The 72,089-nt window shown below is 37.9% G+C and overlaps 2 protein-coding genes across 2 annotated transcripts in view; both read left to right on the forward strand.

Moving 5' to 3' along the window:
• Nucleotides 1-478: 478 nt before the first annotated feature.
• LOC129406441 (complement factor H-related protein 5-like) lies at nt 479-28,333 on the forward strand. The gene is made up of 11 exons (XM_055144206.1): nt 479-558; nt 5,263-5,315; nt 7,680-7,862; nt 9,954-10,130; nt 12,064-12,240; nt 12,992-13,174; nt 13,278-13,457; nt 17,043-17,210; nt 23,582-23,764; nt 27,160-27,342; nt 27,976-28,333. Exons 1-11 carry the CDS (start codon nt 479-481, stop codon nt 28,170-28,172), a joined length of 1,764 nt encoding a protein of 587 aa, XP_055000181.1. The 3' UTR covers nt 28,173-28,333.
• Nucleotides 28,334-71,425: 43,092 nt separating this feature from the next.
• LOC129406442 (complement factor H-like) overlaps nt 71,426-72,089 on the forward strand; it is a 20,692-nt gene continuing 20,028 nt past the window's right edge. Inside the window, exons 1-2 of the mRNA XM_055144207.1 lie at nt 71,426-71,495; nt 71,657-71,839. Of these exons, the coding sequence (XP_055000182.1) occupies nt 71,426-71,495; nt 71,657-71,839 (253 nt within the window). The remainder of the gene's footprint in view (nt 71,496-71,656; nt 71,840-72,089) is intronic.

Here is a 72,089-nt window from a genome sequence, read left to right on the forward strand (position 1 = left end):
ATTCCTGAGTGCAGATTCAGAAGTAACCCCTGTGAATTTAAGGGTGTGACTCAAAATGAAAAAAATTTAGAATGCTTTATCTCATTTGTGTGCTATGAGGAAACCAGGTAAGGAACTATCAAAGGGACAAAGTCAAGAGAGATGAGGGGTAGAAGTGGTCTTCAGTAGGAAGATTGTCAGTGTAGGAGGGGTGAGTAGGATAAACTAGAGAAGGGAGCACTAGGACAACAGATAGAGGGAAAGTGCCAACCTCAGAGGCAGGCTGGGGTTGGATGGAAATCTGGGGACCCTTCCAGAGGGTAGTGCATTGGAAAAAGGATAAAACTTCATATGTGTGAAACAAAAATGGAATACAACAATTATTTAAATTGAATATTATCAATAAAGCTTAGCATCTTTAAACCAAAATAAAATGTTTTATTAATAGACTGAGACCACAGTATCATCTACCTCAAACCTCATTGCAGCAAACTGCAGGATGTCACCAGTTCATATAGCTGAGCAGTCTTCTGTTGTGCATACGGACTTCCGTTTCTTTATCCACTCCTCTGGTTTTAGGTATGTGGGCTGTTCCTGGAACTTGGCTATTCTGGATCACACTATATTAAATACAAAAGTGCAAATGTCTTTTCTTGCAATAGTGTTTCTGAAGCCTTAGGATATATGCAGGAAGTGGAATTGCCGGTTGTGATTATTTTCCAAGGAGGCTGAACCAAGGATCATTGTCATGATCCGCTGATGAGGGTTCCTTTTCTATACATTGTTGTCAGCACTGGTTTATTCCCATCTTTTTGAAAAGTCCTAGTCTTACTGGTGGGAAGTCATATCTTGACTTGCATTTCTCTGATAAAGATAATTTGGGTAAAGAAAAGTTTCTCATCTTCTTTTTCCTGAAACTGCTTTGACTCTTCTGAGAAATTTATTACTACATTTAACTTATAACTTCTATATCATTAAAAATACCTTACAAATGAGTGCGGTCCTTTTATGTCTGTCCCTGTATTTCTGACTCATTTCACTTAGTATGATACTCTCCATGTCTATCCATTTATAAGCAAATTTCATGACAGCTGGGTATCATTCAATTGTGTAGATGTACCAACGTTTCTTTAACTAATCCTCTATTCTAGGACACTTGGGTTGCTTCCAGATTTTGGCTATTGTGAACAGTGCTGCAATGAAAATTTAGGTACATATGTCATTTCTACTCTATTTTTTTGCATTCTCTGGATATATTCCCAGAAATGGTATTGTTTGGTCATATGGAAGCTCAATTTCTAGTTTTTGAAGTATAGAATAACAATTACATGAGATTGACATCCAGGGACAGTAGATACAAGGGCCAGGAGGATATGAGGTCTTGTTAATTCTCAGCAATGAAAACAAATTATCAAATGCTTCCTTCCAGCAGGTCTGAGTTTGGTGTGGCGGGAGGTGAACTCCAAACAATAATAGTGAGGTTTTCCTTGAAATATTTAATGTAATCAAATTAAAGAGAAAGTTAAGTGAAATTTGTCAGCTACACAAGTGGGGTGGGGGGCTGGGGAGGGAGGGGTGGAGGTTTACTGTGATTCTTGGTGGTTGAGTATGTACACTGGTGAAGGCCTGGGTGTTTGAGCATTGTGTAACCGAGACATAATCCTGAAAGCTTTGTAACTTTCTACAAGGAGATTCAATAAAAAATAAATAATTAAATAAATAGATAAATAAATAAATAAATAAATAAATAAATAAATAAATAAAAGGGTCAGGAGGATTGCCCCATATATGAAAGCCTGCTTAAAGAGCAGAGAGGAAAAGACAGATGGAATAGAGATGGCATCACTAAGAAAATGATGGCTGGAGGAATCAGTCAGGATAGGAGATGAGTGACGAAAGTAGATAATGAACCAAACCTGATGACCTCTTAGTGTCTGTGTTGCAAGCCATAATACCCAAAAGTAGAGAGAGAGTATGGGGAATATTGTCTATCATGGAGGCAGGGCAAGGGTGGGAAAAAGTTGATATACTGGAGATATTGATGGTGGGGAATATGCACTGGTGGAGGGATGGGTGTTTGATCATTGATCATTGATAGTTTGGCCATTGGATAATTCCCTACAAAGTTTCTTCATAGCTCACATATGAGTTTGATAGTTTGATAGTTACATGAAAGCTTGTAATTATCTCAGGATGATTCAATAAAAATTTTTTTTAAAAATGCCCTACAATGGGCCAGAGAGATACTACAATGAGTACGATGCTTATCTAACTTTTAATTGCCCTGGGTAAAACAACTAACTTCCCATATGGTACTTTGAACACTGCCTGGAGTTTATACCTGAGTGCAGAGAGGGGGAGTGTACTCTGAGCATTGCTGGGTGTGCCAATCAATCAATTGAAATAATTACATAAAGTCACTGAATGTTGATAGATATAGCACTGAATATGTAATATGACCATTTTAACTGTAATAATTCTTCAATCTATTAACAGTGGATGTGTTTCAAATTCTTTGCATTTTCTTCTATTTCAATGATTGATACTTATTTTTTAATGTTTTCCATCTCTTTAGCTTAGTGGATTTCCAGGTATTATTTTCTTTAGGACATAGTGTGAATGACATTGCTTTATTTTTATTTTTCTCTTTTCCACTGTTAGCATATAAAATGCAGTGGATTTCTGCCACTTTCCTGTATAGATATATTATTTCTAGGGGTTTTTCATAGTTTTTAGGGTTTTTTTAGGGTTTTTCGTTACCTAAAAAAAGTGTGATTCATTTTCCTCTCTGGATTCTCTTTAATATCATTTCTTGTCCTGTTTCTGTGAAAAGACTTAGAAGCTAGGTGGAATTGTGATGAGAGTGGAAATCCATTTCCTGGGCCTGATCTTTGAAAAAATATTTCCGTTTTACACCATTGAGTATTATGTTAGCTTAAATTTGTAAATGTCTTCGAATATATTGAGGAAAATTTCTCTCACCATTTTGTTCTGGGTTTTTGTCATAAATGGGTATTTTACTTTGAAAGGAAGGAATGATTAAAGTCATAGATGCAGAGAAATATTGGACGAAATCCACATTTCCTTGCTCGTATTGGTGTGATATACTGTATTGATTTGCATGTACTTAACCAAACCTGTGTCCCTGATGTCAGTCTGACTTGATCATGGTTTATTTATTATTCCTTTAGCGCTTTGTGGGGTGGGGTTTCGTTCATCTTGATTTTGTTGAGGATCTTCCCACCTATGTTCATCATGAATGTTGTTCTTTAAGTTTCTTTTATATACTGCTTCTGTCTGTTTTTGATATCAGGATAACAATGGCCTTAGAGGCTGAGCTCTAGAGACAGTACAGCAGGTAAGGCATTCTGCATGTGACCAACCCAGGTTCAATCTCAGGAATCCATATGTTTCTCTGACTAATGCCAGGAGTAATTCCCGAGAGCAAATCCTGGAGTAAATTCTGATCATGTAGGGGTGTGGGATCCAGACACAAAACAAAACAAAAAGTGTCCAGATAATTCCAGTTTCATTAACCTTCTGAAAGAAATTTAAGAATAAAAAAAGAAAAAGTTCTTTAATAGTTTGGAAAAATTGTCTAGTAAAACCTTTTGAATGGGGCTTTTATTTTTAGTATGACTTTTTTTGTTGGTTGTTTTGATTTGCTTATTTTTTTGTTGGGTGGAAACTGGACATAAAAAGTTTAGCTCAGGGGGCTTGAGAGATGATAGCACAGCCGGTAGGGCGTTTGCCTTGCATGCGGCCAACCCGGGTTTGATTCCAAGCATCCCATATAGTCCCCTGAGCATCGCCAGGGGTAATTCCTGTGTGCAGAGCCAGGAGTATACCCTATGCATCGCCAAAAAGCTAAAAGAGAAATGGTGATGCTCAGGGACTCAGGGGTCTCACAGGCCATTCATCGTCAGCTGTGGTGGGATTTTAGTGTAAAACTCTGAAGATCTGATGTTGACCAGATACTGTGAGGCTAGAGATACTTGAGACACTCCAGAGGACTGTGGGAAAAGCTCTCTAGGGAGACTTTTCAGGGCTGGGAGTTGAACTTGCATCTAGACCAAGCTAATCGTGTGTTAATCACTGTATTATTTCCCAAACACTTGAGGGAGACTTTCAATTATTTTTTTCATTTCCTCATTAATAACTAATGATCATGCTGATTCCTCCTGACTTAGCCTTGAGAGATTAAAGAATTCCAAGATAAAATATTTATACCTTTCAGGTTTTCCAATTTCATGGCAAATCTTTTTTATAGAATCTTGAATGATACTGTGAAAATTTTTGTGGTATTTTGTAGAACTTCTTATATTTCTAATAGGCAACTTTTGTTTCTTTCTAAATTGAATTAGAATGACTAGTCTCACAATCTTGTTTCTTGTACTTAAAAGCCAATGCTGGTTTTGTTGTTATTCTATAGAATTGTTTCTATTTCATTGAATTTTCCTAAGTTTTGATATATTTCCCCTTCTGCTTTGTGGGGTTTCCTTTGTTGGTCTTTTTCTAGTAATTTAGGAGGTGCCATGAGGTTATAATTTGGGCTATTTCTTGATGGATGCTTGAATTGTATAAATAAGTTATATTGTCAACTATATATTGATTTAGAAAGCTTTCAGTAACTGGCTGTGTAGTGGGATTCTTTCCAACTTTCTTATTTTACTTTCTTGCAATGAATTTGGTTAATCAATAGTCATAGTTTTTTCATTTAAATAAATATAATGGTCAAATTTCTCTGTCATAACTACATTATCTCATGTTATGAATTTTTATTTATGATGTTTTTCTTTAATCATTTCAAAATATTTTGATCCATATATTATTAAATAAATGTTGAGTACTGGAAAGAGAAGTAGTAACTGACAAGAATGTGCTCGGAAGTAGAATGGCATTCTGTAAGTTTGGCTTTAGAAGATAGTTGAATGAATGTGCTGATATTCATCAAATTGATTGAAAAGCATAAATTCATATGGCATTAAGCAATTATTTAAGCATTTTAAAAATTAAAAATATGATAAAAAGTAAAATAATTTCCAAGACAAACATTTCGCGTGCTTAGTGTCAAAACCTGTATTGGATGTTGTGGAAGGGCCTAAGCTGATATGATCAGGGTCTAAATTGAGATGTGGCAATTGGGTTTCTTAAGAGAATCAAACTAGGGGAATTTGACTCCAAGAACAGGTCAACCTGTACCTCTGGGGCAAGTGGAAGAGTAGCCTGATGGTGTCTCTGGGCTTCCTAATACCCCAACATTGTTTCTCTTGCTTTGACTAGACCCCAGCCACTTGGAAACAAGTTTACTGAGAAAATAAAGGGCCAAAAGTTAGGTATGTGGAAGTCACATTCATAAACCACCTCCAGCTGAGTTGTAACATCTCATTTATTGGCCTTATTTCAGAGACCCATAGAAAACTCGAAAGAGATCAAAAGCCACAGTTCATCTTGGACCCGGGCATGGCTGAACAGAGTGGAATAAATCATAGGGTGGCAGGTTGGACTGGTGGCTTGCCCAAGCAGAACCCCCACAACCACTTGCTTATATAATCCCAAATCATCACCATATTCCTGGCCTGATTCCACTGTCTCAGGACAGACCTCACCAAGACATAATCTGTTGAAAATTCTGGCATACAGATTTTGTGACTGAAATCTCCAGGCTACCTCAATTTGGGATGAGCTACCTCCCCTCACTTTCTAATTCTCATGGACTGGTAGTCTCCACCACAAAACAACTCCAGAATTGCCCTGTAAACTCTACCAATGACATTGCCTCAGGGACTCATAAATAAATGTCAAAAGAGATCAAAGGCAGCAGTTAAGCTTGGACTCACACATGTTTGAAGAGACCAAGGTAAATTGGAGGGAGTGTGGGTTCCCCTGTGAATACCCAGAGTCCCATGCAGCCGCTTGTTTCTACAACCCAAAATTGCCTCCATACCCCAAGCCTGACTCCACCACCTCAGGACAGATCTCACCAAGACAAAAATCTGCTGAAAATTTTGGTATGCGAGTTTTGTGACTAAAATCTCCAGGCTTTCTTAGTGGCAGGATGGGCTACCCCCACCACCCCCCTCTGTACTTCCAGAAGCCTCAGCAATCAAATCCACACTCCAAGCTTCCACCCTATTGAAAAGCTACTCCAGCCTTACCATTCTGATAAAAATACCAAATGCCTTCAACAAACATCATGATGTCTTAGCACCTGTCCTGAAAACTATAATGCATAAAACAAAAAGGAGAGAGAGAACAAGAAGGAAAGTGACTCTCATAGAGGGAGGTTGAGGGCATGGGATGGGGACTTGTGAGATGGTGGTGGGGAAAGGGCGGACATTGTTGTGAGAAAGGTACACTGGTGGAATGATGGGTGCTAGATCTTTGGATGACTAATAAAACCAATTATGAACAGATTTTTAATGGTCTATCTCAGATATCCAATAATTTTTTTAAAAAAACAGAGTTCATGTCCAATTCAATCAGCTGAATCAATAACTGAATAAATCGCAGTACTCCTACATTAGAGAGAGAGAGAGAGAGAAAGATAGAGAGAGCCAAGGTAGACAGTATTTAAAAAAAGACAGTACAATGGAAAGTATCATGCTAAGTGAAATGAGTCAGAAAGAGAGAGACAGACAGAAAGATTGCACTCATCTGTGGAATATAGAATAATAGACTATAAGACGAACACCCAAGAATAGTAGAAATAAGTACCAGGAGGTTGTCACCATGGCTTGGAGGCTGTTCTCTCATTCAGGGTAACTCAGAGAAGGGAACAGCAAGTAAAATGTGGTTGTTGGTCATGTGGGGGAAAGATGATGCGGGCCAAATATAGACTAGAGACTGAACACAATGGCCACTCAACACCTTTATTGCAAACCACAACACCTAATGAGAGAGAGAACAAAAGGGAATACCCTGCTTTAGTGGCAGTGTGGGGTGGGGGGAGACGGGACTGAGGAGGGTGGGAGGGATGTTGGGTTTACTGGTGGTGGAGAATGGGCACTGGTGAAGGGATGGGTTATCAAACTTTGTAAGGGAGAAACATGAGCACAAAAATGTATAAATCTGCAACTGTACCCTCACGTTGACTCACTAATTAAAAATAAACTATTAATTTAAAAAAAAAGACAGTACAAAACTCAATACATGAAGAGCTCTGGGATATATTAGGATCCATGTAACAGAAGGATTTCATGCTTCTTGGACAGGCAAATCTCTCATGATTCCAGAAAAGAAAATGGAGTCTTTTCATATTGATTTGCTTCAACGTTTTTTGCTTAAGTTTCCCAACCAGGGGCCCCAAACCTGCAGCAGTTCAATGCAAAGACTAGAGTGTTCATTGGTTCTCTGGCCCTGCAGTTCATGGGATACCTGCCCACCTCAGCAGGGTTCAGAGCCCTTCAGCTCTGCACACAGGATGCCCTGAGTACCACGTGGCATGGAGCTGGGACCAGCCATAGACAAAACATGTACCTTAGCACCTGTACTGTTCCTGCAGGCCTCAATGTATTTTTTATAATATATGCTGATAAAATCTCTTGAGAAACTCAATCTATTTTCTCTGACACAAGAACTGGCATATTAAAATCTTTTCTTTGAAATTTTGTTTTATATGATTATGTATTATTTGACTTGTTATGAAAACGATGATTGAATACATACTTGTCTTTTCTTCATGCTTTCTCCTTTTTTAGAAACATGTTCACATTCAGACATAGAAATTCAGAATGGTTTTTTTACTGAAGCTACTACTCACTATCCCTTAAATAAACAAGCAGAATACAAGTGCAAACCAGGATTTGCAACAGCAAATGGTGAAACTTCAGGAACAATTACCTGTCAGCAAACTGGATGGTCAGCTCAACCTAAATGCTTTAGTAAGTAATTGTTAGCATTCATGAACTTAGTCATCATTACACAAAGGATTACTGTAAACAATCCTCAAATGTCTCAAAATTTGGGGAGAAGTACTAATGTACTTTCATATTTCAGAAAATACATATATTGGTTCTCTGAGCCCTCCAGAGTTATTTGAACATAGAGCCAATATTGATCCCTGAACTATACTGAGTGTCATCCAAAACCCAAAGAAATTTAAAAATTAAGTATTAAAAATAAATAAATTTCTTGCATACAAGTGCATCAACATGGAAGTATCATGCTGAGTGAAATGAGTCAGAAAGAAGGAGACAGACATAGAAAGATTATACTCGTATGTGGAATATAAAGTAGCTGAGAGGTAGAAGCTTACAATGTTGCGATTTCTGGCAGATATTTCTCTGAACTTAGTTACTAAAATACTAAAATATAGAAATCCAAACCTGTGTGGCTGCTAGTGCAGCCTCCTGACCTCATATCTCTTTATTCTCAGCAATGGAAAACAAATTATCAAATGCTTCCTTTTCAGCAGGTCGACTTTAAGGGGGAGAAGCTCCAAATCAATAATAGTGAATTTTTTGTTGAAATATTGAATGTAATCAAAGTAAAGTGGAAGTAAAGTGAAATTTACCAGTTACACATGCGGGCTGGGGTGCTGGGGAGGTGGGAGGTAGGGAGGGTGGTAAACCGTGATTCTTTGTGGTGGAATATGTGGTGAAGGGATGGGTGTTTGAGCATTGTATAACTGAGACTTAAACCTGAAAGCTTTGTAACTTTCTACATGCTGATTCAATAAAAGAATTAAAAAAATGAAATAAATAAATAAATAAATAAATAAATTTCTTTTTAAACATAGAATTATTTGGGGCATTTAAGATAATGTTCTGTAAGGAAAAATATCTGCAGATCTTTCAGTTCAAGTAATTTTCACTTTGAAACACAGCATATGGGCTAGAGAGATAGTATAGCAAGTCACCTTGCATGCAGCACATCTGAGTTTCATCTCTGGCTTCCCAAATGGACCTCACAGAATCAAGAGCCGTAATTTCTGAGTGCAGAGGCAGGAGCAACCCCTGAGCATCAACATGTGTGAGCAAAAGGCAAATAGAATAAAGTACAATATAATTGAGAACTCATTCAAAAGGTAAAAATGCTTCTGTGTATTTTTTTGAGTTCTATGTGCCTTACTCAGTGTCACAATCTCTACTCCAAAATAGGAAATTATTTTTTGAAATGAAAATATGAGGGCTGGAGCTATATTACAGCGGGTAGGGTGCTTGCCTTGCAAGCCACCCACCTGAGTTTCATCCCATATGGTTTCCAAAGCACCGCCAGGAATAATTCCTGAATGCAGAGCCAGGAATAACCCCTGTGCATCGCTGAATTTGGCCCCAAAAGCAAAATATATATATGCATATATATACAATTACATGGTGAATAATTTAAAATTTAAAATTGCATATATTAAAAAAGAGATTTATGGAATATTTTAAAATTTAATTTCCTCATTAAAATTAATCCTTTTTTAATAAATAAATTTTTCACTGTTATATATATGAGAACTTTTAATATTGTTGGTACCTTACTACACAAAATGAATTTTAGTCAGTGAAAAATTGCACAAATCTGAGCTAGAGAGATAGTGTAATAGGTAGTGTGCTTTTCTTACAAATGGCCAACCTGGGTTCAATCCCCAGCATCGGAATATGGTCCCCTTAGCAACAGCAGGAGTGATTCCTAAGCTCAGTGTGACCCCTGACTTTCACTGGCTGTGGGCAAAAACCACAACAAACAAATACAATTTCCAATGCACAAATCTGTTATGAAACAACTTATTATCAGTATGCAATGAATGTATAAGTCTAAATGAAAATAATGCGGTTTAATTTTTCAAGAAGGCAGATATAGAAACTTTTGTTTCCTCTTGAGTAACTCCACTCAGTGGTCTCTCATTGATGTTTCTGGATAATTTCATGATACCTTTGAAAAGCATACTAAAGAATACAACTTTCACCCCTTTGGGATGGGAGTTGCACAATTAGATTACTTCGAAATGTAAGAATAAAACATCTAATTCTCATATGCATTAGAATCTTGTGATAGGCCGGGATTTGAGAATGCTCTAATTAAAAGAATTGGTGCACGGTTTATGCTCAATGACCAGCTGGAGTATCAATGCAAACCTGGCTATGAAACCAAAGCAGGAAGGACCAGTGGTTCCATAGTGTGTGAGCAAAACGGTTGGTCTGATCAACCTGTATGTCTTGGTAAGTCCTGTTTCTGTGTTTTTATTCTTTTACAGAATTATCAGATGAATGGTTATCTAGAGCTATTTTTTAAGAAATTATAATATAAACTAAGGTGTTGTCTTGCAAATTGATGTAAACTAGGAAGAATGGGTGTTTTGATGCACAAAGAGGGTGATCTATGTTGAACACAATGCATTGTTACAGTACTATACTTTCTGGATCCTATATGTTATGGCTTTGTGAGTGAAGGATGATTATCTTGTTGTCCTAGTTAAAGATATCCACATTATGTAAATATAGAAACTTTCTCTCTCTCTCTCTCTCTCTCTCTCTCCTTTGGGTATTATGGCTTGTAATACAGATGCTGAAGGTTATCATTTTTGTTCCTTTACCTATTTTCAGCACAAAGTGCTTATCCAAAGCCATCAGATTCAACCACCTTTTATTCAAAGAAGCAAAAGAATTCAAGGATTTAGAAAATAGAGATGTAGGTATTTAAACTCAGTTTAGTAATGGAGCTTTGCAGAGAAGCATTCCTAAATAAAAGTTTTCTGGGTAGAGAGTTATGTGCAACAGGTGAGGGAGCAAAGAAATGGACCTAGTTTTAAGATATTCATCATCTAGACTGGAACAAGAGTGTAGCAGGTAGGGCATTTGCATTGCAGTCTGTCAACCTATATTGCATCCCTGCCTCCCCCATCCGCCACCCCCTGTTTACTTGAGCCCTTCCTGGAGTGATCCCTGATCCCAGAGTTAGGAGTAATTGCTGCATTTCTCTGATTGTGACCTGAAAACCACCACCACAACAACAAAACACAAAAAACTCAAGCATTATAAAGCCTGAGACTGGATTCACATTGAAGCTAGAGATAATATGGAAAGAATTGTATCATAAGTAGCTAAATCAGACTCTCACTAAATGGTGAGTACATTTAAAAGAAATTATGATAGGAGATATTAGAGGCAATTTGATATTTTATGAGTAGCCTATATCCAGGCTCTCTTTACTTTTTTGGCTCATGCCTTTGGATGTTTGGGCCACACCTGGCTGGCTGTGCTCAGGGCTTACTCCTGGCTCTGCAGCATCCAGGGATCACTTTTTCAGGTGCTGCGGGAACCAGATGCCCTGAGGACTGCACCTGAGTCAGGCACATTAAGGCGAGAGCTTTACCTTCTGTACTAGCTCTCCGACCCTCTAATAAAGCTCTTTTGGTTGCTGTTGATGCCATGTTTTCCCAACAATGACCCAGAGATATTGGAACAAGAAATCCAGAGCAGCATCAGGTCCTTGAGTCCTTATACTGAATCAACCCCTGGTGGACAGCAGATGCATCTTTGTACTCTTGAGACCCACTTTCGAGAACACCCCTCCCAATATGAACAAAAATACAAACAAGAGAGGAAGAACACAAGAGTATATTATGTATACATTCAGGAACCTAATCAACACCCAGTCATCAGCTCTGAGCACAATGCTTTTCATGTTTAAATGAGATGGTTTTAAAGTTTAATTTCTCCATTACTAATGATTTTATTTGTCATCTAGAGTACATTGAAACGCCTTTATGCCTTCAAGTTTTACAATTATTTTAAATAGGCATAGTGTTCTTGTTTCTTTGCAGTTTAAAGATTATAGAATTTTTTTAATATGACAGGTTACTTTTATGGTTTAATAAAACAAGTGTTTATAATCAATATATATGTTGATAAATTTATATTGAGTCAAACAGGTTAATTTCCCAAATATTGCTGGGGTGTATTGCCGCTCAGTAAATTAGAATCGCTCAGATGTGAAAAATGAAACTACATAACACTTAAAATAATGATTATTTAATATTTCCAGGAAGAGGACTTATTTGACATTGTAGACCTCATATTTACGTGACATATGAAGTTTACTTTGCCAATGATTTGGTTCATATTTTCATTCATCTGTTTTATCATTGTATAGAAAAAGAATGCACTGTCCCGAATTTAGACGAAAACATATTGGCTACTCCCTCAAAAGAAAAATATAGAATTGGAGAGGTGTTGAAATTCTCTTGTAGAAATAAATTTGAGAGAGTTGGACCAGATTCAATTCAGTGCTATCGCTTTGGATGGTCTCCTAATCCTCCAACATGTAGAGGTAAATATTTATCTTACAACTGCTCAAGGAAGAATTCAGATTTTTTGTATCAGCATGATTTCTTTTCAGTTTTATGCTAGCTTCTAGTGTTGATGTGATGTAACACAATTAGACAGATTCATTTCCGTCAAGGATATATATTTGGTAGCAAATATCTTATATTTCTTTACGAAAGAATGTAATTTATCATTGTTTCATGAAATATGTAGAGTGAGTATAGTTAGACACTATGTGATTGCTAATATTTTGCTCTTGCTAAACATTGCACCAACAACATTGAATCTAATTCACATCATTGGTTCATTTCAAATTTCATTGCGCACTTGAGAATTTCTAAATAATATTCTAGAAGGTCCTATTCGATTCATTCACATGTATGGCTTAAACAATATACAAATAGAGTAATAAAATGGAGGCGTCAGTGAAGTCATTTTAAATATTTTAATGTGTTTATTGAATATGAGCATTGGATTTTATAATTTATTTTGAAATATATATAAGTGGAATTTAAATCAAGTTTATAATATTTAGATTCATGAATGCTTTTTCTGGACTTAAACATAGTTCTAATATTTAAGTTCAGCATAAGAGATCTGAGAAACATCAATCTTATCTAATGATATATTTTTGGCACAGCTTAAGAATGCTACAATAAATTATTAAATAAATATATCAAGGAAAAATTACCATGAACTCCATATCTGTGTTGGAATTATATAAATCAATCAATTGTCACACATTTCTGCTACAGATCATGTTAAACGTTGTGGTTCCCCGCCTTCACTTTTGAATGGAAGATTGACAGAAGTGGAGAGAGAAGCCTATGAACACAGTGCCGTGGTGGAATATGTTTGTGATCCTCGGTTTCTGATGAAAGGTTCTAGGAAGATTCAGTGTGTTGATGGAAATTGGACACCTCTGCCTATATGCATTGGTACTGTCTAAGCACTAATGAAACGAAGACTTTTGTGTTTTTATATGTAAAAGTATAACTTGCATCCTGAGGAGAAATAATAATTTTATGACAATTTTTGCAGCGGAGCAGAGTACATGCCGAGATAAGCCTGAACTTGAGAATGGCTTTGCTGATTCCTCTGCTCCTCTTTATTATCATGGAGAGTCAATCGAGTTCAAATGCACGGATGGATTCACAATGATTGGAGAGAAATCAGTTACATGTTTCCGTGGAAGATGGACCCAACTTCCTAAGTGCATCGGTATGAGCATATCTCTCAAATTTCATTACTAAAATGTATCATTTTCATATGAAAACCCATTTTTCAATTTAAATATTTATTCTTGAATATGTGCATAGTTTTGTTTGTATTTTGGGATAGAGTGCTTCCCTGGCTTTCACCAGGGAATTCTGGGAGTTGACCTGTTTTGTTCTATATTACATTTTTTCAATTTGTGCAACTCAGAGGTTTTTCCGAAGTTCAGATTTAATCAGTCCAGGCTTATGTCAGTGACTTGTCATTACATTTTGGAATTAAGACCACCACCCTCCTTCTTCTGATATGTTACTTATTGTAGATTTATCTATGTTTTTCAAAGTTAGAAAATGACCCAATAAGACAAATCCTCCAAATCCTCTTTATAAGAACAGAAAGGAAATACAAGCATGACCCATTTTACAAGCATAAAGCTTGAAGTTTTGTCAGGAAGTAGGCATGGTCATTTTTAATTTTTTTTCTAGGGCTAGAGCGATAGCACAGTCGGTAGGGCGTTTGCCGTGCACACAGCCGACCTGCGTTCGATTCTTCTGCCCCTTTCAGAGAGCCCAGCAAACTACCCGAGTATCTCGCCCGCATGGCTGAAAACGGTAACAACAAATCTCACAATGGATACATTACTGGTGCCCACTCGAGCAAATCAATTAGCAAAGGGATGACAGTGATACACTGACAGCAATGTACTATCTTAAATTACAACAGTCACACTGTCACTGTCACTGTCATCCCTTTGCTCATGGATTTGCTCAAGCGGGCACCAGTAACGTCTCCATTGTGAGACTTGTTGTTAATGGTTTTGGCATATCGAATACACCACAGGTTGCTTGCCAGGCTCTTCCATGTGGGCTAGATACTCTAGGTACCTTGCCGGGCTCTCAGAGAGGGGTGGAGGAATAGAACCCGGGTTGGCTGCATACAAGGCAAGTGCCCTACCCTCTATGCTATTGCAACAGTCCAATTACAACAGTAATTGCACAAAATCTTTCAATAGAGGAAAAGTACAAATCGAGGATACCATCTCATTAATCTCTCTATCCCTGATATAAAATTATTTACAAGTGTTGAGCTATGTCTTATTCATGAATTAAACTACAAGTTCTAATAAAAAGGAGAATATAATGGCTTCTTATATGGTATCTTATCTTTTGGCTCCTGAAGTGAGAAAACATTTACTTGTTCTTCTCCTCCTGGAGTCTTGCCTCTCTCAAAATGATAGTGAGCAATTTTCTTTCAGATACAACACAACAGAAGTTAATATTCAGGAGGGTGGGTGGGTAGAAGACCTTCTCAGCTACTGCTATAACTTAGTCATAGGAGACAGGCCATTTGTACCAGAAAACCAATCTGGTCATGCCTTCTGCTCTGTAAGTGAATCTTTCTGGTTGTTGGATGTCCCAATCTTGGGTGATCAACTAGAAGCTTGAGGACCTCTTTCACTTCCCTTAAGTACCTTGTCCTCAAGACTTTAAGGGTCCACTATTTACAGAAAGACTTGTATCTCCAATCTTGTTTACATTCCAGTTTTCCAATCCATTAATTATTTCAAGAAATGTGTATAACTTTGACTATTAGAGTAAGGATTCATAATATATTGTTCTCTGATGTATTATCAGCACATATTACCACCGATGACCAGTAGGGGACATTCAATAGAAGTTTGTTCATTTAGTCAATTAACTTTGATGGTTATTAATCCTAATTATCTCTCAAAATAGAGTTTAATATAGTCCTATTTAGTTGTCATTGGTTTTATTTTCATTTTGTGATCACAGGATTTATTTCACTATTCACTCTAGTCCAGTTATTTACTCCTCTCACTATGTCTGTTTTCTTTTAATGAACAACGTAATCCTTTCAGACAATAAACACTACCAGACATAGGAACACCACCACTTCTTTTGAATATATGTAGTCAACATTAACCATATATTATATCATATATAACATTAACATAATTACATTCCTTTGGTTAATATTCTTGAAAAATACCCTGCTAATTATTAGTCTAAATCAGCCCTTAATATAGGAATATATTCTCAGACTGCTTGTGTAGTTCAAATTAGTCTCATTTCCAATGTTGAAATGCAAAATTATTATTTTTCTTCAACTGGTAATCTGTCTCAAACATTTTGTTTATCTTCATTGAACTTTATTAAGTACCATTCAAGCAAATATCTAAGATCTGTATTGATGTTTTACCACAGTGAAAAAGAATTCTCACTTGCATTAAAGCTTTGAAGATTGTGACTACCTGTTGCCTAAAGGAGCCATAATTTTTTGCTTTTTGGGTCACACCCTGCGGTGCTCAGGGGTCACTCCTGGCTCTGCACTCAGGAATTACCCCTGGCCATGCTTAAGGGACCACATGGGATGCTGGGAATCAAACCCGGGTCGGCCGTGTGCAAGGCAAACGCCCTGTCCGCTGTGCTATCACTCCAGCCCGTAAAAGAGCCATTTTTAACTCATGTTGAACCTAGAAAAAATGTATTATGATGTTGTGATATTATTGGAGAATGAAATCATTTGATTATAAAATAGCTTCTCAATGACTATAAACTATATAAATCAAGCAGGTTTTGACATTAAACTCTCTCCTCCATTTTTTAATTAATTTTTATCCAAAATTTATTTACTTAATTATTTATTTTTAATAAGTGAATCACGTGAGGTACAGTTATAGGTTTACAGATGTTTGTGCTTGCGTTTCAGTCATGCAATGATCGAGTACCCATCCCTCCATCAGTGCCCATTTTTCACCACCATGTTCCCAGCATCCCTCCCACCACACCCACACGGTCCCCTCCAACCGACCCTCCTCTGTGGCAGGGCATTCCCTTTTGCTCCTTCTCTCCTTTTGGGTGTTGTGGTTTGCAACAGAGGTATTAAGCAGCCATCATGTTCCATCTATAGTCTATACAGGTATGTTTCTTTGAATTTTGGTTACCATACACAAGATCTCCTTAAATATTTACATTCTCCTTAAATAATTACATTCTACACACTACCTCCAGCATATACTTTTCTTCTTGTGTCACTTTACCGTTCTAGGCTAGAAGTCCTTCACATATTGAGCCTAAAATTTCTTCTGTTTTGTTGGAAAAAAATGAATACTCTGGCAAAGAAACTTCCCCTTTTCCACTTTCAGAGCTCATTGTTTTCCAGGGACGATTGTTTACAATGAAATGTTTAAAGGGATTTAAAATGATGTAGTTTTGTTGAAATCAAGAATGAAATTTGCACAGATTTCAGTAATAGGAAAAAATTAAGTCATGTGATGACTGTTAGACTGCTAGCGATAAAGAACACCCTCCCCAAGGCCTCTTCTGTTCTCCTAATCCCAAAGTGCAAAGTATATCCGGGATGGCTCTTACTCTAAGATGTCTGAGATTGGAGACAAGATATGTTCATATATAGTAGCTCATCTCAAGCAATAGGATCAGGAGTAATTTGATTGGTTGGATTTATGGGCATAAGGTATCATTTCACTGTACTATTGACACCATCTTCTAAATAGTTTAATCATTTCATTAGTACTTGTTTGTATTTTCATATTATATTTTCTTTTCATAGCAAGAAATAAACTTAAGACGTGTAGAAAAGAAAAATTGATTTCATCTCATTCTTTTAAGAATAACTTTAATCACAATGACAATGTAAATTACACATGTAATAGTAAATCAGAAATAAAATTCTCAACTTGCATAAATGGAAACTGGGATCCTGAAATAAACTGCAAAGGTGAGCTCTTCTTGTTTTGTTTAAAAATATTTATCCTTTTTTCCCTAAATTATAAAAATAATATTTTGTTTCTTCTAAAAATAGCTACCAATTATTAAAGATAATTTCAAGTGGAATATAAATTAAAAATTAAGCAAAACAGTTTGTAATTTTAATTATATAGTTATACCTATATGCATATGTTTTCTATATATAAAAGATGTGAATTCCATAACAAACTTAAAATGTAGGCAGATTTATTATTCTTGTTTTATTGCTATTGTATTATTTATGACACAAACACAGCCTTTCACTAGACATCCTCAAATCTTGCTCCAGTCCTCCCCTTTGACCTTTCCATGTCTTTTAATTCTATTATATGTCCACGTGTTAATTTTTGTTTAATGTTTCCTGTTTATGCTGGCTTTCTTACTGCATGTATATGTGAAATCATACAATATTTTCCTTTCTACTTTAGACTTTCTTGCATGGAAAAATCCTTTAAAGTATCTTCCATTTTCCTGCAGGTGGCAAGCTTATGACTCTTGTTTGGAAACAAGTTGTTTATGTATTTAAAATAATGGTGCTTGAAATATTTCAGTACCTAGGACTCTTCGAGTTAATAATTTTGTCTTCTTTGGAAAGGCGTGAGATTGCTTCATCATTTAGAAATTCTATCATGGTATTTGGAGGATCCTTCATAGTTGTTTTCAAAATTATTGCACCAATTTACATTTTACCTAGAAATATGCCAAGGTTTCACTATCTTCATACGATTAATTTCTACCTTTGACTGGTAGTCGGAATGAGTGCTTCTTATGATTTTTATGTTCCAAAATGTATGTATGTTATGTTACATGATATATCCTGGACTTACACCTTTACTATGTCCAGTTCCATGTGTGCTAAAGAAAACTGTGAATTCAGCATTTTCAGGGGTTGGCCCTATCTATGTCCATTAATTCAAATTCTTTCAACTCCTCATTTAAGGGTCTTCTATCTTTACTATCTGTTTGTCTAGTTCATGTGTCTAATGGCCAAAATGGAGTGTTTAAATCTACCACTCCTGTTTTGTTTCTGTCTGAGTGGTTCCTTTGGCCTGTGAAGAGAAGTTTCATCAAATTTTTTGTTCCTTTGTTTGGCGCATATATGTTGATGAGAGTTAGTAGTTCTTGATCTTGTGTTACTTTAACCAAAATGAAATGTCTGCCCATACCTCTAATTGCCTTCTTTATATTAAATACCATTTGGTTTGATATTAGTGTGATTACCAGCTTTATTTTTGTTTACCATTTGCTTGTAACATTTTCCATCCTTTCACTCTGAACATGCATTTATGCTGTGAATTTAGGTGTATTTCCTCTAAGAAGCAAACAGATTGATATAGTTTCCTGAATTTACCAGTCATTCTGTGATTTCCTTCTTCCCACACTTTATTTAAATACTGTGGCTTACAATGTCGTTCATGATAATTTGTTACAGGCATTCAGTATCCCAACACCAGTCCCACCACCAGTCTCATCTTCCCTCCACCATTGTCTCCATTTTCCCAACCATCCTTCAAGTCTGCCCCCATGGCAGGCCTACAGAAACTTATTTTTTATTGCTTGATATCTATAAATGGCTATCAGAATGATCAACAAGTATTTCTTTAAATAAAAATTGCTGCATCTCCCATGTGGATTTAAGTCCTTGTCAGAGAGATTACTGAAGTGCTGCTACAAGTTAATCCTCTGTGTAAGTGGTTTTGTAAGTTGAGGCTGGCTTCTACATCACATCTCATCCAATATGATGTTGTACTTTTGTACTGTATTGTCAGTGCTGTCCATATCTCAAAATCCAGAGTTTTGAACTGGTCATTTCAACTGCCTTTAAATTTTTTATTGATGAGTTTGCATGGCAGTGGAGGCGCTTTGTAAACTTGATTGCTGGGACTTCTGAACGTACAAGGAGGTGGGTGGAGGTTGCCTATTCTGTTTCTGATAAGGCATGGAGACTTCAGCCATAGGTCCCCCAGGTAGCTGTGGTTTCAGCCTGTGTAAATTCACTCTGACCTTCAGCAGTCCTAAGGTGATAGAATCTGGCCAGGGAATGCTTGGCAGCTTTGGGGGTGGAAACCAGTGGCAGCTGTAACTTTGTTTGGGCTGGCACCCTTCTTCAAGAGTTCCCCCATTCACAGAACGAGCCACTCTCTCAGACAGACAGAGGTATCTGAGAAGTTTATGCAGCTAGTTGATCTCTTGCAAGGTTTATTTGTGACTCTAAATGATGAGCTCACAAGCGGCAGAGAAGGTTTGTTGGCAAGACTCACTCTGTGATGTTCAAGGGAGAGTTTCATACATTATCATTCAGAGAAATTATTGGTACAAATTATGCATTTTTAAAAATCATTCTTCTTTTATGATTTTGATTATTTTTACCTTAGATATTTGTGTTTGGCAGGAGATCCTTCTATATTCATTACACAACTGGATTAGATTTAGAAAGTCTAAATCTTGATGATTTGCCCTCTTGTTTGTCTGAGAATGTTTTTATCATCTCCCATTTGAATGACAATTTTGCAGGGTGGAGAGCCTGAGGATGAAGATTCTTTTGTGAGAAGTGTTCTGAATAGATCATCCCATTTTCTTCTTTTTTTTTTTTTTTTATTTATTTATTTTTAATTTTTTATTGTGGAAAGTTACAAAGTTACAAAGTTTTCAGGTTTAAATCTCAGTTATACAATGCTCGAATACCCATCCCTTCACCAGTGCTCATATTCCACCACCAAGAATCCCAGTATAGCTCCACCCCGCCCCCTCACACCCCAAACACCCCCACGCCCCTATTCTTCTTGCTTGTATAATTTCATAAAAAAGATCTGCTATGAGTTGGATGTTCTTTCTTTTGTTTTTTAGATTTTGCTTCTCTCTTGAAACTTTAAATAATATGTGTCTTTGCTCTTATCAGGTTTTTTACAATATGTGTTGGTGTTCTTCTATTTGGAGACATTTCATTTGGTATTCTTTGGGCCTCTTGATTTTATGCACATGTTTCCTCATGATTGGGGAAGTATTCAGCTTCCATCTCTCTCACTAACTTTGCTTCTCTTTCCAGGGTGCCTAAGAATCAAAGATTCTTCCTCTGATGTTGTCCAGGAAGTATACTAGATATGATACCATGTTTAAGTTGTTTTTCTTTTGGCTCTTCTTCTGTGATGCTCACTTGTGATTTGACTTCACTGACAGTCTTCTATCTGAATTATGTTGCTGTGAGTGGTTACTGACTTCTTGGTCTTTTTCCACTCCACTTCAATATTCTCTAATATTTTGCATCAGTTTTTCTTTGAAATTATTGAGTTTCTCTCTTCAGAGATTCTTTTATTTCCTTTATTTGTCATTAAGATCATTCATTTTCAAATAGTGTCAAAATTTGTGTGTGTAAGTCAAAAATTGTAATAGGCTTGATGATACCTCTGGACACATGTTCCCATGTGATTTACAAACTAACTTCCTTGCTCTGTTTTGTGGGTGGGAACCATGGAGCTGCTGCCAAAGTTTCAAGTCTTTGGTGATGACCACCCAGACTTCAGGGGTAGCTGCAGATGACGAATGAGGCTGATCAGGAGGAGTAGAATTCTGTGGTACAAAAAATGAATCAATGTGAGGCCGGTCCCACAATGTAAATGAAAGCAGTGTCAGGGTGGTCTGATTCTCCCATGTGTCCCTGTTGTTTTCCAGCAGATGTATAAAAGCGTGAGGATGGGGACTAATTGATGTTTCAAGGCTGCATAAGCAGCTGCACAGTTTCATTGTGAAATCAGGGAGACCACACTGAGCTGAAGCCCTACCAGCTCCTCTGGCCCAGTGAATGTGGACCCATATTTACATAATTTTTCATACTTCTTTTCTTCAAAACTCTTCTGTTCTCATTTAATCTTGCTGATTATTTTTAAGAAATATTATTATATGTTATAAAGACATTCCCAAGAAATAGTAATTATTTAGCATCTAGTTTTGGTTGAAATAACTGTCTATCCTCGGAGCTGGAGCAATAGCACAGTTGGTAGGGCGTTTGCCTTGCACTCGACAGACACAGTTTCATTTCCCAGCATTCCATATGATCCCCTGAGCACTGCCAGGAATAATTACTGAGTTCAGAGCCAGGAATAACCCCTGTGCATTGCCGGGTGTGACCCCAAAAAGCAAAAAAAAAACGCAACAAAAAAATATCTCAACCCCCCCTTCAAAAATAATACCCATCTATCCTCATCCCATTCTCTAAATTAAGAAACAAGAGAAATATAGGGACACTTGTTATTTTGTAATCTCACAAATCTGGAAAGATAAGCAAGTTCTTAAGTAAATTCTCAGGAATTTAGTAGTAAAAAATACTTTAAATAAACAAAATTAACATGATGGCAGAACACACTGAAATCTATGGGTATAGTGTAAGCAAAGTATCTACAGCTTTAAAACAGGAATGAGAAAACAGGGAACAAAGTTAGGGCAATATTGCAATCTAATGCCTAGAAAATCAAAAGGACACAAATGCTAACTAGAAATAAATTGACACAAATATTTAAAAACTTAAACAGGTGATAAACAAAATGATGAGAAATGGTTTATGGTTGGTCCGACAAATGGAATAGCTACCAAGGCACAGTGCAGAATAAGAAGGTGTTCCTTGTGAACACATTGAAAAGAAAACTCCACCAAGATATTAAAACCAGAAATAACAAAGTAGTTTGGGGGGGAGTTGGGCCACAGCCAGGTAGAGTGCTGCCTCTGCACTCAGAGATTTATTCCTGGAAGGATCAGGGGTCCACATGAGGCTCTGAGGATTGAACCAGGGTCGGCACATACATGAGGAGTGCTTGTCTATTCTGCTCTGCCCAGCCACAGGAAAAATATTTTGGTTAGCTTCAAAGTTATAACTCTGATGATGTTAATAATTTTGAATAAAGTATACTCAGTCCATCAATTATTTTTTTGAATTGAATATGCCATTTTGGAAAATTGAGAAGTCTTTTAATTCTCACTCTATGTATTTCAATATAGCTTTAAATGAAATCAAGATTTACTATGAGAGAAGAGAGCAAAACTCAAAGAGCAATAGTGGAGTCAAAACTTTTCTAGGTACAAACATCCAGGATCCTTCTCATTTGAAGAGGTCTTCAGAATATGTGCTCCTAAGATACAGCAGAGATATGTTTTACAGGAACTCATGATTATATGATTATAGAGGAATCTTTTAAATTCTGCTGCTCTTCCACTAATATCAGACTGATGATCTGTTAACCAGGTGCATTTTGTCAACCTATATGTTTCTTTCTAGACAGTGCAAACAGAACAGTTATTGTACCTTTAGGGAAGTTTTACACTTTTAATCTTATAACTAGGGATCATATTTCCTTCTTATCTTGGCCAAAAACTTGTTTGTATGTTTTGTTATCTTCTAAATAGATTCTTTCTCTAATAAAGCAGCATCCCTTGGTAGACTATATTGAAGTTTTCATTCTTTTAAAAAGTTATTTTCGGTAGGGCAGAAGTGATAGCACAGCGCGTAGGGCATTTGTAGGGCATTTGCCTTGCACTCGGCTGACCTGGCTTCGATTCCCAGCATTCCATATGGTCTCCCAAGCACCACCAGGAGTAATTACTGAGTGCAGAGCCAGGAGTAACCCTGGAGCAATGCTGGGTGTAACCCCCCCAAAAAAGCAAAAGCTAAATACAAAAAAAGTTCCTTTTGGTCCACACTCAGAGAGGCTCAGAGACAATTCCTGGGTCCTATGTATTAGCAGTTGCTCCTGAATGTGCTCTCGGGACCATGTGGTGCCACGGAGTGAACCTTGGCCTTCCCCAAACAGCATGAACTCCAGTCCTTTGACTTATTCGTTCCCCCGCCTTTAAGATGGTTTTAATCCAATCCTTAAGCATTCTTGTAGTCATATATGTATATATTTTTGTTTAAAAACCCTAGATCAATATTTATTGCCTATAAAAGAATCTGTAGCAAGTATAAAATTTAAAACATTTGAAGACTATTAAATCTGCCCACACTGGTTAAAAGCACAAACCTCCAGGGCCTGGAGTGATAGCACAGCAGGTAGGGCTTTTGCCTTGCATGAGGCTGACCCGAGATTGATTCCAAGCATCCCATATGGTCCTCCAGTACAAGCAGCAGTAATTCCTGAGTGCAGAGCAAGTAGTAATGCCTGTGCATCACTGGGTGTCACCGGAAAAGCAAAAAAAAAAAATAGTGAAAATGTCCTAAATCATGACATATTATACATAGAGCATATAATCACATAATCATTATGATAATTTATTACTGAATTTTGTATTTCTTGAATTATTTTTGTAATCTTTTAACGTGATTTTTATCAAGATATGCAATTTTAATAATTTTAGGTCAAACAATACAGGTCTGCCCACCCCCACCTCAGATTCCTAATAGTCAAATTATGACGACCACAGTCAATTACCAGGATGGAGAAAGAATATCAATTCTCTGCCAAGAAAATTATCTAATTCAGGAATCAGAAGAAATGGAGTGCAAAAATGGAACCTGGCAGTCAATACCACGCTGTGTAGGTCAGTATTGTCTAGTTTGCAACAATTATTCCCAAAACGGTTGGTTTGTTTAAATGAAAGTAGTGAAACTTGTTCATTTACTTTCTCTTGAAATAGCAAATTACCAATACAAGCAAACAGATCAATTAAAAATTTTCTATTTGTCCTGAGAAACTAATGGGAAAAAATGGAGGTTGCTATGTAAAAAGGGCTATAAGTTTTACTTATGACTATTTTTACTCCTCATGAAAAAAAAATTGGAGAAGTCGGTTGGGGCACATTGAACATATATGTGAGATTTGCTAAGGATATCTAATCACGCAAGCTTCGTGTTTTTTGATCTTGTAATTTATTTTTGTTCACGTTTCCCTCAGATAAAATGCCAGTGTTGGATTGATTTTTTCATTTTCATATTTTAATTGATACCAAAGTTATACAAACATTTTCTTTTGGATCTCTGTTGTTCCTCTAGAAAACTTCCATTTTCTCAGCCACCTCAGATTGAAAATGGAAGCACTGCATCAGCTAGGTCTTCACTGGGGCCCGAAATTTACCCACATGGCACCATACTGAATTACACTTGTCAAGCTGGCTTTAAGATATTTGAAGAAGACAACATGATAACATGCTCCAGTGAGCATAGTGCAACAACTAATTTTTTTCAGTAAAATTTGTAAAAAGAATCAATTCCCATCAAAATGATATGGGAGAACTATTCTGATTTATAAGTTTATATTCATTGACATGTTGGACAGGATTTTCGTACTCTAGCAAAGAATTTTGGTATGATCAAATCAATCTACTATAGGCAATTATATAGGCTCATTATAAATACCACTTGTAATTCTGGCATTTTTTGTATTGTAACTCAGTATAGAGTGAAGTTAAGTTTACCACTTCATATACCATGCTTCTGAATACATATAAGTACTTTAGGGAACTATGCAGTGTTTGCTAGAATGTCGTGATCACTTTTCAGCATGAAGGTACAATTAAAAATAAATTGGAATAAGTCAATAGCAGTAAAATCTTAGAGACCCCATGCAAACTGCAGTGTATTTTTTTATGAAACCACACACTTTATTTTATTCTGTGAAATTGGATTATCTCTTAAATGTGCAAATCCTTGAGTAGTGTATGAAATATTCACCTTTAATGCTTAGATTGATGACCACCATTCATTGACAGTTTAAGTAGGTTGGTTCAGGTCCTCTCCTTATGTCTTGGTCGCATTTTTTTACCTACTTTTGGCATGACTCAACCTGTTTATCCTGTACCTCCCAGTGTCCATAGACCAGGTCTTGTCCCCCATCATACTTTATCTAGAGTCTGGCTTCTGGGTTTGAGCTCAGTGACTGGAGCTTGACAACTGTGTCTCCTTGCTGGTGACAGCAGCTCTGTCTTCTTTCACTGGGGTCTTGCATCTCCTCAGCTCTTTCACCCATGAGGTTGCTTTCTTCTTGAGCCCTGTGCCACTTTCCTGCCGTCCACCCAGGCACAGAGGAGGGGTCTAAGAGACTGGTACCAGCCATAAACCCTCTGATGTCGCATTGTTTTGCACTCAACCAACCATTTTCATTTTTTATTTCACTGAGTTACTTTTACTTCAGTGGGTAAAACTTAAAAGACCAATTAATGTTTAAGCAGAAGATTTCACCACACAATCAGGAGACGATGTGGTGCCCTTCACCTTTCCTCCACTTCCACTACAACAGATGTCTTTTGTCCTTCAATTGGTTTATGAAAAATTTTTTTCTGCCTTTTAGTCCATAACTGAGAGTCTGGGGGGACCATATAGCACGCTGAGGATTGAACCTGGGTCAGCTGTATGCAAAGCAAACACCCTGTCCTCTATACCATCACTCCAGTCCCATAAAAAAATACTTGTAATAGTAGAGTCCCTAGAGCAAACATATTCGCTAATGATCTATCTGCTTTTATGCAGGCTAAAAGGAAACTGTTATAAGCATTACTATTTATAAATCAAAAGTTCTACATTGAATCTTTTCCATCATGTAAAATTATGACTCTTTATATTATGTACGTTATAGTTTGACCCATTTATTTTTTATTTTTTTATTTTTTTATTTTTTTTATGAATCTAGTAGATAGATTTCTTTCTTTTTTTTTTTAATTTTATTGAATCACCATGTGGAGGGTTACATAGTTCTCAGGATTATGTCGGTTATACAATTCTTAAACACCCTTCCCTTCACCAGTGCCCATCTTCCATCACCAACCCCCCCAGTATACCTGCCGCCCCCTCCCACCTCCCCAGTCCCCACCCTTGTACTTGATAAGTTTCACTTCGTTTATGCCTTATCTCGATTACATTCCATGTTTCAACACATAACTCACTACCGTTGTTGGGGTTTCCCCCAAAAAAGAAAAGCAGTCCTATTGCCAAGGAGGCATTTGATAGTTCTCCACTACTAAGAATATAGAGATATTAAGTCCTGCTGTTTGTTACATAACTTTTCTTTTTCCCCCTTGCCCCGCGCCACCGAGTTCACGCCTGTTTAGTAATCGCCACGCTGCCTGACAAGGGAAAAAAAAACGAAAAGGATGGTTATTTCCCGTCATCAGCAGACGTGGGGCTCTGGCTTAGTTGATAGACTAGTAGAGTGTCTGCAAGCAGTTTCTGGAACCGAAGGTCTTGCGCTGGTATCGGCTCCGGCTCGAGATTCCACCAGCGTCCCACTGTTCCATGTACATAATTTTTCCCCTTATATCCCATTCCCACGCCACCAGGTCTGTTTGCTTAATGGACATCACACTGTAGTTGACGACACGCCGCGTTTCTTCCCGAAAAAGAAGAAAATTTCTTCTCAGCTGGCGTGGGGATATAGCTTAGTTTAGTCTAGAGAGATGGCTACCCGTTTTGATTGCCTTCAATATTTCAGCAACAGACTTACTATTCTTGTTAGGATCTCCCACAAAAGTCCGACCCATTAAAAGCGAACCATTACATATTGCTGATGCTAAGATGACATTAGGTTTTGGGTTTCTGTATAAAGTCCAGGAAAAGTACAACCAGAAATAACATCACTAGAAACTTTTACCCTTTTATGGTGCTCATAAGATGGAGAAGTCCTGCGCTGTGTTCAGGAGGGAGGAGTTGAGAGAGAGACAGGTTAAAAGAATTGGGGGATGCCCGGTTCCCACTGTTTCAGCGCACCGTGGGGTCTCTGGTCCCATGCCGGAATTAGTTCAGTGGGCTGCCTGGAGTCCAAGGGCGCTCCCTTGGGCTCTTCCATCATGCTCGCTCCGCAGCCGGATCCAAAGGGAAGCACACCGCAGATAGATATTTAGACCCATTTATTTTTTATCCTAAACTTTTGTTCTTTCTCTCCCATAAATGTAATGGATATTACCATGAAATCAGTAAGTTTCAATAAACCAAATATATTTTTCAGACGCTGTAGGAAATTGTGGTCCCCCTCCACCTATAGCAAATGGAGATACTATTTCACTGCAACTTAAGGAATATGTTCCAGAATCAAGAGTTGATTACCAATGCCAATCCCTTTATAGACTTGAAGGACACAGGACAATAATATGCCGCAATGGACAGTGGTCAGAACCACCCAAATGCATCAGTAAGTATTTTAATATGCCTGGGGCTGGAGCGATAGTACAGCAGGTAGGGCATTTGCCTTACACTCGGCCAATTCGGGACAAAAGACATTGCCAGCATCCCATATGGTCTCCAGAGCACCACTAAGAGTAATTCCTGAGTGCAAAGCCAGCAGTAACCCCTGTGCATGCCAGCTGTGGCCCAAAATAGGAAAAATGAAAGTATTTTATTTTAATTATTTATTTTTTAAAAATTATTTAATATGCTGGAGGAGTGAAGGAAAATGATAGGATCTAAATTATAGTTTGATGTTCAGAAAAACAGTTCACAGATTCACAAATCTTACTGAACACAGGACTACAAAATATGGATATGAAAGGAAATAAAGTTTGAATACTCCTTGTTTGAAGCACAACAATGAAACTTCTTTAACATAGGGTCTTAATATGATAAAATGACATTAGGAATCTTTCATTATACATTTTAATTTTCACACTTTAAACATTTTAAATTCACATGATGTGTTTTCAATATTTTGGTTTGTCAAAAGTTTGCTATTAAATTCTTGGATGAGTGTAGGAAACTCGGCTTGAAAGTCTGACATTTGTGAGTAGTATTTGTCTACTATTTAAAGTTTATAAATTTTCCTTTTCAGGTCCCTGTGTAATATCAGAAGACATCTTACATGAACATAATATAGCATTCCGATGGGCGAATAAAAGGAAGGTTTATGCTGAGTCAGGGGACATTGTTGAATTTGATTGTAAACCGGGATATCATAGAGTGTCACCATCTGAAACATTTCGAACAACCTGTCGAGATGGAAAAATAGCATTTCCCACTTGTGGGTAAATTAATGTTTCTAGTGCAGTCAGAAACTTAAGATATATACATTTGTTTTGAATATTCGTTTATAATCCATTCATCTCAACTTATTCTTAATGTTTAAACTTTATTCATAGTTAGCAAGCTAGGTACACATTATGTGGATGAAGCAGTTTTAATCTGAGAGATGCGTGATTACATTTTAAAAGTAACACATTAAAAGTTTGTAAAAAATAATGTGTGTACCCTATTTGTAAAATGTCTGTGTTTTGAAATTTGACGTAGAATCTTTTCTGCCTACTTCCTCCTGTCATTCTGCTAATATTGTTCCACCTCTTTCTAGAACTTCCAGGGATTTCTGAGACTCTATTTCAAAGAAACTGTAGAAATGTTCATACTTTCAAAATACTTCCAATTACAAACACTTATAACTCAGGCTAAATTAAATGTCTATGCTAAGAACAAAATATAACTACCTCACTTTTCTTCATTTGTGACTAGATTCCAATTCCAAAGTCATGCAATAATCTTCACACTTTTGTTGATACATGACTAAATTGAAACTTTAAACTAATGCTGATGATTAGAAGAGTGGGAAAGAGCCTGAGATACAAGAGTTAGGTATCATATGTAACACTTGAACTTTCATAGAAGCGGATTGGTGTAGTCATTATGAAAAGTCATAATTCATGAAAATGAAAAGTCTCTTCTAATAGTCTCTCTTGGGTACTTACTAAAAGGGCACAAAACAGTAAGTCGAAGAAAATAAACATAGCCATGTCAAAGCGGCATTATGTACAAGAGTGGACTGGGGAAAACAGAAGTTCCCATTGACATGCGATTGGATAAGGAACATACTGCTATGCTCAGTGAAATACTGACAGTTATTTTAACAGAATGAGATATTGTCACTTTTTTAATTTTCAATATTTATTTACTTTTTTTATAGTTTATATTTAATTAGTGAGTCAACGTAAGGTACAGTTACAGATTTATACATTTTTGTGCTCATGTTTCCCCCATACAAAGTTCGAAAACCATCCCTTCACCAGTGCCCATTCTCCACCACCAGTAAACCCAACAGCCCTCCCACCCTCCCCAGTCCCATCTCTCCCCACCCCACACTGCCACTATGGCAGGATATTCCCTTTTGTTCTCTCTCTCTGATTAGGTGTTGTGGTTTGCAATAAAGGTGTTGAGTGGCCATTGTGTTCAGTCTCTAGTCTATATTCGGCCCGCATCACCCTTCCCCCACATGACCTCCAACCACATTTTTCTTGGTGTTCCCTTCTCTGAGTTGCCCAGAATGTGAGACCAGCCTTCAAGCCATGGAGACAACCTCCTGGTACTTATTTCTACTATTCTTGGGTGTTAGTTTCCTAGTCTATTATTCTATATTCCACAGATGAGTGCAATCTTTCTATGTCTGTCTCTCTCTTTCTGACTCATTTCACTTAGCATGAAACTTTCCATGCTGATCCACTTATATGCAAAGTTCATGACCTCATTTTTTCTAACAGCTGCATAGTATTCCATTGTATAGATGTACCAGAGTTTCTTCAACTGGTCATCTGTTCTAGGGCACTCGGGTTTTTTCCAGATTCTGGCTATTGTAAACAGTGCTGCGATGAACATATAAGTGCAGATGTCATTTCGACTATACTTTTTGGCTTTTCTGGGATATATTCCCAGCAGTGGTATTGCTGGGTCAAATGGAAGCTCAACCTCTAGTTGTTTGAGAATCGCCCATATTGTTTTCCAGAAGGGCTGAACCAGTCGGCATTCCCACCAGCAGTGTAGAAGGGTCCCTTTCTCCTCACATCCTCTCCAACAGAGGTTGCTTTTGTTCGTTTGGATGTGTGCTAGTCTTTGTGGTGTGAGGTGGTATCTCGTGGTTGTTTTGATCTGCATCTCTCTGATGATTAGTGATGTAGAGCACTTTTTCATGTGCCTTTTGGCCATTTATATCTCTTCCTTGGTAAAGTTTCTTTTCATTTCTTCGCCCCATTTTTTTGATGGAGTTGGATTTTTTCTTCTTGTAGAGTTCAACCAGTGCTTTATATACCATTGATATCAACCCGTTATCTGATGGGTATTGTGTAAATATCCTTTCCCATTCTGTGGATAGTCTTTGTATTCTGGTCACTGTATCTTTTGTGGTGCAGAAGCTTTTTAGTTTGATGTAGTCCCATTTGTTGATCTCTGTTTTTACTAGATTGCTCATTTCTGTGTCATCTTTGAAGATACCTTTATCTTCAATATCGTGGAGGATTTTTCCGACCTTGTCTTCAATGTACCTTATGGTTTGTGGTCTGATGTTGAGGTCTTTAATCCATTTTGATCTGACTTTTGTGCATGGTGTCAGGTCGAGTTCTAAGCCCATTTATTTGCATGTGGTTGTCCAGTTGTGCCAGCACCATTTGTTAAAGAGGCTTTCCTTGTTCCACTTCACCTCTCTTGCTCCTTTATCAAAGATTAGATGATCATATATTTGAGGTTGTGTGTGGAGATATTCCACCCTGTTCCATTCGTCTGCAGCTCTGCCTTTGTTCCAGTACCATGCTGTTTTAATTGTTACTGCTTTGTAGTAGAGTTTAAGGTTGGGGAGGGTGATGCCTCCCATCATCTTTTTCCCAAGAATTGTTTTAGCTATCCGTGGGCGTTTGTTGTTCCATATAAATTTCAGGATTGCTTGATCCGTTTCTTTGAAGAATGCCATGGGTATCACTATAGGGATCGCGTTAAATTTGTATAATGCCTTTGGGAGTATTGCTATTTTGACAATATTTATTCTCCCTATCCATGAGCAGGGGAAATCTTTCCATTTCCTAAAATCCTCTTTAATTTCATGGAGTAGCGTTTTATAGTTTTCTTTGTAGAGGTCCTTTACTTATTTAGTTAAGCTGAATCCAAGGTATTTGATATTCTGGGGCACGATTGTGAATGGGATTGCTTTTTTCATGTCCCTTTCCTCTGTCTCATTGTTTGCATATAGGAAGGCCATGGATTTTGGGGCATTGATTTTATAGCCTGCAAATTTACTGTACAGGTCAATTGTTTCTAAGAGTTCCTTACTAGAGCTTTTTGATTTCTCTAAGTATAGTATCATATCGTCTGCGAATAGTGAGAGCTTGATTTCTTCCTTTCCAATCTGAATCCCCTTAATATCTTTTTCTTGCCTGATGTCTATTGCTAATAATTCCAGTACTATATTAAAGAGAAGTGGTGAGAGTGGACATCCTTGTCTTGTCCCCGATCTTAGAGGAAAAGCCCTTAGTTTTTCTCCATTGATGATAATGCTTGCCATAGGTTCGTGGTAGATGGCTTTGACTATCTTGAGGAAAGTTCCTCCAAAACCCATTTTGGTAAGAGTTTTTATCATGAATGGGTGCTGGATCTTGTCAAATGCTTTCTCTGCATCTATTTATATGATCATATGGTTTTTATCTTTACTTTTGTTGATGTGATGGATTATGTTGATTGATTTCTGAATGTTAAAACATCATTGCATCCCTGGGATGAATCCCACTTGGTCATGGTGTACGATCTTTTTGATTAGTTGTTGGATTCTATTTGCTAGTATTTTGTTGGGGATCTTCGCATCGGTGTTCATCAAGGATATTGGTCTATAGTTTTCTTTGTTAGTGGTGTCTTTGTTTGCTTTTGGTATTAAGGAGATATGTGCCTCGTAGAAACTGTTCGGAAGGATTCCTCTCTTTTCAATTTCCTGGAAGAGCTTGAGGAGAATTGGTAACAAGTCTTCTTTAAATGTTTGGAAGAATTCGCCAGTGAATCCACCTGGGCTTTTGTTTTTGGGGAGACTTTTGATTACAGTTTCGATTTCCTTGATATTTATGGGCCTATTGAGTTATTTCACGTCTTCTTAGCTCAGTCTTAGGAGATTGTAGGAGTCAAGGAATTTGTCCATTTCGTTTAGGTTCTCTTGTTTCGTGGCATACAGGCTTTCAAAGTAGTCTCTGATGATCCTTTGAATCTCCTTGGTTTCTGTTGTGATGTCCCCCTTTTCATTTTTTATTCTGTTTATTAGGGTTTTCTCTCTTTCTTTCTTTGTGAGTCATGCTAGCGGTTTATCAATCTTATTTATTTTCTCGAAGAACCAGCTCTTTGTTTCATTGATCTTTTGGATTGTTTTTCGGGTTTCCATATCGTTAATTTTGCTCTAAGTTTTATTATTTCTTTCCTTTGATGTGGTTTGGGTTCCTTTTGCTGGTCCTCTTCTAAGATCTTGAGCTTCGAAGTCAAGCTATCTATATAGGCCCTTTCTTCCTTTCTGAGGAAGGCTTGCAGAGCTATAAATTTTCCCCTTAACACAGCTTTAGCTGCGTCCCATAGGTTCTAGTAGCTTGTGTCTTCATTCTCATTTGTTTCGAGGTATCTCTTGATTTCTTCCTTGATTTCCTTCTTGACCCACTCATTGTTCAATAATGAGTTGTTTAATTTCCAAGTGTTTGATTTGGTTCTCCGCATCTGTGCGTGGTTAACTTCCATCTTCAGTGCATCATGGTCTGAAAAGATATTTGATACAATTTCTATCTTCCCAATTCAATTAAGGTATAATTTGTGGCCCAGAACGTGGTCTATTTTGGAAAACATTCCGTGTGCGCTGGAAAAGAATGTGTCTTCTTTCTTTTTGGGGTGTATATCCCTGTATAGGTCTATTAGCCCTGTCTCCTCCATTTCTTCCTTCAGGGCCATTGTTTCCTTGCTGAGTGTTGTTCTTGTCAATCTATCCAGAGGTGATAAGGCAGTGTTGAAGTCTCCAACTACTATCGTGGTGCTAGTTATGTCCTCCTTAAATTCTGTTAGGAGTTCTTTTATGTATTTAGCTGGTTGTTCATTAGGTGCGTATATGTTTAGGAGTGTGATTTCTTCCTGTTGTACATATCCCTTGATGAATAGAAAATGACCTTCACTGTCCCTTCTGATCTTTTTCAGCCTGAAATCTATTCTATCGGATACTAGTTGGCCACCCCCGCTTTTTTTTTTGAGGAGGCTGTTTGCTTGCAGGATTGTTTTCCATCCTTTGATTTTGAGTCTGTGTTTGTTCTGACTATTCAGATGTGTTTCTTGTAGGCAGCAGAAGGTTGGGTTTAGTTTCCGAATCCATTTTGCCACTCTGTGCCTCTTGTTCGGTGCATTTAGACTGTTAACATTAAGCGAAATTATTATCATGGGATTTTGTGTCATTTTTCTGTAGGGTTTGTTGTTCTTGTAGGTTTTTTCTTTTATATTTGGTCTTGGATCTATGAAGTTCCTGAGCTGTTGCTTCTCCGTGAAATAGTGTATGCTTCCTTCAAGTTTAACTGAGAGTTTAGCCAGGTAGAGTATTCTTGGTGAGGCGTTCATTTCATTAAGTTTTTTCACTATATCCCACCATTGTCTTCAGGCTTGGAATGTTTCTTCTGGTAGGTCTGCTGTGAATCTAAAGGGTGCTCCTTTGTATATGATCTCTTTCTTTGATCTTGCTGCTTGCAGTATTGTGTCTCTATCCACGGCCTCCATCATTCTGACTATGATATGCCTTGGGGATTTTCTATTTAGGTCCCTTTAAGCTGGCACCCTTCGGACTCCTTGGATCTGATGTCCGCATTCTCTAGCTCTGGGAATTTTTTAGCAATGATGTCTTTAATGGTGCTTTTTTCATTGGGATTGGTTCCATGTGGTTCCGGCAACCCCATGATTCTTATTTTCTTTCTCCTGAGGTCTTCCCCTAGGACTCTAACTCGCTCTAGAGCCATTTTGAGATCTTTTGCCATTATTTGTTGTTCCCTATATGCTTTGTGCAGCTCATCTTCAAGCTCACTGATTCTGTCTTCCGCTGTAGTCATTCTACTATTGAGGGCTCCTACCGAGTTTTTTATTTCATCTACTGATTCTTTTAGTTGTGTGACTTCTGTTCGTAGCTTTGAAATTTCTGCTCTCATTTCTTCCTGGATGATCTTGGTGGACCGTTCCAATGCTGCATCCATACCCTCCCTTAATTTTTTGGAAGTTGGTTCCATAGTTGCTTTGAGTTCGTGAAACATCCTCACAATTTCCTCTCTGAATTCTTTATCCGAGAGGAGGTTGTATTTCTGGGAGGTTTCTGCTGAGGTTAGTGAGATATTTTCTTGGCTCTCTCCTGGTGGTGGGGATTTTCTCTGTTTCTTCATGTTGTTATGGGCTTTACTATCTGGTGCTCTCCTTAGCTTGGGAGGGACCTCAACTGAAGATGTGGGGCTATGCTCTTTTTACAAAGGACTTTTATGTGCAACTCGATGTGTTCACTGACAGTTTTCGTGAAGTTAGGATAGGCTAGGTTACTTGACTATTAACATATAGTGACTAGGATGACCAGGGAGTTCTTCAGAGGAGTGGGTTCTATCAATTGTGGCCAAAGGACAATGCATGGAATGGTAAAGAAAAAAAAAAAACAGCAACTGTGGCCTCATTAGTGGGTGCTGCTCTGGAAAGAGGCCACGCCCACTTTTGAGGCCACACCCCCTAATGAGAGGACACACCTCAAACCTGCCGGACAGGGGAGGGAAGGGTCAGGCGCGGTGGGCGAATGGCTGAGTGCTGCGAGGCGGGGCTGGGGGGTTCCAAGCTGCCCCCCAACCACCGGCAGGGGAACGCGGGGAGCGCTTCTCCGATATTGTCACTTTTGAGCACATGAATATGATTTATTAAACTAATTGGATTTAGAAAGATAAGTAATGCATGATTTCATTCATATGTGGTTCATAAATGAAATGGATTAATTAAATTAGGTACCAAGGGACTTATAAACTATAAACTTGTAGATTATTTGCAAAGTATTAACAAAAACAACTTTGAACTATAAAATCTTGTAGCATTTATGGTTGGAAGAATGGGAAAGGAACGGTTGGGATATTTCAGGAGTTTCAAGACATTGCCTGATCTGGTCGAATCTTCATCACCTCGTGACTCCTGAGCACTGTTAGATGTGGGCCCAGAGAACTGGATTACTTAGCCGAATGTGACTCTGGGGCCAAGGAGCACTGGCAGGGTAGCTCAGGTGATTTCCAGCAATGCATGGCCTCAAGCAAACTATTAGCAAGGTTGGCAGAGTAAATGCAGAAGTAGCTTTGGAGACTCTGAGCAACATTTGGTAGCACCACTATGTCTGCCCCCCAAGGAAAGTGGAAGGCAAAGGAGGGGGTTACATTGTGGAAAATATGTCAGTTATTTCTAAATGCACTCCATGGTGAACTTCTGTATTGAGTTATAATGATATACCTGAAACTTATACAAAGTTTAAGCAGTGCTACTTCCATTTGTGAAGAATTGGGAACCCAGGGTGTGTCATTGGGGGGGGGGGGCGGTGCATATTATGTACATGTGATGGTTCTTACTTCATGAATCACGAAATCCTGTTGATAGTCAATTTCTCGAGCAGGCTCAGTAACCTCTCCATTTGTCCTATCCCTGAGATTTTAGAAGCCTCTCTCCATTTGGTCCTCCCAAAGATGCCACACTTGAGGCTCTTTCAGGCTCAGAGGAATGAGATCAGGTTTGTTACTGGCTTTAGCATATGAATACACGATGGGAAGCCTGCAAAGCTGTCCCATGTGGGCAGGAAACTCTCAGTAGCTTGCTAGTTTCTCCCAGAGGGATAAGTAGGTTTTAAGATATCACACGGCCACTTTGTGGCCACGAGCTTCTGGGAGCTTGCTTTTAAGTCTCTGGATGTTGGCCGTTGATGGAATTACACACATCTGGGTTCCTCTGCCAGTGCTCTCATGCATTTGGCTCATCTGAACGTGTGGAGTGGGGCCTCGAGCATGGTTTTGTCTAGGTCCCGGTGGTATTTGGCCACCAGGATCTCTGCTGGGGGCTAGAGGGAACCTGGAGCCCATCTTCTGTGAGCGGCCCAGGGGAAGACAGAAGGCATGCGGGCAAGAGACCCCCTGCATTGCTCTCTCCTGGGAGCTTGCTTTTATGCATGTTATGTCCACGTGACTGTTATTACTTACAGGAACTTACTCCTGGCTCCATGCTCAGGGATCACCCTGGTGGTAACAGCATACTCTGTGCTGGAAACTGAACCTGAGTCAGCTGCATGAAAGGAAAGCACAGGAGCCTCTGAAATATCTCTCTAGCTCCCAGCAAATTTTGAGGGAGATTTGGGGTCACGCCTGGTGGTGTTGTGGGCTTATTTTGGCCTATATGATCATCGTTCTTTATGAACCAGGCTTTGAAGACCACATCGGGTGGTTGGGATTGAACCCAGCTCAGAGCCATACAAGAAAAACACCATGCAGTTTGTACTCTCTCTCCAGCCAGAGTTAAAATATAAATTTAAAGAATTTTCTGAAAACATCCATTTTATGCATTCATCAGTTTTAAGGGTTTTTAAGAATTGTTTTTATTGTATTTATTTTCTTTGAAATTATTTATTCATTCATTCTTTCTTTTTTTTTTGCCCTGCCAACAATGCTCAAGGCTTACTCTTCTTGGTTCTGCACTCACATATTATTTCTGTTGGTGCCAGATCATATGGCATTTCAGAGATTGCATGTAAGTCAAGCACTCTACCTGTTGTATTCTCTCCTGCCCCACATTTTGAAACATAGCATAGGAAAAGACAAATAGACTAGGAGTATCAACAATACAAAATAAAAATGAGTTCATGTCTCTGAAACGAAGAGTCATTGGAATAACTCCAGGTTCCCTCTAGCCCCATCCATCCTCCCTCCCTCCCTCACTCACTCCCTTCCTTCCTTCCTTCCTTCCTTCCTTCCTTCCTTCCTTCCTTCCTTCCTTCCTTCCTTCCTTCCTTCCTTCCTTCCTCCCTGCCTCCCTCCCTCCCTCCCTCCCTCCCTCCCTCCCTTCCTTCCTTCCTTCCTTCCTTCCTTCCTTCCTTCCTTCCTTCCTTCCTTCCTTCCTTCCTTCCTTCCTTCCTTCATTCCTTCCTTCCTTCCTTCCTTTTTTCCTTCCTTCCTTCGTTCTCCCTACCTCATTTCCTTCCTTCGTTTTCTCTCTTGACAGTTTCAGTATAAAAAGATTCTGGGTCACCTGAATTCTACTTGCCAGAAAATAAATCTGACCCATTCCTCATGTAATAAAAATTATTTCAGAATGCATTATGGTCCTAGATGTGAGATGTGAAAATACACACTACTTACATCAAAAATACAAAGGAATGAGTCCTAATGACCTTAGATTCTGCAATAGGCTTCTAGGTATTACAATATAGTTGCAGCAAAAAAGGAAAAGGTAGAATATGTGAGTCAAAAAGCAACAACTTTGTACAAGAAAAGACATTATAGGTGACAGAGTGATAGCACAGCTGGTAGAGAACTTGCCTTGCATGTGGACAACTGGACTTTGATCCCCAGCACCACATATGGTCCCCCGATTTCCCATCAGGTATGATCACTGAGCACAAGAGTACGCCTTGAGCAACACACGATGTGACCCCCAAGCCAAGGAAATCATTAAATTAGTAAAAGATATGAATAAGATGATAAGTCAATCTACAGAATGGAAGAAAATATTTTCTACTCATACATCAAAATAACCAGGATTTAGAATATATACAAATATATCCCACAACTCTGTAAACTTGAGACAAATGGATTAAAAAATTATCAATCTGTTTAAAAGGACACTTCTTAAAAGAAAAGCATTAGAAAATGGTCAACGAAAACAGTTTAAAATGATGTCTTCCCTCCTTCATTCTCCTTTTTGTTACTTTCTTACAATACTTTCTTCTGTTCTTTTCTCTTTCTTTCTTTGGTTACTAACTTCTTTCCTACTATCTTTCTGCCCTTCTTTCCTTCCTTCTTCCTTCCTTCCTTCCTTCCTTCCTTCCTTCCTTCCTTCCTTCCTTCCTTCCTTCCTTCCTTCCTTCCTCTCTCTTTGTTTCCTCCTTTCACTTCTTGCTTTTTTGAAAAAAAATTATTTTTATTGAATTATCATGAAATATACAATTACAAAATGTTGTTATTAATTAGGTTTCTGTCATACAAATGTCGAGCAATGTCCTTTAACTTCTTTCTTCTTATTTCCTTGAATTCTTCCTTCCACTTTTATCTTTTTTCTACTTTCACTTCCTTCTTTATCCTTCCGACCATCCTTCTCTGTTTCCTTCTTTCAATTCATCCTTCCATTCTTCCTTCCTTCCTTTCTTCTCTCTATTTGTTTCTTTTCTACACTTATATCTTCATCCATCCTCCCTCTCTCCCTCCCTCCCTTCCTTCCTTCCTTCCTTCCTTCCTTCCTTCCTTCCTTCCTTCCTTCCTTCCTTCCTTCCTTTTTTCCTTCCTTCCTTCCTTCTCCCTACCTCCTTTCCTTCCTCCGTTTTCTCTCTTGGTTTCCTTCTTTCACATGTCTTCCTCGTTCCTCCCTCCTTCTCTCTCTCTTTTCCCTTCCTCCCTTCTTTGCTCTCTCTCTCCCTTCCTCCCTCTCTCTATTTCCTACTCCCTATCTCCCTCCCTCCCTCTCTCCCTTCTTCCCTCTATTCCTCCCTCCCTCCCTCCCTCCCTTCCTTCCTTCCTTCCTTCCTTCCTTCTTTCCTTCCTTCCTTCCTTCCTTCCTTCCTTCCTTCCTTCCTTCCTTCCTTCTTTCCTTCCTTCCTTCCTTCCTTCCTTTCTTCCTTCCTCCCTTCCTTCCTTCCTTCTTTCCTTCCTTCCTTGATCCCTTCCTTGCTTCCTCACACTCTTCTTAATTTATCTCTTTGTTTCTCCTTTTACATCTTTTTCATTCCTTCCCCCCTTGCTTCATTCCTCCCATCCCTCCCTGCTTCCCTCCCTCTCTCCCTTCGCCTTCTCTCTTCCTTCCTTCCTTCCTTCCTTCCTTCCTTCCTTCCTTCCTTCCTTCCTTCCTTCCTTCCTTCCTTCCTTCCTTCCTTCCTTCCTTCCTTCCTTCCCGCCCTCTTTCCTCCTTCCAAAACAAAACAAAAAAGACAAAAAATTAAGCATTGTAAAACCTGACTTTGAATTTAGAATGAAGCTAGAGATAATATGGTAAGAATAGAATCAGAAGCAGATAAATTATAGTCTGAATAAGTGTTGAGGGTTTTTCAAACAATCATAACAGAGAAGATTAGAGATAAATTCATATTTTATGAATACCGAACAACGAGGCTTTCTCAGTTTTTCTCTCTCTGTCTCTTTGTCTCTTCCCCACCCCCCATCTCTCATTGGCTTATGGATTTTGTTGTGTGGGGCACAGCTGGCTGGCTGTGGTCATGGCTTACTCCTGGCTCTGCAGCATTCAGGGATCACTCCTGGAGAACTCAGGGAACCAGATGCCCTTAGGACTGAACCTGAGTCAGATACATTAAAGCAAGAACCTTACCTTCTGTACTAGTTCTCTGACCCCTCTGTTAAAGCTCTTTGTTATTGAGGCCGTGTTTTCCCGACAATGACCCGGAGATGTTGGAAAGGAGAGCCAGAGCAGCATCAGGTCCTCAAGACCTACTGCTGAATCAATCTCTGGTGGACAGAAAATACCAGATACGACTGTTTATTCTGAAGGCCAATTGGGAGAACACTTCCCTCCTCTGCCCCTGGAAATATGAACAAAAAAATGAACAAGAGAAGAAGAACACAAAGTTATATTATGTATATATCTAGGACAACTTATCTACACCGTGACATTAGCCCTGAACACAATGCATATGTCATTTTGCATTTATATATAACTTTTAATAATTATCATTATTAAATCTTTTAATAATGATTATATTTCTATTTTCAAATATTATTAAATATATATTTAATAATTAACAGTATTAAATAATTTAATAATGATTCTATTTCCCAACTAGAGTACATTGAAAAGACTTTTGCCTTCAAGTTTTACAATTATTCTTAACAAACATAATTTTCTGTTTCTGTGCAGTTTGAATTTTGTAAAACTTTTATAATATGACAGATAAATTCTATAATTTAAAATGCCAAATTTTACATTAAAATTATACATGTTGGGGCTGGGGTGGAGGTGGTGGGAGGGATACTGGGAACATTGGTGGAGGAGAATGGGTAGGGTGGAGGGAAGTTAATGAAATGCAAACATGAAAGTTCATAAGTTTGTAACTGTACCTCACGGTGATTCACTAATAAAAATTTTTTAAAATGAAACTTTGGTACATCTACACAATGGCATACCATGCAGCTACTAGGAGAGATGAAGTCATGAAATTTGCTTGTAATAGATAGATATGGAGAGTAACATGCTAAGGGAAATGAATTGAAACAGAGGGACAGACAAAGAAGGACTGAACTCATTTATGGAGTATAGAATAACATCACATGAAACTGACACCCAAGGATAGTTGATTCAAAGCAAGGAGGATTTCCCCATAGCTGGAAGACTGCTTCATGATCAGAGGGGAGAACCCAGATGGAATAGAGAAGGGATCGCTAAGAAAATGATGGCTGGAGGAATCGGTCGGGATGGGAGATGCGTGCCGAAAGTAGATAATGGACCAAATCTGATGACCTCTCAGTTTCTGTGTTGCAAGCTATAATGCCCAAAAGTAGAGAGAGAGTATGGTGAATATTGTGTGCCATGAGTCAGGGGAATGTGGGAAAGGGGGGGATATACCAGGGATATTGATGGTGTGTAATATGCACTGGTGGAGGGATGGGTGTTTGATCATTGTGAGGTTGTAACCCAAACATGAAAGCTTGGAACTATCTCACTGTGATTCAATAAAACTTAAAACAATTATACATGTCATTGATAAATTTATTTAAAGTCGAGCAAATTGATTTCCCAAATATTGTCGGGCATCCATTGATGCTCAGTAAATTAAGATAGTTCAGTCTCCAACATTAAATTTCAGGACGTGTAAATGATGACTATTTAATATTACCAGAGGGGTCTTGATCATGGCTGTGGCTAGGTTCCGGAGATCTTTGGCCTCTGGGCACACAGCTCAGGATGGGGAGAGAAGCTGAAGCCCATCACTTCCAAGGGGCCCTGGGAAGACAGCCAGGCACGCAGGCAAGAGACTCACACATAAAGGAACCAGCATAGGCACCCAGGTGTGTGTAATCCCATCAACATCCAGAGACTTAAATGCAAGCTCCTGGAAAGAGGAGGCCACAAAGCAGCCGTGCAATATATTATAGCCTACTTCTCCCTCTGGGAGAAACTGGCAAGCTATCGAGAGTTTCCTGCCCACATGGGAGAGCCTCACAAGCTCCTCATGGTGTATTCATATGCCAAAACCAGTAACAAGCTGGGACTCATACCCCTGACCCTGAAAGAGCCTCCACTGCAGCATTGTTGGGAGCGACAAGTGGAGAGAGGCTTCTAAAATCTCAGGGCTAGGACCAATGGAGATGTCACTGAGACCTCTCGAGGAATTCGCCGATCCCCGGGATGATGAATATTTCCAGGAAGAAGACTTATTTGACATTGTAGACCTCATTTTCACAGGATACAGGAAGTTTCTTTGCCAATGCTCGATTCCATCTTTTCATTCAACTATTTTACTTTTGAATAGAAAGAGAATGCCCTCTCTTGAAATTAGATAGATACATAATTGCTACACCCAGAAAATTAAAATATAAAGGTGGAGAGGTGTTGAAATTCTCCTACAGAAATAAAGGTGTAAGAGTTGGACTAGATTCAATTCAGTGATACTCCTTTGGATGGTCTCCTAATAATCTATCATGGAGCGGTAAATATTTATCTTACAATTGCTAAATGAAAACTTTAGAGTTTTTACATCAACATTTTTCCTTTCACTTGCATGTCTGTTTCTTCTGTATCAGTGATCTAGTGTAATTAGACAGATATGTGTCTATGAAGGATATATTTCAGGTAGCAGATATCTGATATTTCCTTATTTAAGAATGCAATTTACAATTGTTTGATAAAATATGTAGTGTGAGTATAACTATGTGTAAACACTATACCTGTGTATAAACACTATGTGACTGCTGATATTTTGCTTTTGCCAACAATTGCACCAGCAATATGGGATCTAATCCATGTTGATAATGTGAACTTAAATTTGACTGAGCATTTGAGTATATCTAAATAATATTTAGAAGGTCATGATAAATTAATTCACATGTATGGCTGAAATAATCTTCAAATATCATAATAAAATGGAAACATCACTATGGCATTGTACATATTTTGATGTTTTAGTTGAATATGGGCATTGGATTTTTAATTTTTTGGGAAAATATGTTAATGGAATATAAATAGGGTATTATACTAATATTTACATTTGTGAATGTATTTTCTGGGTTTAAATGTAGTTAAAGTAAATGAATTCTATGTAGTAGAACTAAGATATGAATTTTGAGTATCATCATACTTTTTGCACAGTTTAAGAATGCTATAATTAATTATTTGATAAATTTATTAAAGAAAAAATATCATGTACTGAATTTTTGTTTGGTATACATTTCTATTGTATAACATGTAAAGCATTGTGGTTGTGACATCCACTTTTCAATGGAAATTCAACAGAAATGGAGAGAGAAGTCTGTGAACACAGTGCTGTAGTGGAATGTTTGTGATCCTGGGTTTCTGGTGACGCGTTCTCATAAGATTCAGTGCCTTCACGGAGTATGGAGAGCTCTGTCTATGGGCATCAGGAAAGTAAAAATATAAACCTAATGTAAAACTAACACTTTTTCTTCATATTTATAAATATGATGTACTTTCAGGAGAACATTATTTTGAGAATCCATTTTTACAGAAGAGAAGCATATATGGCAGGCGATACCTAAGCTTGAGAATGGCTTTTAAGAACCTACTGTTCCTCACTCTTACCATGGAGATTCACTCAAGTTCAATTGCAGAGAAGCAATGACAATGATTCAACCCAGATCAAGGACACGTGTACCTGGAATGTGGACCTTGCTCTCTTAGTACATTGGTATGAGTATATCTCTCAAATTTACATCCACAAAAAATTATCATTTTCATTGGAAACTCATCTAAAAATTTGATATATTCTTGAAACTGTAAGGTGTTAAATTACACTGAGGTCAACGTGTATTTTTCATACTCTAATATATACCTATTGAGAAAAATATATGTTAGCAATATACTGTTATGAATATTTCTCTCCCCAATGTAAATGCCTTCTTCAAGTACAAAGATAAACTTGACTTACAGATACTCCTAGTATGGAAATGTAAGTTCTATCAATCAGGAAAATGTAACTGTGCTTGTTTCTATGATGTATCTTTCCTTTCAGGCCCAGAGACAAGGAAAACTATTGGACAAAATACTTGCTCTTCTCCCCCAATTATTCCTGCCTCTCTCTATAAGGAGAGTGATATGTTCATTCTCTATCAAATGAAACAGAAAGGAGATAGGTGGCTAAAAGACCTACTAAGCTGGTATTATAGCTTATTCATAGAAGAATGACCAGTTATGCATGGAAACCAATTTGGATCATGCTATCTACTGCTAAATGAATTTTTATACTTTCTAATTTACTATAATTTATTCTCAACAGTTTTCAATGGTCAACAAAAATTTTGATCATAAAAACTGCTTTTGCTTTTAATAAAAAGATTCTTAACAAAGATTACACTCTTCTAACCTCAGGTAAGTGAGATTTAGGTGACCAGATCTTGAGATCCGTTAAGGTACAAAACTGCAATGTGTCTTCCAAAAATATGCACTAAAGTATTATTTTATATGGGTTGTATACTTAGAAGTTGTTGAGTAGAGGACGTTTCTTTTTTCATACTCATTTTAAGCATCTGCATTGTGAAACACTAGAAAGCTTTACTAACTTTTTTATTTCTGGAACTTGCTCAACTCTTTTGCACCAGAAAATTTGGCTTTATACTTCCAACCTCAGTGGAAAGTTCTGAAGGTCTTGAAACAACTTTTTTCTTTAAAACAATGACTAAGATATAGTGGACTATTTTTCATAAGTCTCTTGAATGTTTGTGGTGCATTCAATTTTTCTAGGATTATAAATACTACTATTTCTGTAGGGGAAATCACATAGGGAGATTAATTCAAGTCAAGGAAACAGTTTGTGTAAGACACAGTAATAAAGAAATATTAAGGTTAATGGACTCTACTAAAGATGTGGATGACATAAAAATGGAAGAGGAGAGGAGATATGCAATCATGGACAAGTAGGTGTATAAAAAATTATTGTCAGGGCTGGAGTGATAGCACAGTGGGTAGGGCATTTGCCTTGCTCGCGGCTGACCCGGGTTCGATTCCCAGAATCCCATATGGTCCCTTGAGCACAGCCTGGGGTAATTTCTGAGTGCAGAGCAGGAGTGACCCCTGTGCATTGCTGGGTGTGAGCCAAAAAGCAAAAAATAAAAAAATTATTGTCATTCATTTTCATGAAAGTGCAAACCAAAACAATGAAATATCTCACATCAATGAGAATGGCATATACTGAGGTGGTAGACTGTGAAAAAAGCTGTGCTGGTGGGGTGTGACCAAAAAAGAAACTGCACCCAGCATTGATGTGAATGTTGTGTGGTTTAGCCTCTGTGTAAAACAATATTCAGAGGGGCCAGAAAGATCATTCAGCAGGTAGGAAGATTGCCTTGCAGTCTATCAACCTGAGATCAATCCCTGGCACCACATATGGTCAACTGAGCAATTCCAACAGTGAGCCCTGAGCAGAGATACATATCACAAAATTAATAACGTGAACAGCTAAAAGAATGTTAGTGTACATAACAATGAAGATCCTGCAAAATCAGATTACAAAAAAAAACCCCTAGGTATAACAGATGTTGTAGGAAAATTCTTAAAGAAGATATGATTATTTAATGTTGAAGCCTACAGAGTGCAGCTAAGTAGATCCTAAATTTGATTCCATTCCTAAATTTGCATCTTAAAGCAGAAACTCATCTTCAGTGGATATTAGGATATTAGGTCTTCTGCTCCACCAAGCTGTTTCCATTTTGACCAAGTAAACCAAAGTTTAGAAGTATTCTAAATGTACAAAAGAATAAAAAAACAGTTCTCACTTGAACACTCATAATAATATCATGTTATAATTGTTTCAGGTTTGAGAGTAATCTGGAGTTGTGTCTGGAACGTTAAAGGGATAATTTTGCCTTAAAACAAATTTTAGACTTTCAAAGTCTAAAATCATTAAGAAATTTAAACTATTTTACAAATAAGGACAGATCAGCAGGCATCAACTTGCATTTATTTGATTTACCTTAGAAATCTGGATGTCTTAAATCAGCTTTCAATGTATACTGTGTGGCCACAATGCACTTTTTGGTGATGTTACTCATATTGTCCCTAGTAATCCACCTTGAAATCTTTCCTTTCCTCTGTGGCATTGTCCTCTGCTGGACTGAAGCTGTTTATTCCAAAGGGAGCAATGTTCCATTAGAAGGCATAATATTGATGGCTTTTAACAGCTATTTGAGAGTGTTTCCTATTTTCTTACTTGGTTTAGAAGACTTTTTGCTTTTACATCATATGTTTAGATATACATTTTCTGTGGAATACTGAAAATATTTTCTACCACCACTGCAACAAATGCTCTTTAATTTCACAATGAAATTGTAATTTTTAAAATTCTGATATTGCTTCAAATGATAGACTGTTCCTGTAGTAGGAAATCATATTCTAAATAGTTTAAGTTTCCTGTATACTACAGTGGCTTGGCATTCTACAGAACCTTGCTAAATGGGAAATGATGAAGCAGGAGCATGCCTTGGTATGTGAACAACCCAGTCGTCATCGTCTCTATTGGAACCTTTAGCCCAAGGAGGAAGGAATCTTTTCCCATATCATTCCAGGAAGATATGGGATCATGCCAAATATTTCAAGAGTATCTCTAAAACTTTAGTCAGACAGAAGTCTTCAAACAAGCCCATGGCAATCAGTTCACTCTGTCCAGACCCAGGTGTGTCTAGATGAAACTCATGAAGGTCAAAATCTTAACTTTTCTCTTCCTCCTGTCTTCTTTTGTCTCTAGGACTTCTGAGGTAGTTTGCATTTTTCCTGAATGTATCATTGTACCTGGAAGAGCTTTTTAAAACCTAATATGAACAACTTTCCAAGTGTACCACTACTGATCTTGAGATTTTCATTATTGGTATTGTTCTTACATTTTCATCTTTTATGGAGGGGTTCTGCCAAGCAGTGCTCTGGGGACAGGGGGCCACATCAAGAGACAATCAGCCAGCGTGAGGGCTTGAGGAGGCTTGGTCACACCCAGCAGTGTTCTGGGGCCCCAAGGGCTGGCCTGGGGAGATTGAAGTCTTGAAAGTCATTTTGCAACTGTTTTGTTTTCTGGATGTAGTAAGCAATAGAACCCCTACTACAGATATAGACACCTCAGCCATCTACTGGGATAGAGAACTCCTAAAATACATCCTTTTAAGTTTAACCGGCGCCAAGTAATCCTGTCAATGGCCAGCATCCAGAGACATAAAAGCCAGCTCCCGGAAGCACCCGGACGCTTTGCGGCCACGCAATATCTTATAGCTTACTTCTCCCTATAGGAGAACCTGGCAAACTACTTCTAAAATCATAGGGCTTGGATGAATGGAGATGTTACTGAGAGCGCTTAAGAAACTTCATCAACATGATGAAGTTTAATGGGAATGATTTAATCATACTGCCCTTGACCCTTACACTCCTCCTCTCCACAGAGTGTTATCTGAATGTTTCAGAGTTTTTGTTCTTGCAGCAGTTGCTTTCAACAGGGTTCCATGGATTCTGACCCAGTGCAGGCTCAGCATGTGTATAAGGGAATTTGACCCCATGATGTGCTCAGTGTAGATGGAAGGGGAAATCAACAGGTTGAATGGGAATTCCCCATTGGGATGGCAGTGATTTCTTTTCTCAGGGCAGATGTAGATCTATCAGCCTCTGAGATCTTTTATTTTTTTTCTTTGTTTTTATTTTTGTTTTTCTTTTTTTTTTTAATTTTATTTTATTGAATCACCAGGTGGAAAGTTACAATGCTTTCAGGCTTAAGTCTTAGTCATACAATGCCGAAACTACCATCCCTTCACCAGTGCCCTTATTCCACCACCGGAAAAAAAAAGCCATAGTACGCCTCCCATCCTGCCCACCCCCACACCCCCCCTTGTAACTGATAAATTTCACTTTACTTTCTATTTACTTTGGTTAAATTCAATATTTCAACACAATCCTCACCATTATTCTTAGGAGCACCCCACTAGAGTCAGATCTGTTGTGAAGGGAAATGAGGTTGCTCGGTTTTGTATTTCTGTCCTTCAACAACTAAGTCCAGGGAGATTTCTTCCGGATATTGGATCATTGCAAGCTTGTAAACCCCATCTGCAGTCATCATAATATGGCGTCCCTACGGCCTTCATCCCCGGGAAGGGACAGGCGAGAGAGAGAAATACCTTTCCCCTCCTGGGCGGGCATGAGGTCCCGGCTTGGTTCTCAGGCTGGAGACATTCTGCAAGTAGCTGCCCATGTTGAATTTGGTTCAGCTGGGTCTGGATTCATGCTCGTGCAGCTGCGGAGGAGCCGCACATGCGTGTGGCCCCCAGGGTCACATCACTGAGATCTTTTAAGTGACCCACTTGCTTTCTGTTTGAATTCTGTCATCATTATATCATGGGATGTCAGGGTGTTTTTAGTTCAATATAATAATTCTGTGGTTTTGACTGCTTGAGTCATTCTCTCTAAGATTGGAAAATATTCTAATTTCTGTTTTTTCTGAAGCAGCCTAATTTTATAATGTGTTTGTGTGTGTTTCAGTTTTATGGGTTCTATTAATACAGGTGTCTAGGGACAGACTATTGGTTTTTTTCTCTGTGGTGGATTGGAATTTGTAGCCATGACTCTGATGGCCAGCTGGGCTGCTCTTTCCACAATTTCTTCGGGATTCTTAGAGGAGACTGTGTGAGCACTTTCAGCACAGAAGATGCCCATGTGTATCCGAAACTTCCAAAAGTACTGGGCAGCATGGGCTTCACCTACTTGTTATCCTCACATCAAATTAGAGCTTCAAGATTACCTTGAATAGATGTGGCTCACTGCTGGGAGGTTCTATCTTTGTTGTCTACACACCAACATCCAACTACAACAAAGAAGAAATTGAGAAGTCTACATGGAGCTGGAGAAGTTCTATAAAGAAGACCACATCTTCTATAAGATCATTGTTGGTGATTTATTGCCAAGATAGAACGGAGAAGGTCTCCCGAAGAACTCCACATTGGGTCCCATGGCCTAGAATGGAATGATCAGGGTGAGAGACTGTCTGAGTTCATCGTGTTGACCAAGACCATCTATGGCCACACAGTTCCCGAAGGCCAAATCAAAACATTGGACATGGTGAAAAGTTCCACAATGAAATTGACCACATCATATTTGATTGAAGGTTTTGCCTGACCTATGTCACTGTTGTCCCAAAATTCCAAGTGGGATCGGACCACAGTTTCCATCATGCAAAATTCTACTTCACAGAGAGGGGAGAAAGGTCTACAAAGTTTAAGTTTAAAAAGGAGAACTCCCAGAATGACAACCAACTGGGAACTCTTTGGCACTATTGTGGCAACGTGGGAAGATGCTGTCATTCACAACATCAAATCAAGGAGGATTACGATCGACTGGTTCAGTACCTCCATGACTGCTCGAAGAATGCCAAGGGTGAGAAACCTACCAACAGACACCTGTCTTAGGAAACCCAACGTGGTTTGGAACAAACCTCAGGCAACCACAAGCTAACATCCAAGCTTGCAAAGCTGTGCAGAGAAGCGATAGAGGAAGACCTCAAAGAGACAAGAGCAGCAGTGTTGGCTGATTCGATTAGGCAGAAGCCAGGAAAAATATACACAATGCTTTCCTGTCCTTCGCCAACTACAAGACCAAGAAGACTGCCTTCGGATGCATACAATATAAGAATATAAATTATTGAACTGAAGAAACAATAAACTATTGGAAATTGATAAAAGAACTACATTATGTGAGGAAATATAGGCAAAGTTCGGAAAAGAGAAGAGCTATACAGAAAGTGCTGGCATTTCTTTTTTGAAAAGTTACATTTTTAATTAAAAATAAAAGCACAGCAAAATAATAAATAGTGTTTATTTATTATAAAAATGTTGGTCAAGTAGTGTTTAAATAAATGGTTGGTTTTCATAGGTGTCTAAGGAACTAAATGTGTAAAGGTAAATAATATATAAGAGAAAATATACTGCCATGAACTCAAAACATTTCATGTATAATTTGCTTGGTGAAGAAAGAATTCACCTATTTTAAGCAATGAATGATTTAAAAATTAATTTCTATGCCTGTTGAAATCAATCTCTGAAGCAAGTTCTTTCTCTAATGCAAGTTGTCAAAACATGAAGTATTGGGAAAGTACGTAGGAGCAGAGTTTGTGCAAAGTTCTATGAACTTTGATATTTACTAAGTGGCCTGAGCTTTCTGAGTTCCTGGAACTGCACTTAAAATCAGACTCGAGCTTGCCCTTGCCTCTAGTGAAGCAGCAAACCTCTGACCTCAAACGTAGTCAAAGCTCAAGGAGCACAACTTGTCTGCTCAGACTCATCGGTTCTTGGGAACAGCTGAAATGTGGATTCTGCTCAGTGTCATCCTCATCGGGTGGGGATCCTGTGCTTACGGGCAAGGTCAGTTCAACCATATATCTGGACACTTAGCTTCTCTGTAACTTTGTGTCTTATCTAATTTCATGTCTATATTTTTAAAGATGCAAGCAGAGAGGAATATCTCTTCTTTGAGATTATTGTTGCTCTCATGCCAGATAAGTGTTAGAAAGTGATGGTGTCATGAACGATTGCCAAGTTTTGACAGAAAACTTGGATGGGAGTGAGACTGCAGCAGCAGATGGTCAGGCGGGGAAGGAAACTCAAAGGATTGGGGCACAGGTTCCTGTGTGCGAGAGCCAATCAGCCCACAGGCCACAGCAAATCCCACTTCAAGGCAAGCCCTAGACCTTTTGGGTCCTTCGATTTTACTCTCAGAAAAGAATCTCAGGAAGAGAGGAGTTTCATTTAGATGCGTTTAGAAAGGGGAGGGAAGGAGAAAAATAAAGTAGTGCACTCAGGCCAAAAATCTTGGGCTTCTCCAAAGACAACTTACTTTTATATCAATATTCTTCAGAATATTTCTTCAAGAATTGTTGGCTGAAGTGTGGCAACTTTCTGAAATCCTCTTGGAAGGCACCCAAAAATATGAATTTTACTTGAAGTTAGAATAAATCATATTTATTAAACTGTAGCCAAGAGAGAGATATTTCAGCTTGCCATGGCCTGGAGTTTTCTATGGCTATGAGAGCTAAACAGCTATTGGTAAAGAGGAAGAGCTTTGAAGATTTTGGTGTTCTTCCTTTGTGTCCTTATAGCAGTGTTTTCCCCCTGCTGAAGGTTTTCCTCTCTGTAAAGGATCAAGCCTCTTTGGGGTCTGCAATGGTGCTGGGGGTAGGTCTGATCAGTCTTGAATTTCTGCGTGCACAAGGTGAGATTTTTGTAGTCTTGGGTCTTGGTTTTTTACATTCCCTTAATTTATTTCATGGGGTTTGGAGGATGTGGAGGTCTGGGCTGGGTGCTTTCCTGAATGCCTGCATGCTTACCCCAATGTACAAAGAAAATATAATATGCATTTGCCAATATGAAATAGATTATGAAACCAGTTAATCTACAATAGGATATATTTATCATCCAAAGTAGTCTTTTGTACTCAAAGAAAAGCATAATCAGAAAACAAGGACAGACCACAGAAATCACCTGTGTCACTTGTCCTCCTGTGGTTCGTTGATTTGTTCGAGCGGGCGCCAGTAACATCTCCATTTGTCCCTGTCGCGTGCTAGTGTAGCCCAATGGCGTCTGCTTGCTCCAGGAGCACAAACAGCCTCAAACAGTTAATTCAGGGTATTGACGAAGAAGTCTGACATCATAGGTGGGCGGCCACTCTGTCTTTTGAATTCCATGGAATCAAGTCGGTAACAGCTCTAGTACAGTGGTCATCTCTAAATCGACTTAGATGTCTGGCCCATCTGATTTTTGACTCCTTGGCAAATGAGACAGGGTCCCTGATTCTTGATCATCAACGGAGGTTGAACTCCAGATTCCTTCTTTCACTTGAGTGAAACATGATACTCCAAGCAAAGCACTTTCAATTCCTCTTTGGGATACCCAAATAGGGTTCTTCATCCTGTTTTCTTAGGGCCCAGGTCTCTGCGGTTTATATTAGTGCAAGGAGAACGGTAGAGTTGAAAATTTGTGTCCGGAGCCAGAAGTTCTTCGTCCACTTTACCACTTCTTTGACGCTCTTGAAGGTGTACCACGCTGCTCTCTTCCTCCTGCACAGTTCAGGTGCCAGGTCTCTTTACATCCATGATCACTTCTTTGTAGAATGGTGGGAACACGGTGGTGAATCTGTAATACAACTCACAGAGGATCCTGATGTACTGAGTTTGAACACCCTGTTTGGCTAGGGTTTCGATGACCGCTTCAGTCTCTAAAGAGTCAAAGGCCTTCTTTAAATCAGTGAATGTTAGACAGAGTGGCATCTTTAACTCAAAAAGGGAAAAATTATTTGCCCACCGCTTGTCTGACAAAAGTTTACTACCTAGCATATAATCAGCTCCAGTAGAACTTTACAAGAAAAAACATCTAACCCCATCAATAATTTGGAAATTTCTTTGAGATTTTCTCATAGAATAATACAACTGGCCAAATGCATATGAAGAAATACTTTTCCCACTAATTATCTGTGAAATACAAATTAAAACAAGATACCAGCTCACAACATAGACTGGTATTCATCAAAAAAAAAACAGCAATGCCATGTGTTGGCGAGAATGTGAGGAAAAAAGATAGTCAACTCATTTCTGATGAGGATGCTGACTGGTTCCCTCCTTCTGGGAAGATATCTGATATTCCCCCAAAAAATTAGGATCGCTCCTGGCATGCTCAAACCCAATGAGATGCTGGAGATTGAACCTGGGTCAGCTGCGATCAAGGCAAGCACCCCACCCACTGAACTATACCTCTGGTCAAAATTTTGATAATTCACTTCACTATTTATTTAGTTCTTTTACTGCTATTCAGTTATTATCCTCTAGCTTTTTTAATATTCCACATGTGAACAAATTCATTCTCGAACATGGAATACCTGAAATTCAGGTATAAAGTACTTTGTAAGTCATGCCTTCATACTTTAAAAAAATGAAAGAATTTCCTCTGTATCAGTCCTCCTCCCTCTTGCTTATTTCACTCAATACAGTATCATCTCAGAATGCTTTGTCTCATATGTGGGATACACAGAAACCTTGTCGGGGACCATCAAATGCCCAAAGGCAACAGAGATGACGAGAGGGAAGTGGTCTTTAGTAGGAAGATTGGCACTGGAGTAGGGATGAGTGGATAAATTAGGAAAAGATACACTAGGACAATGGAGAGGGGGAAAGGGCTAGCCACAGAGGTGGGCTGGGGTTTGAAAGAGAAACTGGGGACACTGGTGGAGGAAAGTGCACTGGAAAAGGGATTGAAATGTATATGTCTGAAACCAACATGGAATACAGAACACATCCAAAAAATTGAAGATCAAGGTATTTCACCTACTTATTTAGTCATGTTATTTACATTTTAGAACATAGTGCTTTAAACAAAGGGAACTTAAAATGTGGCTTATTGCCACTTGTGCATCCACATCAAAGATTATAATCATATAAAACATTTTATTTTAAAATTTATATGCTATTCATGTCGAAAAATACTCAAAACTATACATTGTGGGCCTTTTTTTAAAAAGACAAAATACCGAATGGGAATGTACTGAACTTTAATATTCTCTTCCTCATAGTAACTTTTGAACGTTGAATTAAAATTTATGTGGTTTACTCTAAATGAGAAAAACATCTAACAGTGTTTTATTTTTGGTGAAGTGAGTTTAAATTTATAGATATCAAGGAGCCTCTTATGAATAGGAAACTCCTCTTTCATCTAACATGTCACAAAATACATTTCAGTTGCTTTCTGTGAAAGCAAGACAGACCCTTTGACAAAGAAGACATTGTGTTAGGTCCCTTGAAGAAATGAAGGAGGCCATAAGTCTCTTCATTTGGGAAATGCAAAAAGAAGTACACGAGGAGCTTGCAAACAGATTTCAGGCAATACTTATTTCCCATCACAGCTCTTAGTCCCAAATAAAGTATGACACCCATATAAGAACTCTGCAGCATAATATTTATATGACAAGACAATTTATTAGCAAAGGAATATTACAATGAGATTCATTAGTATCAGAGCAAAGTTGAGTGTTCTAAGTAATTTATAAAACACAGGTTTTATTAGTTATCATGACCTAGTCGAAGGGATACAAACCATCACCCACAGGTAAAATCAGCCCATCAATTTTATAAACAGAGTTTTATTAGAACATTGTCATTTGGTTATGCATTTTTGTGGCCATATTTGCACAACACAGAGTTGAGCCATTGCTTGAGAATTTTTATTATTTACTCTTTGCAATAATAGTTTCTCCAAACACACTTCACTACATTAGCTCATTGTAATAAGGAACAGCAGTTATAAATGTACATATGTATATATATTTCAAATCTAAGAAGTTTAATAAGAAAATTTACTTCTACCTATGTTCACTTCTAATGTAGTTTGTAAGGGAATCTGCTCACTATATTACTGCAATAAACAGAATAAAGCTATCTTATCAATTTATTTCCATAAGCTAGAATAGACACCTTTCTAAAATGTCTTTTCCTATTATAAGGAATGAGAGACAACTTAAAAATTCATGAAAGGACCTCCTCCTTAAGGGGGACATCTGACTTGCACATTCATTTCATGGTTCTGGGTTAGTCATTTGGTCATACCTACTTCACATGAGTAGGAAGATGCAATTTTACCACGTGCCTGGAAGGAAAAGACGTAAATGATTTTAACAGCTTTATGAGAACTACAGAAGTTAAGGAAATAGAAGGGAATGAAAGAATAGTTGACATGATATTATACTGAGCTTCTTGCCCTGTAGGGAATTGTGATGGTGAAAGAGAAAAGATTCAAGAGACCAGGAGAGGAATGGTACATCAGGTCCAAAAGAATGTTGAAACTCTGAGTAATACAGCAGGAAATACCTGAGGCTGTGTTTATTTTTAGCAGATACGAACAAAAAATTCCACCCACTACATTATATTTTATATAGTTGATTATTTCAATGAATACTGATTTCTACTGTTCACATATCTTTTTTTTCCTCTTCAAAAGTAACATGTACTCCTCCTTATATTCAAAATGGAATCATCAGACCTAAAAAATCCACATATAGAGGTGAAGATTTAGTCACATACGAGTGCATAAATAACTTTTACCCTACAACTCGGGAAACAACAATAAAATGCACAATGGCAGGATGGGAACCAAGTCCAAGATGTTCTTGTAAGTTCCACTTTTTATTTACCACTTAGTTATGAAATCACTTCCTCTTAAGCACAAAAACAGATAGATGGGGCCAGAAGTAAGTGTATTCGTCCAGCAGGTAAGTGTATTCGTCCTGCACACTGCTGAACCAGGCATGCTTCCTGGCACTGAAGATCGTCTCCCGAACCCTCACAGGAGAAATCCCTGAGCACAGGGTCATGAGCAAGCTTTGAGCACTGCAAGATGTGGTACAGCAATAACAAAAAAACCCAAAAACCTAAGGAACAAAAGTTAATATGGGCACAATAAATATTTCCCTAACTGCTCTTTATTAGAAAATAGAAGTTTTAGAAGAATTCTTTGAATTTCAAGACAGCGAATTCTAAGGAGGATCAAGAGCACATCTTAATATTAGAGAAGTTTTGGTAGAGCCGAGCCATAGTGGAGTAGTCAGGGCATTTGCTGTGCATGCAGCTGACCAAGGCAGGATTTCTAGCGTCCCATATGGTGGTCCCCGGAGTACCACCAGGAATAATTCCTGAGTGCAGAGCCAGGAGGAAGCCCTGAGCACTTCCAGGTGTAACCCAAACAAAAGAACAAAAAAGTTAAAAGTAAAAAAACTCTTAAAATTGCTATCCGATGTTAGGATTGGATATATCTATTTCTCTAATATAATATAATTACATTAGAACACAAACATACAAGAAAGATTCTGGGTAATCATAGTGCTATCTAACATTTATGCATTGGCTACTTATTCTGGGTTTGAATTTTCCACCAAACTATTGACTCAAAAGAACAATTATGTTCCCTCAGCCTTTCTGTGACTTGAGAATTTGGAAGTGACTTACCAGGCTATTTCTAAGTCACAGTCTCTTGGGTCGCAGACAGGTTGTGGTCTAGGCTGCAATTAGGAAATAGCTTGGCTAGGCAAGAGCACCAGCTTCTAGGATGACATTTTCACAAGGTTTGGGCAGGAAATATCCGCAGCTAACTACATGGCAGGGCCATAGGTTGCTGGAAGGACAGCTAATGTTCTCTAGGGTTAGTGGTCTGCAATAGGAGAGGAAACTTCCATGCCAAATCTGGGACAAATGAGTCCAGAACAAATACTGACAAATTCTGACACTACAACTGCATAACTGCCTTTTGCTTATCTGATTTTGGATTTTGCAGGCAGGACTTGAAGGTTACTCCAGGTGTAGTGTTTGAGGGATGCCCCTGATGATCAGGTCTACCATGAAGCACCAGAGAATGAACCTAGGCCTCCATCATGCAGAGCATGTGTTCCAGTTTCTTAAACTCTCCGTTGGGCCCCGAGTCATAAATTTTCAAGAAGTGAGTCACTCAGACCACCACCAATACAGAGAAGTGCAGTTAGTCTTCACTTTGTCAAGGGATGAGAGTGAAAGATGGAGAATTCCCTAAAATCACGCCTTGTGATATTCCTAAAACTATCATTGATATATTTCATTTCAGGTGATAGAAATTCATTTCTACATGTACAAATATATTCCTTTTCTTTATATTTCGCAGCTTATTGAGAAGTGGTAATATTATTAATTTGGATCTCCCTTGAAAAACATGTAGTAATGAAGTTATTAAGTAAAAGACAAAATGTTAACTAACTCAGCATAAGTTCAAGATACGTTTACAAAGAATAAATTTGAAGAAAATATTATCAGTATGAGACAATTATCAGGGATTTATTTTATTCATTATGATTGGTTTTTGAAATGGTACAGCACCACACTGTATCTCAATATCAACAGGATTCTTCACAAGAGAGTTGTGAAATTCTTGTGGACAACATAGGAAGACTGCCAGGTCGGTAGTTTATTAGAAAGTTCCTAACTCATTATAAATATGTCAGATACTTAAAAGATATTTGGTAAATTGTTTTTTGATAAGTTCTCAGGCCTACTTTATTATTTATTTTCTCCAGTAATTTAATGGAAGAGAGGAAATGCAATAAAAATTCACAGTTCAGTGTATAAGAATAACTCAATAAATATGATATTCCTCATTTGAAAATAAGAAATTAGAAATTGCCTGTTCTCGAACTGCAATATTAAAAAAATTTCTCATTATATTAGATACCTGAAAACTAAAAAATATTATGTGGGGCCAGTGAAGGTACAGGAGTCGCATGCATGCTGCCAACTTTACTTAATTCCCAGCACTAAATATGGTTCCCAGGGCACTACCAGGAATGTTCTTTGAGCTAGAGCCAGGAATAAGTCCTGAGGATTGATAATTGTGACCTATAATTCTCTCTGCATTACCCTCTCAAAAAAGATCCCCCCATGTACAAAGCAAGAATAATACTTCTATAAATTAATAAATTAATTAATGGTTTCATTCATTGATTTGATTATGGATAGAAATCTTCTTTCTTTTTCTATCTTTCCTTTCTTTCTTTTCCTTTCCTTTCCTTTCCTTTCTTTTCCTTTCCTTTCCTTTCCTTTCCTTTCCTTTCCTTTCCTTTCCTTTCCTTTCCTTTCCTTTCCTTTCCTTTCCACACCTGTCTTTTTTGAACCAATCCTGATGATACTCTAGGGTTACTCCTAACTCAAGAATCAATCCTGGTGGATTGTGGGAATCATACGGAATGTTGAGATGAAACCTGGGTTGGTCATTTGCATGGGAAGCACCTAATGTGATATACTCTCTTTCAGCCCCAGAAATACTGCTCAGGGAAATATGTTCAACCAAATATTCTTTTTCTGTACATTTAATGTTGTTTCTGAAAATTAAAAGAAATAGCGAATAGATATTAGTTTGCACAGCAAATAAACCCTGCTATCTGCCTACATTGCTTTGTATTAGAGTAAAAGACATACCGATGATTTCTAATGATGACAAAAAACATAAAAAGGAAATTGTGAATGATAAAATAAATATTGTTATCACACAAGCAGAATGGGACTAGGCTTAAAGAGAATTCATTAAATATATGTGAGCAATTTTTATCTTGGAGAGTCTAAAAAAAGTTTATGCATTACATGTCTCATAAGATACACATAAACACATATGTTTGAACAGGTATGTGTGTGTATGTGTGTATGTGTAACCTTGGTGATCAAGCAGAGACCCTTAACATGCAAGACACAAGATTTATCACTGAAGCTCATTCTAATCCCAAAAATATACCTTTATTAGCAAGGATTTCACGCTCACATACCTCTATCAATTAAATGTTATAACGTTTCTTGTCCTTAAAAGCCAGGAAATAAGTGTAAACATACAGAATATACTTTATGCATAATAAGATATCTAATTGATTCCTTTAAAGCTCTGACTATAGTTACATTTCTTTTTACATTACAAGTCAAACCTTGTGAATTTCCAAACATAACACATGGATACCTATCTGACAAATACAAACCAGAGTTTCCAGCACCTGTAGGAAAAAGGTACTTCTATATCTGTCATGAAAATTTTGTGACGCCTTCCAAACGCATCTGGGAATACATCGAGTGCACAGAAACAGGATGGAAGCCAGAAGTGCCTTGCCTCAGTGAGTAAATGTTGTTTTGACTGTGTATTTTGCAATAAGACAAAGAGATGAGATATGATGGGGATGGGAGTGGAGAATTTTTACCCAGCAGTCTTCAGGGATACCAGTCTATAGAAGGTTATGCAGGATGGGGCATGCAACCCAGAACCTAGTACATGCCAGGCCTGCATTCCAGCTCTTTCAACCTTTTCCCCACATCCCAGAGTTGAACAGGCAAAGTAGGTCCTTGTACCAGGATTGTTTCGTGGAAAATTATCTAGAAATATCAATAGAAAATTTATGACTGTAACATATACATATTTTAACTACAAAAAGAAAATATAAATAATAGTGAAAATTAATTTGTCTTTAAAAAAATATTGTGTAGGGGCTGGAGCGATAGCACAGCGGGTAGTGCATTTGCCTTGCATGCGGCCAGCCTGGGTTCAATTCCCAGCATCCCATATGGTCCCCTGAGCACCGCCAGGAGTAATTCCTGAGGGCAAAGCCAGGAGTAACCCCTGTGCATCACCAGGTGTGACTCAAAAAGCAAAAAAAAAAATTATTGTATTGTAAGAAGCATTAGATAATTCCTACACTTATGAATCCTCAGCTGACACTGATGTGAAATTACTAAACTTTTATTTTCATTTTAATAATCATTAGGAAAATGCCTCTTCAATTATTTGGAAAATGGAAAGCGGTCATGGATATCAAAAACATATTTCCAAGGTGAATCGATGATACCTGAGTGCAATCCTGGCTTTAGTCTTCCAAATGGGCAGACACTCATGACATGTACAGAGAATGGCTGGTCCCCACCTCCCAAATGCATTCAAATCAGTAAGTAAAGGGGTCTGAGTGGCAAATTTACATTTATTTTTATGTTTTTAAATTAATTTGTATCAATTGCACATAGTTCATATGTGCAATTGATACTTTCTTATTTTTCTGCTTATAAAACTTCCTTGGACTGGAGCAATAACACAGTGGGTAGGGCGTTTGCCTTGCATGCAGCCAACCCAAGTTCAATTCCTCCTCCCCTCTTGGAGAGTCCAGCAAGCTACCGAGTATATTTCGCCCACAATGTAGAGCCTGGCAAGCTACCCGTGGTGTAATCGATATGCCAAAAACAGTAACAAGTCTTACAATGGAGATGTTACTGTTGTCCACTTGAGCAAATCAAAGAGCAACGGGATGACATTGATACAGTGATGGAAATTTCTTAATTTTAAACTTATGTTTCATTTTCAAACATATGTACTATTTTTCTGCTTATATACCTTTCTTATTTTAAATTTGTGTTTTCTGAGTATGACTAGATAGCACATATATTTCTTGATAAGTATCTGTCAAGAATGCAGAAAAATAGAAAAAAACATTGAAATCTGTAGAAAGACTCAGATAAGCAAGACGGCAGGATAGGAGTGACTTCTGCAAATGAACCGCTTGCTGACATTCACCCTGATGACTATCATTGTGGGATTCAGAGACTCTAGCAGAAATATTTTCACACAGTTGCTGAAAACTGATTCTGGCATTCAAAAAAGAGGTTCAAACCCACTAATGGATCTTACTAACCAGTTTTCTGAGCTTCTGGAAACCCCACTTCCTAGACTGATGGATACCCTTGCCTGTTGATTCTTCTCACTCATGGACCCACCTACTTCCCTGCACACCTGACTCACACCCAATCCTCGTGCCATGAACTGGCTCATTTTTCACTGTAAATGCCAAGCATTTGTAGATGTCTAATATTTGCACCCAAAGTGCCAACTCTAAGTCCTCTGGAAAGGAAGACGACAGCATTCAGCATTGCTATTGAGAAAGCAAAGAGGATGCCATCTATAGCTGGGTTGGTTCTACAAGTGTGAGGGAAGACTTACTTACTTCTTTTTCTGTTTCTCTCTTTTTTTCTTTTTGAATCACACCTGGCAATGCATCGGGGTTACTCCTGGCTCTGCACTCAGGAATTACTCCTCGTGGTGCTCAGGGGACCATATGAGATGCTGGGAATCTAACCCAGGTCGCCCGCGTGCAAGGAAAACACCCGACCCGCTGTGCTAATGCCCAAGCCCCTTTCTTTTTTTAAAAAAAAATTATTCATTTTTATTGAGTCACCATGTGCAAAGTTACATAGCTTTCAGTCTTAAGTCTCAGTTACACATGCTCAAACACCCATCCCTTCACCAGTGCACATATTCCTCCACCAAGAACCAGAGTAAACCTCCCCCCTCACCAACTAACCCCCCTAACCCCCCACCCAGGAAGACTTACTTTCATGCAACTTCTCCCAACAGGGAAAAAACATGTAGAGTAGGAGGATTCATATATGGAGGATCATAGGAAGTCTTAGAAATCCTAGTATGGCTTATAGAATTTATTTCTCTCAAAGACTGTAAGTAAACTCTGTATAAGAAAATATGAAATTGATTCCAAGGTACTTGATTTTCATAGGTATTATTATGAAAGTGACTGTTTTTAATATCTCTTTCTTCTCTTTCATAACTTATGAAATTATGCAGTATATTATGCAGCTGTTAGGAAAGACAAAGTCATGAAATTTGCTTATAAGTGTATGGTCATGGATAGTATGATGCTTAGTAGAATGAGTCAGAAAGAGAGGGACAGACATAGAATGATTGCATATATTTATGGAATATAAAATAACATAACATGAGATGAACAGCCAAGGACAGTAGACACTAGGACCAGGAAGATTGGGGAAGAAGGCAAGCTGGGATAGAAAAGGGATCACTAAGTCAGTGATGGTTGAAGGGATCATTCGGGATGGAAGATATGTGCTGAAAGTAGATAAAGGACAAAACGTGATAGCCTCTTAGTATCTACATTGTATACCTTAAAGCCCCAAATTAGAAAGAGAGTAAGGGGGAAATTGTCTGCCACAGAGGCAGGGCGAGTTTGGAAAAATTCAGAAGGGTATACAGGGAACATTGATAGTGAAGAATGTGCACTGTTGGAAGGATAGATGTTTGATCATTGTATGACTGAAACTCGAACATGAAAGCTTTGGAATCGTATCTCACAGTGATTCAATTAAAAAAATTGAAAAAGAACCCCATGAAATCATACAGTTTGTTTTTATATGGATAGATCTTGAGTATTGTGCTCATTGAAATTAATCAAGGGAGAAGGGAAGAAAGAATGATCTCTCTAATCTGCAGGACATGAACAAATATAGTAGGGAAGTAACACATGCATTCCTCAGCTTTTTTAAAAAATATTCCGCATGTGAAAGAATTTATTCTTGAAATAAATTCACTATATTCATGAAATTCAGCTGTGTATTACTTTTTTAACACATGCCTTAATTCTTCTTTTAAAGTAAAAGAATTCCCACTGTGTAAGTCCTCCTGCTGACTTATTCCAATCAACACAGTTTCAGCACAGAATGCTCTATCTCAGGGCTGGAGCGCTAGCACATCGGGTATGGCATTTGCCTTGCATGTGGCCCACCCAGGTTCAATTCCCAGCAAGGGTAATTTCTGAGTGCAGATTCAGGAGTAACCGCTGTGAATTTAAGGGTGTGACTCAAAAAGAAAAAAATTAGAATGCTCTATCTCATTTGTGTGCTATGAGGAAACCATGTAGAGAACTATCAAAGGGCCAAAGTCGAGAAAGACGAGGGGTAGAAGTGGTCTTCAGTAGGAAGATTGTCACTGGAGGAGGGGTGAGTAGGATAAACTAGAGAAGGGAGCACTAGGACAACAGATATAGGGAAAGTGCCAGCCACAGAGGCAGGCTGGGGTTGGATGGAAATCTGGGGACCCTGCCGGAGGATAGTGCATTGGAAAAGGGATAAAACTTCTTATGTGTGAAACAAAAATGGAATACAACAATTATTTAAATTGAATATTATCAATAAAACTTAGCATCTTTAAACCAAAATAAAATGTTTTATTAATAGACTGAGACCACAGTATCATCTACCTCCATCCTCATTGCAGCAAACTGCAGGATGTCACCAGTTCATATAGCTGAGCAGTCTTCTGTTGTGCATACGGACTTCCGTTTCTTTATCCACTCCTCTGGTTTTAGGTATGGGGCTGTTCCTGGAACTTGGCTATTCTGGATCACACTATATTAAATACAAAAGTGCAAATGTCTTTTCTTGCAATAGTGTTTCTGAAGCCTTAGGATATATGCAAGAAGTGGAATTGCCGGTTGTGATTATTTTCCAAGGAGGCTGAACCAAGAATCATTGTCATGAGCAGCGGATGAGGGTTCCTTTTCTATACATTCTTGTCAAAACTGGTTTATTCCCATCTTTTTTACAAGCCCTAGTCTTACTGGTGGGAAGTCACATCTTGACATGCATTTCCCTGATAAAGATAATTTGGGTAAAGAAAAGATAATTTGGGTAAAGAAAAGTTTCTCATCTTCTTTTTCCTGAAACTGCTTTGGCTCTTCTGAGAAATTCATTACTACATTTAACTTATAACTTCTATATCATTTAAAATATCTTACAAATGAGTGCAGTCCTTTTATGTCTGTCCCTCTATTTCTGACTCATTTCACTTAGCATGATACTCTCCATTTCTATCCATTTATAAGCAAATTTCATGACAGCTGGGTATCATTCCATTCTGTAGATTTACCAACGTTTCTTAAACCAGTCCTCTGTTCTAGGACACTTGGGTTGCTTCCAGATTTTGGCTATTGTGAACAGTGCTGCAATTAAAATTTAGGTACATATGTCATTTCTACTGTATTTTTTTGCATTCTCTGGATATATTCCCGGAAGTGGTATTGTTGGGTCATATGGAAGCTCAATTTCTAGTTTTTGAAGAACAGAATAACAATTACATGAGATTGACATCCAGGGACAGTAGATACAAGGGCCAGGAGGATATGAGGTCTTGTTAATTCTCAGCAATGAAAACAAATTATCAAATGCTTCCTTCCAGCAGGTCTGAGTTTGGTGTGGCGGGAGGTGAACTCCAAGCAATAATAGTGAGGTTTTCGTTGAAATATTTAATGTAATCAAAGTAAAGAGAAAGTTAAGCGAAATTTGTCAGCTACACAGGTGGGATGGGAGGCTGGGGTGGGAAGGGGAGTTTTACTGTGATTCTTGGTGGTTGAGTATGTGCACTGGTGAAGGCCTGGGTGTTTGAGCATTGTGTAACTGAGACATAAGCCTGAAAGCTTTGTAACTTTCTATAAGGAGATTCAATAAAATATAAACAATTAAATAAATGGATAAATAAATAAATAGATAGATAGATAGATAGATAGATAGATAGATAGATAGATAAATAAATAAATAAATGAATAAATAAAAACAAGGGTCAGGAGGATTGCCCCATATATGAAAGCCTGCTTAAAGAGCAGAGAGGAGAATGTAGATGGAATAGAGATGGGATCACTAAGAAAATGATGGCTGGAGGAATCAGTCAGGATGGGAGATGAGTGCCGAAAGCAGATAATGAACCAAACCTGATGACCTCTCAGTGTCTGTGTTGCAAGCCATAATGCCCAAAAGTAGAGAGAGAGTATGGGGAATATTGTCTATCATGGAGGCAGGGCAAGGGTGTGAAAAAGGTGATATACTGGAGATATTGGTGGTTGGGAATATGCACTGGTGGAGGGATGGGTGTTTGATCATTGATCATTGATAGTTTGGCCATTGGATAATTCCCTACAAAGTTTCTTCATAGCTCACATATGAGTTTGATAGTTTGATAGTTACATGAAAGCTTGTAACTATCTCAGGATGATTCAATAATTTTTTTTAAATGCCCTACAATGGGCCAGAGAGATACTACAATGAGTACGATGCTTATCTAACTTTTAATTGCCCTGGGTTCAACAACTAACTTCCCATATGGTCCTTTGAACACTGCCTGGAGTTTATACCTGAGTGCAGAGAGGGGGAGTGTCCTCTGAGCATTGCTGGGTGTGACAATCAATCAATTGAAATAATTACAAAAAGTCACTGAATATTGATAGATATAGCACTATGTAATATGACCATTTAACTATAATAATTCTTCAATCTATTAACAGTGGATGTGTTTCAAATTCTTTGCATTTTCTTCTATTTCAATGATTGATACTTATTTTTTAATGTTTTCCATCTCTTTAGCTAAGTGGATTTCCAGGTATTAGTTTCTTTAGGACATAGTGTGAATGACATTGCTTTATTTTTATTTTTCTCTTTTCCACTGTTACCATATAAAATACAATGGATTTCTGCCACTTTCCTGCATAGATATATTATTTCTACGAGTTTTTCATAGTTTTTAGGGTTTTTTATAAGTGTGATATTATGTTACCTACAAAAAGTGTGATTCATTTTTCTCTCTGGATTCCCTTTAATATCATTTCTTGTCCTGTTGCTGTGAAAAGACTTAGAAGCTAGGTGGAATTGTGATGAGAGTGGAAATCCATTTCCTTGACCTGATCTTTGAAAAAAATCTTTCCATTTTATACCATTGAGTATTATGTTAGCTTAAATTTGTAAATGTCTTCGAGTATATTGAGGAAAATTTCTCTCACCATTTTGTTCTGGGTTTTTGTCATAAATGGGTATTTTACTTTGAAAGGAAGGAATGATTAAAGTCATAGATGCAGAGAAACATTGGACGAAATCCACGTTTCCTTGCTCCTATTGGTGTGATATACTGTATTGATTTGCATGTACTTAACCAAACCAGTGTCCTTGATGTCAGTCCGAATTGATCGTGGTTTATTATTACTTTAATGCTTTGTGGGGTGGGGTTTCATTCATCTTGATTTTGTTAAGGATCTTCCCACCTATGTTCATCATGGGTGTTGTTCTTTAAGTTTCTTTTATATACTGCTTCAGTCTGTTTTTGATATCAGGATAACAATGGCCTCAGAGGCTGAGCTGGAGAGACAGTACAGCAGGTAAGGCATTCTGCATGTGGCCAACCAGGTTCAATCTCAGGAATCCATATGGTTCCCTGACTAATGCCAGGAGTAATTCCTGAGAGCAGATCCTGGAGTAAGTTCTGATCACGTAGGGGTGTGGGATCCAGACACAAAGCAAAACAAAATGTGTCCAGATAATTCCAGTTTCATTAACCTTCTGAAAGACATTTAAGAATAAAAAAAGAAAAAGTTCTTTAATAGTTTGGAAAAATTGTCTAGTAAAACCTTTTGAATGGGGCTTTTATTTTTAGTATGACTTTTTGTTGGTTGTTTTGATTTGCTTATTTTTTTGCTGGGTGGAAACTGGGCGTAAAAAGTTTAGCTCAGGGGGCTGGAGAGATGATAGCACAGCCGGTAGGGCATTTGCCTTGCATGCGGCCGACCCGGGTTTGATTCCCAGCATCCCATATAGTCCCCTGAGCATCGCCAGGGCTAATTCCTGAGTGCAGAGCCAGGACTATCCCCTGTGCATCACCAAAAAGCTAAAAAAAATGGTGAAGCTCAGGGACTCAGGGGTCTCACAGGCAATTCATCGTCAGCTATGGTGGGAGTTTAGTGTAAAACTCTGAAAACCTGATGTTGACCAGATCCTATGAGGCTAAAGATACTTGAGACACTCCAGAGGACTGTGGGAAAAGCTCTCTAGGGAGACTGTTCAGGGCTGGGAGTTGAACTTGCATCTGGACCAAGCTAATAATGTGTCCTAATCTCTGTATTATTTCCCAAACACTTGAGGGAGACTTTCAATTATTATTTTCATTTCCTCATTAATAACTAATGATGCATGCTGATTCCTCCTGACTTAGCCTTGAGAGATTAAAGAATTCCAAGATAAAATATTTATATCTTTCAGGTTTTCCAATTTCATGGCAAATCTTTTTTATAGAATCTTGAATGATACTGTGAAATTTTTTGTTGTATTTTGTGGAACTTCTTATATTTCTGATATGGCATTTTTGAATTGTCTATCTTTTGTTTCTTTCTAAATCGAATTAGAATGACTAGTTTCACAATCTTGTTTCTTGTACTTAAAAGCCAATGCTGGTTTTGTTGTTATCTATAGAATTGTTTCTATTTCATTGAATTTTCCTAAGTTTTGATATATTTCCCCTTCTGCTTTGTGGGGTTTCCTTTGTTGGTCTTTTTCTAGTAATTCAGGAGGTGCCCTGAGGTTATAATTTGGGCTATTTCTTGATGGATGCTTGAATTGTATGAACAAGTTATATTGTCAACTATATATTGATTTAGAAAGCTTTCAGTAACTGGCTGTGTAATGGGATTCTTTCCAACTTTCTTATTTTACTTTTTTGCAGTGAATTTGGTTAATCAGTAGTCATAGTTTTTTTCATTTATATAAATATAACCGTCAAATTTCTCTGTCATAACTACATTATCTCAAGTTATGAATTTTTATTTATGATGTTTTTCTTTAATCATTTCAAAATATTTTGATCCATATATTATTAAATAAATGTTGAGTACTGGAAAGAGAAGTAGTAACTGACAAGAATGTGCTCAGAAGTAGAATGGCATTCTGTAAGTTTGGCTTTAGAAGATAGTTGAATGAATGTGCTGATATTCATCAAATTGATTGAAAAGCATAAATTCACATGGCATTAAGCAATTATTTAAGCATTTTAAAAATTTAAAAATTATAAAAAGAAAAAGAATTTCCAAGCAAACATTTTGCATGCTTAGTGTCAAAACCTGTAATGGATGTTATGGAAGAGCCTAAGCTGATATGATCAGGGTCTAAATTGAGATGTGGCAATTGGGTTTCTTAAGATAATCAAACTAGGGAATATGACTCCAAGAACAGGTCAACCTGTACCTCTGGGGCAAGTGGAAGAGTAGCCTGATGGTGTCTTTGGGCTTCCTAATACCCCAAAATTATTTCTCTTCCTTTAGCTAGACCCCAGCCACTTGGAAACAAGTTTACTGAGAAAATAAAGGGCCGAAAGTTAGGTATGTGGAAGTCACATTCATAAACCATCTCCAGCTGAGTTGTAACAGCTCATTTATTGGCCTTATTTCAGAGACCCATAGAAAACTCGAAAGAGATCAAAAGCCACGGTTCATCTTGGACCCGGGCATGGCTGAACAGAGTGGAATAAATCATAGGGTGGCAGGTTGGACTGGTGGCTTGCCCAAGCAGAACCCCCACAACCACTTGCTTATATAATCCCAAATCATCGCCATACTCCTGGCCTGATTCCACTGTTTCAGGACAGACCTCACCAAGACATAATCTGTTGAAAATTCTGGCATACAGATTTTGTGACTGAAATCTCCAGGCTACCTCAATTTGGGATGAGCTACCTCCCCTCACTTTCTAAACTCATGGTCTGGTAGTCTCCACCACAAACCAACTCCAGAATTGCCCTGTAAGCTCTACCAATGACCTTGCCTCAGGGACTCATAAATAAATGTCAAAAGAGATCAAAGTTAGCAGTTAAGCTTGGACTCACGCATGTTTGAAGAGACCAGGGTAAATTGCAGGGAGTGTGGGTTCCCCTGTGAATACCCAGGGTCCCATGCAGCCGCTTGTTTCTACAACCCAAAATTGCCTCCATACCCCAAGCCTGACTCCACCACCTCAGGACAGATCTCACCAAGACAAAAATCTGCTGAAAATTTTGGTATGCGAGTTTTGTGACTAAAATCTCCAGGCTTTCTTAGTGTTGAGATGGGCTACCCCCACCACCCCCCTCTGTACTTCCAGAAGCCTCAGCAATCAAATCCACACTCCAAGCTTCCACCCTATTGAAAAGCTACAGCCTTACCATTCTGGTAAAAATACCAAATGCCTTCAACAAACATCATGATGTCTTAGCACCTGTCCTGAAAACTATAATGCATAAAACAAAAAGGAGAGAGAGAACAAGAAGGAAAGTGACTCTCATAGAGGGAGGTTGAGGGCATGGGGTGGGGACTTGGGAGATGGTGGTGGGGAAAGGGCGGACATTGGTGTGAGAAAAGTACACTGGTGGAATGATGGGTGCTAGATCTTTGGATGACTAATAAAACCAATTATGAACAGATTTTTAATGGTCTATCTCAGATATCCAATAATTTTTTTAAAAAAACAGAGTTCATGTCCAATTCAATCAGCTGAATCAATAACTGAATAAATCGCAGTACTCCTACATTAGAGAGAGAGAGAGAGAAAGATAGAGAGAGCCAAGGTAGGCAGTATTTAAAAAAAGACAGTACAATGGAAAGTATCATGCTAAGTGAAATGAGTCAGAAAGAGAGAGACAGACATAGAAAGATTGCACTCATCTGTGGAATATAGAATAATAGACTATAAGACGAACACCCAAGAATAGTAGAAATAAGTACCAGGAGGTTGTCACCATGGCTTGGAGGCTGTTCTCTCATTCAGGGTAACTCAGAGAAGGGAACAGCAAGTAAAATGTGGTTGTTGGTCATGTGGGGGAAAGATGATGCGGGCCAAATATAGACTAGAGACTGAACACAATGGCCACTCAACACCTTTATTGCAAACCACAACACCTAATCAGAGAGAGAGAACAAAAGGGAATACCCTGCCATAGTGGCAGTGTGGGGTGGGGGGAGACGGGACTGGGAGGGTGGGAGGGATGTTGGGTTTACTGGTGGTGGAGAATGGGCACTGGTGAAGGGATGGGTTATCAAACTTTGTAAGGGAGAAACATGAGCACAAAAATGTATAAATCTGTAACTGTACCCTCACGTTGACTCACTAATTAAAAATAAACTATTAATTTAAAAAAAAAGACAGTACAAAACTCAATACATGAAGAGCTCTGGGATATATTAGGATCCATGTAACAGAAGGATTTCATGCTTCTTGGACAGGCAAATCTCTCATGATTCCAGAGAAGAAAATGGAGTCTTTTCATATTGATTTGCTTCAACGTTTTTTGTTTAAGTTTCCCAACCAGGGGCCCCAAACCTGCAGCAGTTCAATGCAAAGACTAGAGTGTTCATTGGTTCTCTGGCCCTGCAGTTCATGGGATACCTGCCCACCTCAGCAGGGTTCAGAGCCCTTCAGCTCTGCACACAGGATGCCCTGAGTACCACGTGGCATGGAGCTGGGACCAGCCATAGACAAAACATGTACCTTAGCACCTGTACTGTTCCTGCAGGCCTCAATATATTTTTTATAATATATGCTGATAAAATCTCTTGAGAAACTCAATCTATTTTCTCTGACACAAGAACTGGCATATTAAAATCTTTTCTTTGAAATTTTGTTTTATATGATTATGTATTATTTGACTTGTTATGAAAACGATGATTGAATGCATACTTGTCTTTTCTTCATGCTTTCTCCTTTTTAGAAACATGTTCACATTCAGACATAGAAATTCAGAATGGTTTTTTTTCTGAAGCTCCTACTCACTATCCCTTAAATAAACAAGCACAATACAAGTGCAAACCAGGCTTTGCAACAGCAAATGGTGAAACTTCAGGAACAATTACCTGTCAGCAAACTGGATGGTCAGCTCAACCTAAATGCTTTAGTAAGTAATTGTTAGCATTCATGAACTTTTTCTCTGACACAAGAACTGGCATATTAAAATCTTTTCTTTGAAATTTTGTTTTATATGATTATGTATTATTTGACTTGTTATGAAAACGATGATTGAATGCATACTTGTCTTTTCTTCATGCTTTCTCCTTTTTAGAAACATGTTCACATTCAGACATAGAAATTCAGAATGGTTTTTTTACTGAAGCTACTACTCACTATCCCTTAAATAAACAAGCACAATACAAGTGCAAACCAGGCTTTGCAACAGCAAATGGTGAAACTTCAGGAACAATTACCTGTCAGCAAACTGGATGGTCAGCTCAACCTAAATGCTTTAGTAAGTAATTGTTAGCATTCATGAACTTTTTCTCTGACACAAGAACTGGCATATTAAAATCTTTTCTTTGAAATTTTGTTTTATATGATTATGTATTATTTGACTTGTTATGAAAACGATGATTGAATGCATACTTGTCTTTTCTTCATGCTTTCTCCTTTTTAGAAACATGTTCACATTCAGACATAGAAATTCAGAATGGTTTTTTTTCTGAAGCTCCTACTCACTATCCCTTAAATAAACAAGCACAATACAAGTGCAAACCAGGCTTTGCAACAGCAAATGGTGAAACTTCAGGAACAATTACCTGTCAGCAAACTGGATGGTCAGCTCAACCTAAATGCTTTAGTAAGTAATTGTTAGCATTCATGAACTTTTTCTCTGACACAAGAACTGGCATATTAAAATCTTTTCTTTGAAATTTTGTTTTATATGATTATGTATTATTTGACTTGTTATGAAAACGATGATTGAATGCATACTTGTCTTTTCTTCATGCTTTCTCCTTTTTAGAAACATGTTCACATTCAGACATAGAAATTCAGAATGGTTTTTTTACTGAAGCTACTACTCACTATCCCTTAAATAAACAAGCACAATACAAGTGCAAACCAGGCTTTGCAACAGCAAATGGTGAAACTTCAGGAACAATTACCTGTCAGCAAACTGGATGGTCAGCTCAACCTAAATGCTTTAGTAAGTAATTGTTAGCATTCATGAACTTTTTCTCTGACACAAGAACTGGCATATTAAAATCTTTTCTTTGAAATTTTGTTTTATATGATTATGTATTATTTGACTTGTTATGAAAACGATGATTGAATGCATACTTGTCTTTTCTTCATGCTTTCTCCTTTTTAGAAACATGTTCACATTCAGACATAGAAATTCAGAATGGTTTTTTTTCTGAAGCTCCTACTCACTATCCCTTAAATAAACAAGCACAATACAAGTGCAAACCAGGCTTTGCAACAGCAAATGGTGAAACTTCAGGAACAATTACCTGTCAGCAAACTGGATGGTCAGCTCAACCTAAATGCTTTAGTAAGTAATTGTTAGCATTCATGAACTTTTTCTCTGACACAAGAACTGGCATATTAAAATCTTTTCTTTGAAATTTTGTTTTATATGATTATGTATTATTTGACTTGTTATGAAAACGATGATTGAATGCATACTTGTCTTTTCTTCATGCTTTCTCCTTTTTAGAAACATGTTCACATTCAGACATAGAAATTCAGAATGGTTTTTTTTCTGAAGCTCCTACTCACTATCCCTTAAATAAACAAGCACAATACAAGTGCAAACCAGGCTTTGCAACAGCAAATGGTGAAACTTCAGGAACAATTACCTGTCAGCAAACTGGATGGTCAGCTCAACCTAAATGCTTTAGTAAGTAATTGTTAGCATTCATGAACTTTTTCTCTGACACAAGAACTGGCATATTAAAATCTTTTCTTTGAAATTTTGTTTTATATGATTATGTATTATTTGACTTGTTATGAAAACGATGATTGAATGCATACTTGTCTTTTCTTCATGCTTTCTCCTTTTTAGAAACATGTTCACATTCAGACATAGAAATTCAGAATGGTTTTTTTACTGAAGCTACTACTCACTATCCCTTAAATAAACAAGCACAATACAAGTGCAAACCAGGCTTTGCAACAGCAAATGGTGAAACTTCAGGAACAATTACCTGTCAGCAAACTGGATGGTCAGCTCAACCTAAATGCTTTAGTAAGTAATTGTTAGCATTCATGAACTTTTTCTCTGACACAAGAACTGGCATATTAAAATCTTTTCTTTGAAATTTTGTTTTATATGATTATGTATTATTTGACTTGTTATGAAAACGATGATTGAATGCATACTTGTCTTTTCTTCATGCTTTCTCCTTTTTAGAAACATGTTCACATTCAGACATAGAAATTCAGAATGGTTTTTTTACTGAAGCTACTACTCACTATCCCTTAAATAAACAAGCACAATACAAGTGCAAACCAGGCTTTGCAACAGCAAATGGTGAAACTTCAGGAACAATTACCTGTCAGCAAACTGGATGGTCAGCTCAACCTAAATGCTTTAGTAAGTAATTGTTAGCATTCATGAACTTAGTCATCATTACACAAAGGATTACTGTAAACAATCCTCAAATGTCTCAAAATTTGGGGCGAAGTACTAATGTACTTTCATATTTCAGAAAATATATATATTGGTTCTCTGAGCCCTCCAGAGTAATTTGAACATAGAGCCAATATTGATCCCTGAACTATAATGAGTGTCATCCAAAACCCAAAGAAATTTAAAAATTAAGTATTAAAAATAAATAAATTTC

The sequence above is a fragment of the Sorex araneus genome, chromosome 7 (assembly GCF_027595985.1).
Source record: "Sorex araneus isolate mSorAra2 chromosome 7, mSorAra2.pri, whole genome shotgun sequence".
Taxonomy (NCBI): Eukaryota; Metazoa; Chordata; class Mammalia; order Eulipotyphla; family Soricidae; genus Sorex; species Sorex araneus.

Excerpts from the sequence above, each read along its gene's own strand:
- LOC129406441 (XM_055144206.1), top strand. The coding sequence starts at position 479 with ATGTCACCAGTTCATATAGCTGAGCAGTCTTCTGTTGTGCATACGGAC. Across the intron at positions 10,131-12,063 it reads TGATCAACCTGTATGTCTTG|AAAAAGAATGCACTGTCCCG; the intron begins GTAAGTCCTGTT and ends ATCATTGTATAG. Across the intron at positions 13,458-17,042 it reads CCAACTTCCTAAGTGCATCG|CAAGAAATAAACTTAAGACG; the intron begins GTATGAGCATAT and ends TTCTTTTCATAG.